The following is a 70,781-nucleotide window of genomic DNA, read 5'->3' as shown; positions in this document are numbered from 1 at the left end:
TCTATGCATTTGTATTGATGCCGAAATTAGGCTATAAGTTTTCTGTTAATTGAAATTTCATTTAAAAACAAATGAATGCTTGATAGAACCATTTTTAGAGTTTTACCACCTTTTTCGTTTCATTTAATGCTGGTATCCTTCCTCATTCTCATCTTGTTTCTTAATTTTTTGAATCTCGACAACAATTCATTGATTTATAGCAAAAGGCACATACACGATCTCTATGTTCCACAACTTAACATAGACCACTCATAATCATATAATGGTCATTGGCTCCATGGAAGGATACCTCTCTCCCGATATAGAAAGATTTTTCACTTGGAGCACCATCTTTAATTAGACACAATCAGTATCAATCCCTAGGTGTATTATTTTAAGAGTTGTGATAATATGACTCGTCAAGTGGCATACTCATATGACTCAATGACGTTACAAGTTTAGGTATAATAGATATATACATCTCGTGATACACGATTGCACTTCCCCATTAAAAAAAGTGTGTCACAGAGAATCATGTATCTCGAGATGTACTGATCTATATTTCTCTAATTTGTCCTTGTCATGGAGTCATTTGATTATGTCACCTGATAAATTATATTATCAGGACTCTTATTTTAATTACAATCGTAATGCACTCCCATTTGTTGTTCACCAGTTGTAGTCTACCTATTAATTCCAAATGAATCAATCAGAATCAGATTCTTAGCCAGATGATGGTGATCTCAACCCAAAACGATGTAACCTGCCTCAATTTCAATTTGGGCAAGTTGCAATATTTATTAAGACAATGAAATAGATTTGATAATAGTCCTGCATTGATAATGACGGAGATTAAGCATAGTGGATGTAGCTGTCAACCTGATGTGCGTAAATTACCCATTTAAACCAAAAAAAAAACTGTTTAGGGGCATTGAATTTATCTTCAGTTCTATTCACTTTGGTAAGCCTCATGGGGTATATCGATCGATAATTGGCCTGATCCAGCTTCCACTCTGTCTCATCTGATTTAATAATAATCTATTATTTATAATTCATAATCAAATTGTTAAGTTGAAGTTGGATATTATGAAATAAAAATATACAAAAAGAGTTGTGCTGGATTGACTGTGCAATGCACTGCATTTAACACTTTGCTGAGGTGGAGCCATGGTCACAGCGTTTAAAATGACAAGGAAAAACTCCAGAAAAAACATCGAAAATAGAAAAAAAAAAAAAAAACATAAACAAAAACAAAAGAACAAAACAACGATGAATCATAAAAGATAAAAATATATATATATTAACAATGTATATATCCAATAATACATAAGTCATTTATTCTATGTTTCCAATATAACATGTTCTCAAACATAATTATACATGCTGAGATGCCAAAAGAAAAAAATTTACTCATGAACATATCTTTTGTTTAAAATAATATATTATCAAAAAAATGAAAAATCAAACGTCAAGATATTATCATTCGATACTTCTACATTTATGAATCATCAAATTCTCAAAAAAAATTGTTTAGCTTAGCTTACATTTTATTGGTTGTTGAAAAAATGTGAAAAAATTAATTTAAAATGAAAGACATGCAATTTTTACAAAAAGTGACTTTTTTTTATTGTTTTAATCGTCAGAGGTGCCAGGCATGTTTTAAAAAAAAAAAAATTCAAAAAAATATCATGTATTATTATTATGGGTGGAGGTGCACACAGAATCATATATGTTTTTCACCCTTATGACGAAAAGCATCTATAGTTCTGCAATGAATTGCGTAGTCACCCCAGTATTTTCCTTACAAAAACAGTATATACATAAAGAGTCACGTTCCGCTGTCCCGTTCCTAAAGTAAAATAAGGTGTCTACGTGGCATGTGTTTATTGCAAAACAAAACACATTGCGGCTGTTTGACTTGTAAAAAAAATGGCTTTGTTAGAAGTCTAATGTGTCTTATACACCTATCATAACATGTCACATAGACACCATTCTTATGCTATAGGAATGGGATACTCTTGTGGATCTTGACTTATAAATAGATCATGCAAAGCGGGTGAAGGTAACAATTGTGACGCCATGTGATGATTCTCTTTTTTATTTAAAGATTTATCTTGTCAGACCTAATTGTTGCATTTTTATTATAAAAAATCTTTGAAATTCTGACAACTCCAAGGAAATCTTACTTTATGAAGTTGTTAGCCACTAAACCTTACTTTACCAAGTTTGTTATTTAATTACCCAATAAGCCTTGGAGTGAGATCCACATCATAAAATTCAAATGTATACTTTTAATTTACTATTTAAGATACATTGGAGTGGATTCTAATCTCATCAATTTGTGTCATCAAAAAATATGATCTTATGCCACAGGATTATCAAGGATAATATTCGATGAACTTTGAATTTTTATTTTATTTTATCTTTTTAAAATTAATTTTCATCATTAAATTTGGGAGCTTGGTAGTCATAACACCTACGACCAAGGTTTTTTTTTTTGAGAAAAATATATTTTGAATATGAGTTTCTCCATGACATCTAGAGGGCTACAATACGTTGGATTGTTAATTTGATAATCCATATAGGCCCAATAACTCTTAGTAAGATTTGATACCTTACTGAGTCAATCATGCTAGCCTGATTCATAAAGTAAGGTTTGGCCAAGTAATAAACTTGATCAAGTAAGAGTTTTTATAATAAAATTGCAGCAGCAAGGCCTGTCTCTTTTTATTTTTTATTTTAAATAATGACTAATTACAAACAGGTACTAAAAGTGGTCGATGTGAAGGGGATAAAAAAGAAATTCATAAGAAAAATATAATAATAAATAATAAAAAAGCATAATCAAATAAATAAATAGAGAAGAAGATTCTTTCTTAACTTTGGCATAAGTACCTTATCTAAGAACCATTGATGCATGTATCATTGCATCATGTCAATTTGCATATATAATATTTTTTATTAGGTAGACTTAATATTTTTTAAAGAAATTGACTTAAAATGTTAGGGCCTGTGTGGATTGACTTTTCTAAGTACTTTTGACTTTTGCAGGGAGTCAGAAGCACTTTAAAGGTGTTTGAATAAATAACTCCTAAAAAGAACTACTTTACTGTGGAGTCATTTTAATGCTTTTTCACGGAGTACTGATGGTGCTACTTCTCTAAATTACTCTTGCGCAGAGTTACAAAACATTGTCAAAATGACGGGATTAGGACAAATATGTTCTTTATAAATTTTAAAAATTAAAAACCTACCCTCAAAAAGGTAATTGGAATAATATTATATTACTATCCATTGATATGATAGTAGCCTTTTAATGTAACATTTGGGATAAGTATACCCCTCATAAATTTTGAAAATTACAAGTATACCTTCAAAAATGCAACTGCAGTAATACTATATTACTATCCATTGATGTGGTGGTAGCTATTTGGTGTAGCATTTTGGACAAGTATGCTCCTCATAAATTTTGAAAATTACAAGCATATCTTCAAAAATACAATTAAATAATATTTTATTATTATCCATTGATGTAGTCTTTTAGTGTAGCATTTGAATTTGAATTACTACCTCCCCCAATTGCTTACTCAATGATTTATCCATGAGCGTTCCAACCATGGTTGAAATTTTCTTATTGCAAGATTGATGTGAACAATTACACATAAATTTACTATCCATTGATGCGGTGAAAGCTTCTTCATATTTTTAGTGGTTGTATATATTTGCTCATAATATCTTCTATTTGTTTATAATTGTTGGGTGTTTATATTAGTTTTTATGGATAAAAACAATAACTTTTATTTCTTTTGAAGAATAATTTGTTGAGTTGTAATGTTAAAAATAATAACTGATACTTATAAGGGCATTTTGATCATTTTAACAGAATCCAAAATAGTTTCCAACCACAAAACTCTATTAAAAGTTCTTATCAAAAAAAAAAAAAAAAAACTTATCAAAAGTACTTTTAACAGTACTTTTCAGAACTTACATCCAAACACACAACTGTTATCCACCTATTCCAGACAGTACTTCAAAAAGTACTTATGTTCTAAGTACTTCTGGCTCCTATATCCACACGGACCCTTAGATATCGATATGTAGATTATAGTGATAAGTTATTCAAAATTTAAAATATAGATTTCTGTACTTATCACCAATTACAAAGTGGTCCCTTAAAAAGCGGGCAGTGGTGGTGTACGTTGCTGCCATAAAGAATCAATATCTACAAAGATTTTAATTTTAAAAGTGGTCCTCTTTTTATTTTATATAAATAATTGAGAGAGAAGATGCAACCATGGGAGCAATATATATTGTATGGGTAGTGTGTCAAATCACCTGAGCTGAGGGTCTAAGCTCAATTGTTAAGTTACATTTGAAGTTACTTTCAATAATTAATAATATCGGGATGGAGTTTTAACATTTTTTTATATAATTATCATGATAAACCTTGCGGAGGGAGAAATCATTATATATTGGATCGTCATATGTGATCTTTCAAATGTTCATGAGCCGGTTACACATACATATTCAGAATCGGAATTTAAATAAAATCTCAACTCTAATTTTTATCGATTTCGATTTTCAATATGACACTCTTGAAATCAAAATTGACTTTACAAACACTCAATCTCATCAATTAGGCATCCTTTAGATAATTTTTTAAGTTCAAATAAATAATGAATCGATCAAACAAATCAAATTTTTACTAACAAAATCATAGAAAATTTTCGTATGGATTTGCTAAATTCAAACAAGTATTATGTTAAAAAAAATAAAATTTCTTAAAAATAATAATTAGTACATGCGTGAATATATTCCTCTAATATTAATATTTTATCCAATATACTCTCTTATAATTGTGATTAGTTTATAAAATATTTAAGCTTGAGATTAGCCCAATTAAACCTCCATCGCTGTGGACCATGCAAACGTGGACTAAACGTTAAAAAAAAAAAAAATTACAGCACATGGGAGAGAGAAAAAGTAAGTCGATGGACCCAACAATTTTTTTCTTCACTTGTGATCGTTTTCTGACTTTTAGAAAAGCAAAGAGCAAAAACGTATGAAAATTGATGTTTAAGTACAAAGCACGCGGACAAAGGCATACCCCACCCCATTGTTAATTTAACAAAATGACTTTTCTAATCTCAACCATCTGTTTGATGGAGACCTCCGACATGGGACTTGTGGCTGTTGTATTTTTCCAAGTTAAAGAATTGTGAATTTGTGATGTGCGTTTATAAGCCAATCGTCTTATCGTATCGCATGGCTGTTGCTTATTATAGAGAGTCGTGATAATATGACTTGCCAGGGAGCATACTCAATCGATTTCGTGTCGTGACGAGGTTGGGAATGGTAGGTTTGTATACTTTTAGCCGATTGCACTTTTTTGTAAAAAAGGGTACAGCTGATAATGGGCCCGACTGGCCCTTCACTTGATCATCAATTTGCATTAGATAAAGTTATCTTTCTAATGAATATATAACTGGTTATCTTGATCGGTCAAGAAAGATGGCTAATGATTAAAAAAAAACAAAAAGCCAAAAAATGATAGTGATATATCTTAAGAAGGGCTGTCAATGGATGAGTTTGGTCGGGTTTGATTAAGCCATAATCCAATCCTAAGGGTGGGATATACCTTAGATATGCCCTTCACTTCTGTCTGATCTACTCTAACATGATCCTAATGGGTTTGGGCTGAATAAAAGTGACTAATTTCATGAGAATTTTTTTTTTTAATGCACTGAAGTATATATGAAGCTCGACTAGAAGGTTGAATTCTAATTTTCAAATCTTAAAGAGGAGAATTTACAATCAGAGATGCGTTGATTTTAATGCTCAATCTTCATCTAAGTGTATTTCTCTAAATGTTTGCATGCATCTTTCTCATTTTAAGTGACTTTTTAAAATTAGTTTGTTTCTATTTGGAACTTTCAAAAATTGTAAAAATGATAAAATAAGGGGAAAATGTCCTCCTAAAAGTCAAGGATGGAACCAAGATTTTTTTTTGTAGTGGGGGTAAACTATAATTATTGATAAGAGAAAACTTTGGAAAAAACGAGAATAAAACAGGGAAAAATGATAAATAAAAAATATATATTAGAATTCATAAAAAAAAAAATGTAGTAATTATAATACGAAAGACATTTATTCTAAGTTTTTAGTTTTTTTTTTTTTTAAATATATTTTTAAGAAAAAAAATACTATTGAATATATATGCATAATAATATGTTTTCTCACAGAATTATACATTCTATGATATTAAAATAAATTTAATCCTCGACAAATCTTTCGAGTGGACTAAAACGTTATTTAAAAAAAGGTTACATCATCAAGATTTTAACATCACATCTCATATTAAATAATATTTAATCAAATCACAAATAATTATAACGTTCTAGAAATAAGTCATAAACACACAAAAATAGGGTTTTATTATTATTATTTTTTTAAAGTGTTTAAAACATCAGAAGGCATTTTTTTGAAAAAGACAAAATTGTTAACGTTTTAATTGTTCGAATTTCATAAATCAAAATATGTTTAAACGAGGTTTAAAAAAAAAAAAAAGAACCTAAGGCTTTTTGTTATTATGATGTGGTACAGTTTGATGCTAATGGTGATAGGCTTCAAACATATTATGAGACATTGAAATTAATAAATTAGATCTTATCCTCACCCTTCTCAGCGTGCACTTCAAGACAAATTTGCGGGTTGTGATGGGGTTGGGTCCTTAAAACATACCATGCCCGTGCCATGCTACAAAACAAGGGTGTTGATTTTGTAAATCATATATTTTTTCTCGGAATACATAATTGCATATGTTTTATAAAGATGTACAATTTTGTATCCCGAGAGAAAATCTATGACTCTTTTAAGGAACACCTCAGTTGCATTTTTTAATCAACCTGTCAGGTTGAATTACAAAATTCTTACACCCAAAACAAATAGTCCTTCATGTCTGATATGTCTTTGGTCCTATCTGACGTCGCCACAACATGTTACGATAGATCAGTATTAAATTACTATCCATTTATATTGATGTGGAAAATAATTCACAGACAGATCCCACACTCCACTAGTCAACATAAATTTTTAAGTAACTGGAACCCAAACCTAGCGTGGCATTTACCCAAAGAGACTCTGATGCCGAAATTATACGTTTTAAGTTTTCTGTTAATTGAAATTTCATTTGAAGATAAATGAGAGGTTAATAGAACCATATTTAGAGTGCTACCACCTTTCATTTTCGTTTCCCTTCAACCTACATATTCCTCCTCATCCTCATCTTTTATCTTAATGTTTTGAATCTCAACTTCGATCCCATTGATTTCTACAACCAATCTTATAGACAATCTCTATATTCCTTAATGTAACATAGGCCACCACTAATCAAATAAGGATACCTCCCTCTCAATATAGAAATATTTTTCACTTGAATCACAACCTTTAATTAGACATGATTAGTTTCAATCCTTAGGTGTCTTATTTTAATTACAATCTCATTTGTTGTTCACGTAGTCTACCAATTAATTAGCCATCAATTCCAAATGAATCAACCAGAACCAGACCCTAAGCCATATGACGATGATCTCGACCCAAAATGATATAAACTGGTTAAATTTCAATTTGGATAAGTTGCAATATTTATTAAGACAATGAAATAGATTTTATAATAGACTTGCATTGATAATGACAAAGATTAAGCATAATGGATATAGCTGTCAACCCGGTGTACCTAAATTACCCATTTAAACCAAAAAACAAAAAAACAAAAAAAGAAGGGCAGAACTGTTTAGGGGCATTGAATTTAACTCTAGCTCTATTCACTTTGAAGGCAATGGATTTTTTGATGGATAATTAAAGTGTTTTGGTTTCTTATCTTAAACAATGGAATTTAAATATTATTCTATTAGGGTGAGCAATGATAAATTTTTTGTGTTTGAATTTTTTTTTTCCTGAAAAATATATGAATTTTCACCTCATCCAAAAATCTATTTATGAGTAGATTTATTTTTCTTACCTAGTTATATGGGAAAATGAAATTCACTGCAAAATAAACTCCACTCTCTCTCTTTTTCTCCTCTCCTTGTTTTTTTTTTCTTTTTATTTTTTCATGTATTTTTTTAGGTGCAACAAAAAATTAGAATCTCTTTTTTTATGGTGTCCATCTTTTCACCTCCTACTTCTAAGGATATTTTACTGTGGTACATAGTCACAAAGTTGAAATATGAATATTAAACGATAAGAGAAAACTTTAGAAAAAATGAGAAAAAATGACAAATAAAACATATATATTAGAATTTATAAAAAAAAAATATAATGATTATAATACAATAAACATTTATTTTATATATATATATATAGGGCGGTTCATGGGCCATATGTAAAAATGACGGTTTTTCAAAATATGGGTTAGAGGTTTTGGATTGAGCTGATTTTTTATGAGAATGTTCACTGTGATGAGAATATTATCCTCACAAAAAATTAGCTAAATCTGAAACTTCTAAATCCATAAAAAATAATTTACAAATTATTGACAAAAAATCTACAATCCACATTCTAAATCACTTTTAATGGGGTTAGAAGTTTCATATTGGACTATTTTTTTTATGGGTTAGAGGTTTTGGATTGAGCTGATTTTTTGTGAGGATGTTCACTATGATGAGAATATCATCCTCACAAAAAATCAATTAAATCTGAAACTTCTAAATTCATAAAAAATAATTTACAAATTATTGATAAAAAATCAAGGATTCACATTCTAAATCACTTTTAATGGGGTTAGAAGTTTCATGTTGGACTATTTTTTTTTTCCGGATGATCTTCCCATCATAAAGATCATACTTACAAAAAATCAACTCAATCCCAAATTTCTTACCCATATTTTAAAAATTTATTAATGTTACTTTATTTTTACATATTTTTTTTTCATGTCCCTTGTTTACATATGTGCATGATAACATGTTCCATCACGTAATTATACATACTGTAATGCTAAAACAAATTTCATCATCTACAAATATTTTGAGTGGATTAAAGTATTATTAAAAAAAAAGTCACATCATAAAGATAGTAGCGTCACATCTCATTCTAAAGAATATTTAATCAAATCACAAATAATTATAAGATTATAGAAATAATCATAAACGTGCAAAAATACGATTATATTATTAAAAAAAAATCACATCATCAAAACATTAACATCACATCTCATATTAAATAATATTTAATCAAATCACAAATAATTATAAGGTTATAAAAATAAATCATAAACGCACAAAAATAGGGATTTATTATTTTTTAAAGTGTTTAAAACATCAGAAGGCATTTTTTTGAAAAAGACAAAAATTTTAACTTTTTAATCGTTTGAGTTTTAGAAACCAGAATATGTTTAAACGAGATTAAAAAAAAAAAAAAAAAAAAAACTGAGGCTTTTGGTTACTATGATGTGGACAGTTTGATGCTAATGGTGATAGGCTTCGAACATATTATGAGACGTTGAAATAAATAAATTAAATCTTATCCTCACCCATCTCAGCTTCCACTTCAAGACAAATTAATGGGCAGTGATGAGTTGGGTCTTAAAACTCATGGTCGGCACGGCATATACCTTACCATGCCCGTCCCATGCTCCAAAACAAGAGTTCTGATTTTGTAAATCAACTCGATAGGGTAACTCAAAAACTCATTGACGTGGCAGGTTAAAAAACCGTATATTTTTTTTAGAAAAAATCTATGATTCTTGCAACGAAGACGTCAGTTGCGATCTTTACACCCCAAAACAAATAGTCCCTCCCGTCTGCCGTACTTGTCTGACAAGTATTTGTTCCTATCTGACGTCCTCTCAACATCCAACGATAGATCAGTATTAAATTTCTATGCATTTCTAGCGATGGAGAAAATAATTCACTGACAAGACCCACACTCCACTAGTCAACATAACTGCTACAGTAACTGGAACCCAAACCTAGCGTGGCATTTACCCAAAGAGACTCTCTGATGACGAAATTAGGTTTTAAGTTTTCTGTTAATTGATATTTCAATTGAAGATAAATGAGTGATTAATAGGCCCATATTTCGTTTCCTTTCAACAAACATTTTCCTCGTCATCCTCATCTTTTATCTTAGTATTTTGAATTTCGACTTCGATTTCATTGATTTTTACAATTAATCATATACACACTCTCTATGTTCCTTAATTTAACATAGGTCACCGCTAATCATAAAGAAACTATTGTATCGATGCAAGGATACCTCCCTCTTGATATAAAAAAAATTTCCATTTGGATCACCACTTTTAATTAGACATGATCAGTATCAATCCTTAGGTGCCTTATTTTAATTACAGTCCCATGTGTTGTTCACGTAATCTACCAATTAATTTTCCATCAATTCCAAATGGATTAACCAGAATCAAATCCTAAGCTAGATGATGATAATATCAACCCAAAATGATGTAAATTAGTTCAATTTCAATTTGGATAAGTTGCAATATCTATTAAGACAATGAAATAGATTTGGTAATAGACTTGCATTGATAATGACGGACATCAAGCATAGTGGATGTAGCTGTCAACTTGATGTACCTAAATTACCCATTTAAAACCCCCCCCCCCCCCCCTCAAAAAAAAAAAAAAAAAAAAAAAAAAAAACCATGTAGAAATGTTTTGGAGGGATTGAATTTATCTTCAGCTCTATTCACTTTGGTAAGCCTCATGGAGGATATCGATCAATAATTGGCCTGATCGACCTTCGACTCTGTCTCATCTGATTTAATAATAATCTATTAATTAATAATTCAAAATCAGATTGTTAAGTTGAAGTTGGGTGTACAAAAAAAGTTGTGCACGAGTGACACACTCAGGTGCACATAGAATCATAGATGCTTTTCACTCGATATCAATGAAAAACATTTATGGTTCCGTACTCATCCACATCAGCATAATGTGAAACGCATTGAATTATGTAATCACTTCAACATTTTCCTTACAATATATATATATATATATATATATAATCGCAATCTATAATGGTGTCCCATTCCTAAAGCAAAATAAGTTGTCTAGCTAGTGTTCATTGCAAAACAAACCCATTGGACTGTACGTACATAGAAATAGAGTATTTTTTGGGTTGTGACACGAATGACATCACGAATAGAGACAGAGGGTGGAACTAGGATTTTGCCCACGTGGGGGTAATTAACCAAGACTAGCTCACTATTTCATAAACATTGAAATTTTTTATGTGGGCAAATCCCCTCATAGTCGCCATTGTAAATCCACCCCGAAAGAAAGTTTCTCTCTTGCCTGTATGTCCTCTACTTGAAGATTTATTTTTTAAATCTCAAATATGAAAATAGGTCATTGGATTTACATTAATTATTACATTGACAATCTAACAACACAACATTCTAGATTTTATGAAAATATTTTTATAAAAATATATTATTTTTCAAATTTGATCTAAGGTATTGAAAATGGGCAGGTATCAAGCACCTAGATTTAAAAATGGAATTCAACATGTGAAAAATAACTATTTTTAGAAAAAAAGATTAAAGTTCATATAATTTTATTTTCTACAATCCCATCGCATCAGATCATGATTTTGAGTGTCATAAATTGATCAGATTAGAAAGTTTTATTTATTTTTATTATGGGCAAGAGTCTCGTGACGCTGCATGTAAAACGGTTTGGTTAGAATTCCAATGTGTCTTAAACACCTATCAAAACCGTTCCAATGGGTGAGCAAAACCATTGTGGCGCATGAGATGACGAAGATTAATTTGCACTATTATTATTTTATATAAATAATGAGAAATTACAGACAAAACTCCAAGTTGTCCAGCTGAAGGGGATAAAAAATAAATTAAGAATAAAATATTACAAAACAGCAAAAGCAAATAAATAAACGGAGAAGAAGATTCTTTCTTGACTTTGGCATATGTACTTTATCTAAGAACCGTTGATGCATCTATCATGGCATTATGTCAATTTGCTTATATAATATTTTTTATTAGGTAGACTTAATATTTTTGAAAGAAATTGATTTAGAAATGTTAGATATCGACATGTAAATGGCAGTGATAACTTATTCAAAATTCAAAATTCAAAATATGGATTTCTGTACTTGTCAACATTTACAAAGTGGTCTACTAAAAGCGGGCAATGGCGGTGGAGCCGCCGTAAAGAATCAATATCTGCACAAATTTTTCCCTCACAGATTTTACAGGCTCTTCACTGTGTGACACGTCAAGTTTAATGAGGGTAGTTTTGCAAAATAGGGGTGCCATTTTGTATATGCCGACTCATGTGGTATCATTCTTTGTTCCCCATTTTGATGTAGAGAGAGAAATCAGTTTTGAACTTCAAATTATTATTTTCTGAGGCGATGTTTTTGCAAACTATCTATAGATTTCTCATAAAAAGAGCAATTGGAGTTTTTTTTGTAATCGACACCATATAACAATTTGGAGTCTTGATAATTAACCTCAGGTTAGAATCTCATATCGCACTTCTTGACGTGAAAGTGTATGAAACTGTAGATGCTTTTCATCTAGATATGAGTAAAAAAACATCTTTGATTCCTATCCACTTCCATATCAAGAAGTGTGATGTGAGGTTCCAATTTGAGGTCACTCCAGCATGACTCTTTTTTTTATTACCATGATAAACCTTGTGGAAGGAGAAATCATTATATCCTGAATCGTCATACATATCTTTCAAGTGTGAACGGGTTGATTTCACACATACCCAGAATGTGAATCTAAATAAAATCTCAATTCTAATTCTTATAATTTCGATTCCCCATATGGAACCTTTGGTATTAGAACTGACCTTACAAACACTCAATACCCATCCATCGATATCCCTTAAGATATATATCCATTTTTCTCTTTTGAATGAGTAAAAAGAGAAGCATAAAATATAAAAAATATTTATAGATGTGATGACTTGACTTGTCATTCCTCAATAGAAAGTTTAGATAAACAATGAATTGATCAAGCAAATAAAACTTTTGATAACAAAATCATAGAAACTTAAGGTATGGATTTACTGTTGAAATTGTATAATATGTAAAAAACAAATGGATGTTCATGTAGAGAAAAGGTAAAAACAAAGCACTTCCCATTTTCTTTATATTTTAATTTTAGTTTAACTATATTTCCTTCAAGATATCTCTTAGTTTGCATTTAATTAAATTAATAATTTTATTATTAATAAAATAAATTTACTAGTCAACTACCCAAATAAGACTCTATTCTTATCGGGTCCTTAAGATGGCTACCCAAGACCAGACCAAAAAATGATTTGATCCATAATAGTGGACTCGAAACCCAAATCTGACTAATCGGTTTTGAGTACGTCGGGGAATTGGTTAACTATTGACACCTTTAGGTACAAACCAACAGGAGTTAGAATCTTGGGCAAGAACCATTTCAGATACGTGAATGTGGAAATTGGAATTACAGCTAACTTATGGGCCTTTAGAATGGCTTCTTTGGATTAATATATGAATCCAGTGGGCTCAGTATTTTTTAGCTTGCAAGCCAAATTCTCATGGAATTGGTCACAATTCCCAAACCTGATATATGGGCCTTAAAGTTGCAATCGAGGCCAGTAATTGTGGGTTGGCCTGTAACCTGTTGGGCCAAACAAGTTTATTTACAAATCTAAACACAGTGTTCGTCTCTTCAACAGGAAAAGAAAGAAAGCACATGCTCCGGTGTGCGGAAAGAAAGAAAATACAGTCCATAGTTTGGACTTTAGAGGCGCGAAGAGAGAGAGACAGAGAGAGATGGTGAGAAGGAACGAAGAGAAACCAAAGGGAGCAGAGATCGAGGGATAGATAAGAAAGCGCGAACAATGCGTCGAGATTTCTCGCGTTTTTTCCATCCACGATGCCTTCTTTTATTACTCGTAGTCTCCATTATCGTTTTTCTTGCGTTTTCTAACACTCACCAGGTAGATTCCCTTTACGTACCTCGCTATTATTTCTATCTTTCTTTGTAAATCTAGGTAAGATTTATGCACGTTGTGTCGATTGAATTAATTTGTGTTTTCGTGATGTGGGTACTTGTTCTTTCGAGAGAATCGATTTGGTGGACAAATGGGGTTTCCTTATGTTCTGTTTTTAATATTGCGGTAGTCTGAATTTTTACGAGAGTTTCTTGATGTTGGTCTTTGTTTATTGGGATGACTTAAAAACGAATATTAGCAAATGGGATTTTTTTTTTCCTGGCTATTTATTGTGTTGAAGGTTTTCTAATATCGTATTTTTGAGATGGGTTTTGAAAATTCTTTTTTCGCAATTGTTTGGAACCAAAGATAGATTTAGAAGGAACTGTAGAGTGTGAGCAATCTGATCTCAAATGTTTGTGAAAACCCTTGAAAGAACTTGAGAACTTCTCCCCAAATTGCAACGTCAGCATTTGTTGTTCCTTTGAGTTGGTAAATTACTCGCTAAAGTTCGTGGGACGTTGTAATTGAGCTATATGGCCGATGAACACTTGTAATGCAAAAATGCAACAAAAGAGTGATTCAGTGTTTATCCCTTTATACATATAATTTCTAGCTTTGGGTGGTTACAATACAGTTCTTACAAGCTTCATTTTGATTATTAAAAATGATATTGTAAAAAGTTGGGTTTCACTCATTTTCTTCCAGAATTATTCATAGATATCTAATGTTGGCTTTCCTTTTACCAAATGTTTTAAATATCTTGTCTCAAATTGATATTTAGGAAGAAGATAAAGTGGAAGAAGTACCTGAAGTCACTCATAGAGTATTCTTGGATGTTGACATTGGTGAACAACGAATTGGTAAAGCTTCCATACTCCTCTAAATTTGTAAATAGGGTGCACTTGGTAACATTGAATTACGTTTTGTTTTCGAAATCAAACTTGGACTTGGTTAATTCTCCTAAAAACATCCATTTTATTTTCATTTGTACTGATCTATAACGACTCCTTTGTCTTTGTAATATTTTTAAAAGGGGATCAAAGACCAACTATGCAGCGATACAAAGGGAAAGAGAGAAAAACATTACTGAATATGGGCTTCACTAGTAGAGAAGTATAGTTTACCACTCCATGTGCAATACCAGGCAATCTAATTTCCCCTCCCCCCCCCCCCCCCCCCCCCAAAAAAAAGTACCCCTTTAAATTCCTTAACAATTGATGATCAAAGTTATAAAGATGTTTTATCTTTGTCAATTGTCATGACGGAATCAACATTGTACTCCTTGCTATTGAAAATATGCTTGTTAATGTCCTTTCATAGCAACCAACAAATATCAAGCAAACATCCTAAGAGTTCCCCGTCTAGAGGAAAATGCCTCACTTTATTAGCCTCCAGACAAATTTAAAATTGACCTAGAGAGCGTGCTACATCAAAAAGAGTAAAGAACATACATCCAACATTATGCTTGACTTGACTAGCTTTTCTAGGCACACACATGTTAACCATTAAGATGCCCTAGTTAAGTGATAAACAGTTAAAAAAATTCTTAGCATCGCTGTCCACATTGGATGGAATTGGGGATCTCCAAACCAGCTTAAGTGGAAAGGACAAGCAATCTGGATGGACAATTGCTGAGAAAAGATTGAACCAAGGCAACATCCTTTATGCTTTACTTACATCTAATTTGTCTACCTCAACCGAAGATAGAGTCTTTACTCAATTTCTCCAGTCATGATGCCAAGTTATCTATGCCCCAATCTTGACATGCTTCATGATGTCCATAATTGAAGTGTTGTCCTCCTTACATTCGACCAAGCAATATCCAACTAAAGCTCCTTTAAAGTTCAAAATGACAATAGTAGAGGAAAACTATGGCCATGTCGTTATTGCAGGTAGAATAATGTATTGAACTTTCTTGTGTTTTTCTTGCAGGTAGATTCGTTATAGGATTGTATGGCCATGTCGTACCTAAAACTGTTGGTATGTCTTTATCTTCTGCCCTATTCGGAATCCTAACATGATTTTTGCGTTAATTTTATTTCATTGCTAGATGAATACTGTTTTATCATTATAATGGGTTTGGTTGGATGCGTTGGTAGCTCTCTAGGGTTAGTGGCAAGCGGGCCAATTCTATTAGTGAGAACTCTCTTTTCTTTCCTCCATACCACCTTGCTCTAGTTTTTAGCCCATTTCAAGCTGTTTTGATGTAGTCATGAAGTTTACCTATTGAGCTTTTCTCTTCACATGATAATTGAAACTCTTGGCCACTGATTTTCTGAACAATATTAGAAGGAATTGAAATTAATTTTGTTAACCAATCTAAACTTATTTATATAGACATGTCAAATTTGAATGGAGGAACATGATTCATTTAGCTGACCCCAAATCTTTGGTACAAGGCTTAAATGATGACGATGATAATGTCAACTTTGAAACATTCTGGAAGGCCATGTTAACGTTCAGCAGTTCCTTTGTTGGAGGAAGTGCTCCTAACTGAAATAATTTTTGAGCTTAGGATCAATATGTTGACTGTTGAGTGAACCACCAATAATTTAGTACACTTCTGTAATATAGAATTTGTTTGGTCCATGATCTTTCTGCCTTCAAATTGTTTTTGAATTCTTTATATTAATCTGAAATCTGCATCTTAAGCCATACTTTGCACGCCATGTATTCACAACTAAACATTTAGGGTACTCTTTTTTGTTCACTGGCGTACCATGTGAATGTCTAATGCATGATTATGTCTGGTTTTGCAGAAAATTTCAGGGCTCTGTGCACAGGTATTGTAGACATAACTTGCGACTTGTTCAACTATGATATTTGGTTACACTGTCCGAAGGACATTTGGATTTATGTTTTAATTAGTATGGAATTTTATGTTCCTCAATCCTCCATTTTTTCACTATAAATGGAAGCAACCTCTTCGTTTAGATGGTCATGATTACCCATTTTTATATGCAGGGGAGAAAGGCAAGGGTACCACTGGAAAAGACCTCCACTATAAGGGAACACCATTTCACCGTATAGTTTCTGGGTTTGTCATACAAGGTGGAGATATTGTTCATAAGGATGGGAGGGGAAGTGACTCTATTTATGGTGGCACATTTCCTGATGAGAATTTCAGGATAAAACACTCGCATGCAGGTCTATATCTATTTTAAGTGATTATTGTTCCTTTTTCTTTCTTTTTTTCAGAGCAATAACTTTTTTCCTAAACCTTTAAAAAAAATTATCTGCTTCAAGAAGATTCCCTTTTATCATTCTCCCACTGGGATATGATATTTTGTATCATGAGGCACATTATATGCAGATTTTCGAATGTCTATCCTTTCTTCTCTTCCTTTGACAACATATTTTGTAGGATCATCATTGAAATTGCATGTTTGTTAATTGATCATCAGATCTTTGGTTGTAGGTGTTGTTTCCATGGTGAACTCGGGGCCTGATTCCAATGGCTCACAGTTCTTCATAACCACGGTGAAGGCTAGCTGGTAAGTAATAGCTTGCTCTACTACATGTCCTACCATACACATGCTACTCTTGCAGATGGGCCTTGGAGTGGCCCTCACCTAGTATATGCCAAAAAAAAAAAAAATTCAGCCCATTCAGTTATTGATAATATCTAACAATCAAATAAATTTCTTTTCCAAACTACTTGTTTGATTGCCTAAAAAGTGAAATTGTTCATGTCAGGATGATCTTCAAGGCGATAAGCATATGCATAATGTGTATTGTGTAGACCTTCCATATTTCGTTTAATTGTCTTGCAAGTACCCTGAATATCTGAATAAAGGAAAAATATATAAGATCACGGACAACTATTCCAATCTTTTATTGCTTAGCGAAAAAAAAAAACCTATTCCAATCTTTTATCAAATGTGATTCTTAATAGTTGAACAACTTTCTAGGTTGGATGGTGAGCATGTTGTCTTTGGCAAAGTTATTCAAGGAATGGACACTGTATATGCAATAGAGGGGGGAGCTGGGACCTACAATGGGAAACCAAGGAAGCAGGTTGTTATTTCCGACTCAGGAGAGATACCGATGAGCAAGTGGGATGAAGAAAGCTGAACCATTCGTACTGTTCTGTAGCATTATTAACATAAATCCGCCACATGCAGCTAATGTGCTTTAGATAATCATTTCCGTTGCCTTGTATCATGGTCATTGAACTAATTTAGGTGTGCCTGTCTTTCAGGATGATGTATGTTTTGGGCTCATCCTAAAAAAAAATCTTATATATCATACTTGTTCTCGAGAAATTTGTTGTTTTGGATTTTTTGGCGTTTTCATTGCTTCAGTTCATTGATCCAATGTGTTCAATGGGATTCATAATTAGTCTAATTGGTGATCTCTAGCCATCAGATTTGGAAATTTCTGATGGGCTTGAAACCTAAAAGGTTTTCCCTGCACACTCCTCTTGTCTCTCCCTTGGGACATGGGTGAGGCAAAGATTGATCATCTACTCAGTTTGGTCTTATAGCAGAGATGAGATTTATTTGGATGGGACCCTTATCCTGCGATGCAGCACAATTTCTTTAGTTCACTGCCCCATGAATGGTTGTCTCCAATGGAGCACCAAAATTTTGACTTTAAAAGCAAATTTTTTCAATTTGGGGTGAGAAAAGCACTCAGGAGGATCTGCCTTCTTTTATCCTCTAGTTTTGAATCTTCCTCGAGTGTGTCTATTTTCTTATTTGGCATGTTATATACAATTTCATTTGTCTGTTGCAAAAAAAAAAAAAAAAAAATGTTGGTCTATCAATATTAGTTCTCCTTCTGTATCTATGATTTAGAGGATTGAGATCCAAACTGGAATCATTCAACAATAATCTGAAATTGGATTGATCAATTCCTACTGATCGAAGAACTGAGTTAATACCGAGTTTAAGCCGAGGTAGGCCAAGTCGTGCTGATTCCAAATCATTCCAATCATGTCGACAAGTATGCAATAGAGTTGGAATCAATTCAATCATGAATACCCAAGCTATGCAAACTTCAAGCTAAAACCCAATTCAAATAGGTGCTTGAAGCAAATTAAGAAGATAGAGATGACAAGGTACATGGAGCGGATGACAAGGGAAATGGAGATGAATCAAACTAAGATGATCTTCAATCCATCGTTTGCAATCTCTCTTGTAGAGACTCTTGTTCCTAGAACCCAAAAATCCATCTTTTATTTCTACAAAAATACCATTGGTTCTTGAAGTTTGAAGTCTGAAGGTTGAGGAAGAGAGAATCTTAGCTTGAATAAAAGGGTGTTGAAGAAGAGACAGAGACGTAGGCTTGTTTTGTATTTGATGTGTCTATATCCCTAATTGGTGTGTAAAGTAATCTACATAATGATATGTGAATAAGCAAAAGTTGGTGTGCCGATAGAAGTTCTTATAAACAAACGTATCTTCTGACCCTAAACCCCGTCAAACAAACACGGTCTTCGTTTTACTTGTCCTTTGGCGGGCGAATAAGACTCTCTCTCGCAACTCTAGTTCATCCTGTAATTAAACATGGCGTCGATGATGTTTTCAGACTGTTCTTCTGCCACAACCGCTCGTCTTCTTCCTTGTAACAAAATCCAAAGCACCTTTCTTCAGCTACGCCGATCGGTTCATCTCCATTCGAGACCTAGAAACCCTAATAGTATAGGCATCATATGCACACAATGTCGAAGTTCGTCCAAGACTGTAACTGGTATGATTGATATAAAATCCTTCATCTTTCAATATTACATTCAAACGTTACAAATTTTATGATTCATTGGGGCATTTTTTTCGAATACTTGGTTGAGATGCACGAATATATCTGTCTGGATTCACAGCTGAATATTTGCTTTTATGTTTTTTCATTTTTATTTAGCAGTCTTAGTAGCTAAATCTAGTCAAGATTTCTCTTGAAATTCGTTGCCCCATTTGTGAAAACTTGTTAATTCTGTTACCCCATGTAGTGTAAAATAATCACCAATTTATGAGCTTTTGTCTACATTTTATCTTTTTGGACAGTGGCAATGACTACAGAGACTTCTGCGAAGGTAATTGATGGAAAGTCAGTTGCAAAGCAAATCAGGGATGAAATCACGAGTGAAATATCGAGGATGAAGGATGCAATTGGTGTTGTTCCAGGGCTAGCAGTCATTTTGGTTGGTGATAGGAAGGATTCTGCTACTTATGTACGTAACAAGAAGAAGGCTTGTGATGCGGTAGGGATCACATCTTACGAAGCTCGCTTGCCCGAGGACTCCACAGAACAAGAAGTTCTCAAGTTTATCTCAGAATTCAATGATGATCCCTCAGTTCATGGCATCCTTGTTCAATTACCATTACCTCATGTATGTATCTTAATCTAAAAATACGTTTAGAATAATGTTTATGGCATTAGTATAATATATGTTTCTCTTGGATTATTTTGACACGCACACGTGCACTCTAAAATGGGGAGATATAATCAGCAGGTTGTGTGACTAATGAATTCTCATGTTTTTGGGTTCTGTACCAGCATATGAACGAGGAAAACATATTGAATGCAGTTAGGATTGAGAAAGACGTGGATGGTTTTCATCCATTAAACATTGGTCGTCTTGCCATGCGAGGTCGGGATCCCTTGTTTGTTCCATGCACCCCTAAAGGGTGCATAGAATTGTTGCATAGATATGGCATCAGTATCAAGGGAAAGAATGCGGTTGTAATTGGCCGAAGCAACATTGTGGGAATGCCAGCTGCTCTTTTGCTACAAGTAAAATCCATTACCTTCTTTCATATATCTAAATTATTTAATTTGTCTATTGTTGGGATTTCTGTCAGTTTTGTTGTCCCATATTTTTTAATGCTAACTTCAGGCTGCGATGATGTTTGTAGAGGGAAGATGCCACCATAACTATCATACATTCTAGAACCAAAAACCCTGAAGAAATCACAAGAAAAGCAGACATTATCATTTCTGCTGCAGGACAACCAAATATGGTGAAGGGTAGCTGGATAAAGCCCGGTGCTGTTATTATTGATGTTGGAATCAATCCAGTCGATGTAAGTTGGCTCTGTCCTTGCAGTTCCTGCTATTTTGTGTAAAAAAAACCTAATTAATCACTGTGTTGCTGTGAACATTTCTGTTTTGGGAGTTTTTATTTATCATAAAAAAAAGATTAAAAAAATGGAATAGGAGAAAAATTCATCAGTTTGTTTCCAATGGGAATAAAAGATCATTTGTATTTGGGCACTTTTTTTGGGTAGGCTTTCCTTCCAAATTTACTACATTTTCTCCTCCTGAAACCGAAGTCTTCAAGAATTTAGTAGCTGCCTGTAATTTCTGAAAATTAAAGGTACATTATCATTTTTATTTTTTTTACCTGAGGTAGCATTAGGAAGAAGAAAAAAAAATACATAACAGAGATATGATAAGCTGTGACATTTCTGACTTGATTCAGTTAAAAGTTGCCTACTTAAACAACTCAAAGCTTTAGTTGCAGTTAGATTATTTCCTGGTTATTGATAATTTCTCATATTTATGTTACAGGATCCAAAAAGTCCTCGAGGTTATCGGTTGGTCGGGGATGTTTGTTATGAGGAGGTCTGTAAGATAGCTTCTGCCGTAACTCCAGTTCCTGGGGGAGTAGGTCCGATGACCATAGCCATGCTTCTATCAAATACACTCAGCTCGGCTAAGAGGGCATACGACTTTGAGTGAGTTTTACAATTTTACTTATCGGATTAAAAACATGAGTTATACAAATTCAGTTGAGGGTTGGCAAGCTATTATATTTATGAAAGTTAGGCTTGTTTTTTGGGGTTCGCAGATCTTCACCCCCTGTTTTAGTTGTGTCCTTTACACAGATGAAAATAAAAATTCAGTTTACATAGTGAGTTGCAACAATATTTGGTCGGCAAGATAAATAATGCATTTTACCCAACAACAGCAAAGCCTTATGCTGAAGACTTGGGTTCGAGAGCATACTCATGAGTTGCATTTATTACAAAGCCCAACGCTAAATCTTATTTTTATGATGGGGTTAATCTACAGCACATGACATTAACCCACATCGTAATGTATTATAATAACACACAACCTCTTAATTTAAGGGTGGAACTTGCATGAAGTTTTCAACTCATCAGCTGTTTTATTGTAACCCGCAAGCCCGCTGTCCACCCATGCAGAATAACCCCCTCCCATGTTCTTCACTTGTACATAACCCTGAGATTCAATTGCAACCATAGGATTATAATTCTCTTTTTTGCTTCTACGATTGTGAGAATCTACCTATCTATCAATTAGCTAATAAAATAACAAAATAAATTCAGGTGATCCACAGTACACAAACAAATGCACCACAGGATGTGGACCTCAATTGCAAGCAGGCAATCTGATGGTAATAATGGGGCACAGTGGGTAAAAGCTTGGTTCTTTGATCACTGATCATTACTCGTAAAATAAAAAACTTACGGCATTTAGAAGATCAACGCACGCACGAAGTGATCTGCCTCCACTGTTACAACCCTTCACAATTTTCAACCCACAGTAAGATTTAATAATAGAAATGATCAATTGTTGTTTTAGCTGTTCTTTTGAAAGCTCGATGATGTGAACCCTAAGGAATCACCTCCGATCCTCATGGATTTTCTTTGTTTTCCTTTCCCGTTAAGCCCTTCAGCTCACTTTTTTTAACTGCAAATTTTGATGCTTGATGGCAAGGATGCCAGCATGGTTAGAGTGAATTTTCTCTTAACTTGGTACAAGATGCTTGATGCAGCTCTCAACAATGTCTCTGAAATACTTTTTTTGGCACGCATTAATTAGTGTCTATTATGCTATAACATGGATGGAGATATTGGTAGTTGATATTAACTTACTAATGAAAGACTCGACTTTGGAAAGGGTAGAGTTGGGGGGGGGGGGAGGGATTTGTTTAGCAAATATTTGGGATAAGGCTTTGTTGTTATTGCTGTTACAGTCAAATTTAACATCTATTTATCATAAAGATCTGAGTGTCATAAACTTGGTGGGTTGTGCCACAATGCTTTTGCGGGGGAGGACGACAAATCTTTTATGTTAACAAAAGCATCAAATTTATAATTTTGAAGAGGCTTCGCATAACAGTGGTTAGAGTTCATATCAATCTTTTATTTACTTAATGAAATCAGTAACTTGGTGTTGGGAGGATTTGAACCCAGGTCAGTAGTTTTATCCCTTTACAAACAAATAAAAATAGTACCACAACTAGTTGATCATCCTTGGTGCAAGCTGAAGAGACCTGGTGTAGAAATTCAGGATTTTTCACCCTTCCTAGCATGTAACAAAAGTAAACAAATTAAAAATGAGGAAAATAATACACTTCAGGCCGCTACCCAGAAATAGTAACGACCAGATGATCCTACTGAAGTGACTTGTAATTTTCGAAGGATTTCTTGATCACTATATCGCATGCTATGGTCCATTCAAGAATTGATTTAATAATTGTAAGGAAAGGCTTGTTACTTACATGGCCCATGTAAGCTGGGCATCTAGTCATTTAAGATTTAAGACACCTTCAGGTGTAATAAACATGTAAGGAACGTTCACAGCGTTCTCAATGTGGCTTTTGTTGAACTCTTCGGGTGTCCTATGCTAACAAACATTACTCCTTGAATTAGATCAAATTGACTTAAAAAAAAGGTGATTTATACATTCTTCTGATCAATATTAGAGATATATAAGCCTTTGTGTTTTCAAACTGATGACATGTTCCCTTTTTACTAAAGTATTGTATGAGAGATGGTTGTAAAATAACCTAAATGCAGGTCTTTTAACTTCTAGGGTAAATTATTTATAACCTATTAAATCTCTTGTAGAACCCGTGATTTTTCAATCCAAAAGTCCATCCTTCTATTCTCCAAAAATCCTATAATGTTCTAGATATCTTTAGGTCAAAGGAGATAAGTTATGAAGGTTGAAGACAAGTTTATCCTAAAAATCTGTTACCTTCAAGTTAAATTACTTCTAACCAATTTAACGTCGTCTTCAATATCTTGCAAGAATCCTTGATTTTTCTAACCAAAAATCAATCCTTCAACTGCTTCAAAAATTCATTCTTTTTCCCCCCTTGATATTATTGCAAGGTATCTCCCCACCATTTGGGATGGACTAGTCTTTATGATTGCAATGACGAACCCTGTGGAAGTTCTCCAAAAGATTTATCTTTCTTTTGGAGACTTGAAGGTTGAAGAACATAGAATCTTAATATTGAAAATGATGGCGAAAAAAAAAAAAAAACCAGGTTGGACACGGCTGATTTTGGGTGAAAATCAAGGGGTTTTTACTTTTTAGTAAGAAATTGAAAATGAGTGCATTTAGGTCATTTAAATTTGTCTCATATTTGAAGACGTAGGTCAAGGGGGTATATCAACTGTTTGAAAACATGAAGGTGTCTCTAACATTGACCAAAATGTGAAGCACCCAAGAAAAGTAAGAAATAGGCACAAAAAGAAAAGCATATAAGAAAAAGATCTTTATAAATCTTCATAAATAAACATACACATGAAATTAACACAAATTTCCTATGTGATCCCACCTCACATCTAGATATTGGAAACCCGATTGCAGGAGATCATTACCAGCGTAGACGTCAATGGTCACAACGTCTTTGGAGCTGAAAAAACAAAGAAAAATATTGAATTATATCGAAGAATTGATCCATTTCGGTCGATATGATATATCATACATAGCTTGGAATATATCCTCACCTTTTTAGAGCTTCCATGGATGGTTTATGTATACGATCGAAGGTTTAGCTGTCTAGTTCCCTTTATATAACAATGCTATTGAATATTGATCCTTCTATCGCCATTGACTTTCTTAAGCGATCTGTAAGGGCTTTATCTGTACTTCCACATTGGCGTTGACAAGCTTCCAAAAAAGTTTGGATTATTTTTTTGTCTAATATTGAATTATTAAGTCCAATTTAAAAGATTTGTTGAAATACTCTTCATTAAATTAATAAGGTCATAGAACGAATCTTAGAAAAGTTAAAATTAGATTCTTTTCTAATTGTTAAATTTTTATGATTTGTTTTTTTAAATTTATTTTTCACTGTTAAATTTTAATTTTGAGTACTTGGTAGCCACCCATTTCAAAACCTTAGATCAAGCTGGAAATTTTTTTTTTGAATTTTTGTTTTTGAATCTGAATTATTTTATGAAATCTAGAAGGTTGTGGTGTTAGATTGTTGATGTGGCAATTCATATGGATTCAATGACCTTTTTTATGATTTGAAATTTTAAAATTAAAATTTCTAGACAAAAAACATGTGAGGAGGAGAGAAAATTTTTTCTCACGATTGATTTTGAATTTTGCACCACCTGTCGAATGACTGTGAGCGAATAATCACTCCTTAGATTTTTATGCTAATCTTCAACTCTAGATTGAGTGTACTTCAACCTTCAAACCTAAGGCAAGATAAGATTTTTGGAGGTGGAAAAGAATGAAATTTTTACAAATAAAATCCTAGATTTTTTTGAAAAGAGTAAAAGTGAAAAAAAAAAATCCATCATTTTTCTCATAAATTCCATATCTTCAAATTCTTTAAAACTTTATGATAAATTTCTTTTGGAGAATGTTACTACCACATCATTAAATTGTGAATAGACACAATTATTGATTTTATTATGTTATGTGATTTTACAATAAAATCACTTGAGATATTTATTCGTAATAGTTATAATCTGACTATCCATGTGACATATTGAATTGACTATTTGATGTGACAAATTTGGGACCCGTAGATCTGAACTCCTTGAAAAACATGATTCTCTCGAGATACATTTTTTATATGGGGGAAGTGCAGCCACGTATCTCAAAGAGTCAGATGTACGATTTCAAACTTGTCACATCAGGATAGTTGATTGCATTTGCCAAGTGGGATAGTCTGATTATTAATATTCCTATTCATATCATAATTCTTTTAAGGTATTCAACGCTAATTTCAATTCACACACCTTCATCCTTGTCTTATCGTTCTGTAAAAATTCTTGTTCTTTCAATTAAATATTTTATCTTCCTATAACCAATATTGTAGAATGAAGGGACGTGTTGGACATTCAAGGGGTGGATTATTTTCCTGTCAAGCAAGATCTTCGACTCCCTGAAATCATAATAATCACCAAAATGATCCACCGTTAGCTAGACCTCTCTAACAGGTGGCTCAACCACAATCTCACCAAATACGACCCTTGAAATTATTGGATTGATGGCAATCAGAGAAAAAAAAATCTGAGGCAACCTGATGAATTTGCTGCTTTTTAAAATTAATGAACCGACCACATTTTGATAATAGGAAATTCTTCACTTTTGAAAAATAGCAAATTCACCGCCATATAGATCTTTGTGATAAATATTGTAAACTGCTTTTAATGGAGTTAGAAGCTTCGGAATGGATTAATTTCTTGTGAGATGATCTCCTCAGCATAGAGATCATCCTTACTAAAAATCTGCTCATTTTGAAATTTCTTAACTCATTTAAGACAAAACGTTGGCTCTCAATGTTGTGGATATCCAATCAAAAATTACAATCTGATTAAGATTATATTTTATTTTTTACTTGTTAAAAGATAAAAATAAAAACTAAGAAGATTTAGAAAATCTATTAATTATCCCCCAACACAGTAATTTTCTTTTTAAGAAATTTCTTCTATATATGCTTGTGTTCAAGGCTAAGTGGCTAAACAATCGTAGTCCTTCATTTATCTACAACTCGTCTTTATTTTATAATAAATGTACACATTAAACACTATGACGGTCACTCTCTGTAACAAATTAAACAGGTAAGAATGAAAAAAGAAGAAGAAGAAGCATACACATATAAATACTGACACAAAATGGCCAACTAAGAGGATATATATGGGCCACTGACACACATATACTATATATTATCAACACATAAAACATAATAATACCCATTAGATGTTCTTTCAAGTAGCAACCACCTCACACTTGCAACCTTTGCCACACTCGACAGATACCTTGCCAACGTTTGAGCCTTCAGTCCGAGAGATGACACAAGTCCATCCTTCCCCACACTCACAAAAAGCTTCACTTCCGCTGGAATCATCAGTTATGGAACAAGTGCCACGATTGCCAGTCTCACACGTGATTCCATCACTATTCTTGCAGAAGGCCTTGCCAGAGTCTGGGCCATCAGTCCTCGTGATCACACACGTCCATCCTTCCCCACACTTGCAATAGGCCTTGCCCACACTGCCACTAGATCCCTCAGTTCTGGAACACGTGTCAAACGAATTAATTAAAAATCAATAGATAGAAATAGTAATCAAATAGAGAAAAAAAAGATAAAAGCTGAAAGCATGCTCTGTGTCATAAGGGGTGATACTTGGAAGCTTCACCACATTTCTCAGATTCAGCCATTTTAATTTTCCTTTAGACTCTCTTTTCGTTCGGTCTCTCAGTAAGTCGGTATTTATTTTTGACAATTATAAAGCTCAGCTCGGTAGAGTAGAGTAGAGCAGAGCAGAGCAGAGAGAGGAATAAAGAGTAAAGACGAGGGATATTCCTGTGATGACACGTGACTTTCAATGTGTATATGTGAGCTCTTACGTCCGCATTGTCCCAACTTCCCACTAGAGACAGACCACGTAAGAAGAAGAAGATAAAGCTCTCCATGATGGGTGGCTTCCTCCATTGCCTTTACAGCCACATCAAAGATGACTTTCTTCTAAAGCATCACAAACAAACAAGCAATCATGGCCCACATGCATAGGGTTCTCCACTCTTCCATCGTTGTGCAGGAATTTTAATTTCAATACCAGTGGAAACTATTACAATTTAATCATTAATCATTTTAGGCTGATTTAAACATGTGCCCTCCGCATTTTAGTGAATATTTGAGATACCCCCAATTTTCTCAAATTGATGACATGCCTCTAACCTAAATCTATTGTAAGAGCAACTCAACAGGATACTCTTCTCCATATTCATAAATGGGTAACCATGGACTTACGGATAGGCACTTTGGATATTCAGGAGTATGCACTCCCATCGTCACAAATAAAATAAAATAAAATGAAATTTTTTTTTTTAAAGAAGGTTTGTTGCTTCAAAAATTTGAAGAAACCCTCTCTCATTGCGTGAAAAATGGAAAATTTAACGAGCCAAGACCCATGAATTTTAGAAACTGAATTTTGATGGTTTAGGACCGTCAAAATTCTTGATGTTCCCAAATTTGACAGTTTAGAGTTGTCGAATTTCCCTCATCCTTCATTAATTTGACAATTTTGGCCCGTCGAAAATAAAAATTTGACAATGAAAAATTCGACGCCAATTCAACCTCTTTGTTGATCAAATTTTATGAAATTTGACAATCCAAAACCATAAAATTTGGACTTTTTTCACATTGTGTCCATTGGATTACACATGGCATTTCCAAGAGGTATTTCAAATTTTGGCAGAAATGTGAAGGCATGAGATAAATTCAAAATGCCACGTGACTTACAACGAGGAGGGTTCCTTCAAAATTTTGAAACGGCCTGCCCGCTTCAAAGTTGGACTAAAGAAAATGAGCCAAAAAGATTCCACTGGCTTCACTACCCCGAAAGAGTAGTTAATGATTTAGGTTAGATTTAAAATTTGATAATCTCATTATCTGGTTGAGAGAGTAATATTGGGATCCAATGCGAATACCATATACTGGGGGCCTACAACAGGCTTGGATCAAGTTGTTGAGATCTTATGAAGATCCAAATCGATCAACTGGACTAATTTTTTTATTGAATTTGATCCATTGACAGTCATTCTATCTGGTTCTTCTCTCTTCATTTAAGAATTTTGTGGTTTTCAGAAAATTGCTCCATGGAGAAAAGATATCATCTATAATAAGATCAATCAAGAAAATGCAAAATGAGAAGTATTAATCATTTCAGATAAATTTAATAATAAATTAGGACATGAACATGTGAAAAGATAATCGAGAAAACTTATTTTTAATTGACAAATAGATGATATATTGTAGTCTAACCGAATGAGGTTTACCTTATGAAGTATTCCATGAGGCAACCTCATGACATTATGGCTTCTTATATCTTCGAAAGGCCTCCTTTTTTCTTCATTCCTCCTACACTTTTACTCTCTTTTAATGTTATATATATAAAAGCAGTCAGCTAATTCGTACTTAAAGGCTAATTTTCATGATTAGTTTAATGCACTAGGTATGATCGTGACAGATTATAGTGTTCAGAGAAACAAAGTTTGTAGAAATCATCTAAAGAGGGTATTTGATCAAAGATGGATTATTGGTACAAAATCATTAATATGATATGAATAATGATTTTCTGACTCGAAAATTTTCACTTGGTTAACGTGGCGAGTGCAATGAACCGTAGATCTTTTCCTTGCGTATCCCGAAGACAAAGATCTATGATTCTGTGCACTTGTCACATCAACCGAGTGAAAATTTTCGAGTCAGAAAATCACAACTCATCTGATATTGGTATGGTATAAATGAAGATGTTGACATATTTAGAGGAGAGAATCAACGAAAACTCAATGTGCTCGGGATGATGTGGTATTGGATTTGCCTGAAGGGATTAATAAATTTTAATGGTGGGGCACACATGGTTTGCTACATGTGTCCAAAGAGGGATATATAAGTGGACTTTCCCAGAAAAATTATCTGAAGATCAAGTCAATGCAATCGAATGTTTGTGAAATTAAAATTATGTGCATGCGACAAAGGTTCAGTATGATTGGTTTTGGAAGAAAGGGGCATTTCCATAATTTTATATTTGTCTGGTAGGAAAGGAATTTTGTTTTTGCTCATATAAAATTGATTCGGGATTTCATAGAATTGAGGGCATCCCCAATTTACAAAATTACCTTATTTAGGGTTCATGCAATTGGTCAAATAAGATTATGTGAAATCCCGAATTGACTTTTTTATAAGACTAATGATAATCTGACTCCCATTTTTGTACGCTTCCTAATAGTTCACAGAACCATAAGTCTTTTTTACTTGTGTATCTTGGAGCAAAGGATCTACGGTTTTGTGGAGGGAGCTAACAAAAAAGATTCCCAAGGGGTTAGTTCAACGGCAATTTCAGATCAATAAGCGATTAATGCCCATAGGTTGTGAGTTCATACTCAATATGAGTATTAATTTCTCATGGGCAAATCATGAGGATGCACCCTCACTTACCTGGTGTGTGTGATGTGCGGGTGTTGCATGTGCCCCAGTAGTAGCCCTTTGACAAGACTATGGTCTATGGACTGGGAAAAGCCCAGATACAGGCCTTGTCCACTGTCTACAGGGATACAGCGTGCTGACTGAAATATTTCACCAAAACATGGGAGGGATATGTTTAATCTAGAGTTATCAATGGGCCAGACCAGACTTGGATGATCTCGAACCCAATCTTAAAGAGGCAACCTGTTCCTTAAACTTGACCTTTAACCCCTTTGGGCCTAATTCGGTAAAGCCCAAGCGTGGCTCTAATGGGCTTGAGTTGCAATAGAGCTGATCTTCCGTCTTTGTAAAAATAGTAGTCCGACAAAATGACATCAGGACTCAGGAATAGAGAGAAAATTTCTCTTTCCAGCCCACAACTTTGAATTTTAAGATTTTAAATCTTAAAATAGGTCATTTAGCCCACACGGATTAGCACAATCTCAATCTGACATCACAACCTTCTAGATTTATGAAAAAACTCATATTCAAAATAATAATAATAATAATAATTTTTCTAACTTGATCCATGGAAGTGAAAATGAACGGCTACTGATTACCCAAACTTAAATTTCAACAGTGAAAAGTAAAGTTTTTTTTTTTTTTTTTTGAAGTTAGTAGAATTTCGTCCTCTACAAACCCACGACATCGGATCACATTTTGGATTGCCACAAAGTGATCAGATCAGAAATTTTCTGTTTTCCACCGTGGCGGGAGAGAAAAATTTTCTCTCTTATTGCTGATGTCATTTGCGATAGAGATATTCATACGTCTGAATGCCTGACGGATAAGTTCGCGGTTAGAAAAGACCGAGGTACAGTGCTTAACAAACAAACATGTCTTCTTCATGTACTGGCGTGTGGTTAGGAAAGTCCTCTAGCCATCCTTATAACCCCCAGGCCCCAACCCAAACTCTCACACCAAACTTTGAGAAACGTGGCCAGTAATTTTGCTATTTCTTCTCATTTTCCCAAACCCATGCTCAGCTCTGCTCTTCTTCTCTTCATCTTCCTCATTCTCAACCAATAATTGCGAGGCCGATAACATTTTATACAGCGGTGACACTCTACATACTGGGGACCATCTTAAGTACAGTAGATACTCCATAATAATGCAACAAGATTGCAATCTTGTGCTTTACGACAACGGATACCCGGTGTGGGCTTCGAACATGGGTGGTTTGTCGAGTAATTGCTATTGTACAATGCAAAGTGATGGGAATCTTGTGATCTATGACCAGTTATCCAATCCAATTTGGGCTAGTAAAACTGGAAGAGACCAAGGTTACTATGTCCTCATTCTTCAGAGAGACAGGAATGTAGTTATCAATGGTGGTGCAATTTGGGCCACGAACTCTAACAAAAGTGTCACAAGTGCAATTTCTTTGGTCTTGGTGAATAACCGACATGAAACTAATAATATCACCACCAACACTCTTACTAAGGGACCTGCCAATGCTTGAGAGTAGAAACTTAAAAATCATCCTAAGCTTATATGGTTAGATGTGTCATTTTCCTTAATTTCCTTCAAGACATGTTGAGTGCCATATATAGTAGAGTACATATGTGAAACCTTCTAAGAGAATGAGAGGCTTTGAAATGGAGATAGTAGTTCTAGGGAGTGGTATGTGCTAAGAAAAGTGTGATACTTTATAAAGATTTTAAGCCTTACTAAAGGTCGTTTTACTCAAATGAATCACCAGATTAGCAATCCAATACCATAACCACCAGATTAGCAATCTAATACCATAACCCTTTAAATTTCACTGAAAAATTCATATCCATATTTTTTTTTTCAAAGAACAATTTTTTTGGGGCTTTTGATAAAAGGTTTTGAAAATGGACGGCCTAAACTTCCGCCTAACTCCAAAATTTCAAATTAAAATTCAACAGTAAAAAATAACTTTTTTTTAATCTTTCTTTTTTCAATGTTCATAGAATTTTGTCCTCTACAACCCTGAAGCATCGGATCATGTTTTTCGATGACACAAGGTGAGCCCAAGGACCCTTAGTAAGGGTGAAAAATCCTTACTAACTTTGTAAGGCTAGTTGGACTACCTTTTGAATTTTATAGTGTCAAACTATCATGAACTTCTCCAATTCTATGTTTGTTGGAGAAACTCAGTCCACGAGTTAGGCTAACCTTTTGAGAGATTTACGGTTGAGTACCACCATATTTCAATTCTTTTTGGGCGTATTTATATTAGGAGAAAGAGCCACAAACAATAGTAATAAAATTCGAGATAAGTATTAAAAGTAAAAGAAAATATAGGCCTTAACTGCAAGAACATCATGGCCGTTTGTCATCTGTAACAAAAACCAAAAAAATAAAAAATCAGAATTAAAGCATATTTTGAAGTTTGAAGTCTACTAGGAAAGAAAACAAATAGTACATAAAATGTTTTAAAAAAAGAAAAAAAAAAAAGATCACCATTTGTGAGTCTCTACTAAGTACCTTCTATGGGCAGCGCAAGCACACTATAAACTCTTTGTTTATAGTGTTCAAATAAACAAAGTTTGTGGAAATCATCAAAAGATGGTATTTGATCAAAGATGGATTGGTACAAAACCATTAATATGGTATCAATGAAGATGTTGACATAGTTAGTGGGGGAGACTCAACGAAAACTTAATGTGTTCGGTGTGATGTGTTGCTGGATTTGCCTGAAGGGATTAAGAGATTTTAACGGTTAGCCCACATGGCTTGCTACATATGTCCTAAGAGAGATGTATAAGTGAACTTTCCCAGAAAAATTATCTGAAGATCACCTCAGTGCAATCGAATGTTTGTGAAATTAAACTTATGTGCATGAGACAAAGGTTTAGTATGATTGGTTCTGGAAGAAAAGTCCAGTGTTTTTGGCTAGAGGTTGAAGCAAGGGGCATTTCCATCATTTCATGTTTGTCTGGTAGAAAACAAAAATTTTTTTTTGCTCACATAAAAATCGATTCAGGATTTCATAGAATTGAAGCCATCCCTAATTTACAAAACTACCATCTTTAGGGTTCGTGCAATTGGTCAAATAAGATAATGTGAAATCCCGAATTGACTTTTTTATAAGACTAATGATAATTTGACTCCCTTTTTTGGTACACTCCCTATCCTGACAGCTCACAGAACCATAAATCTTTCCACTTGTGTATCTTGAAGCAAATGATCTATGGTTATGAAAAGGGAGCATACGTAGAGCGTACAAAAAAAAAAAAAAAGAGGGGTTGGCTCAATGGCAATTTTGGACCGATAAACGGTAAATACCCTTTGGTCATGTGTTCGATACCCAGTATTAGCATTACTTCTTTAGGGGCAACCCACGACGGGCATGTGCTAGCACTGCGCACGCCTTGGGATGAGTCCTTGGAGAAGACCATGGTCTATGGATTGGCCAAAGTCTAGATATAGGCATGGTCCATTATCTACAGGGATACTCGATTATAAAAAATAAAATAAAAAAAGCATACAAAAAGGGATTCAGATTATTATGACTCTTTCTATAAACATAGAACAATAATGAATAATAATGAATGCATGTGGTAATTCATACATGGTTGATGTGGCAAGGGCACAAAATCGCAAATCTTTTTCCTTGTGTATCTCGAAAAAATAGATTTATGGTTTTGTGCCCTTGCCACGTCAACCACGTATGATTTACCATGCATTCATCACTACTCAGAATCAAAAAAATATTTTTTGGGGGATTGATCCAAGGTTTTTAAAATGGACGGCTATTGAACTCCTAAATTTAAAATTTAAATTTAACGATGAAAATTTATCTTTTTTAAGTGTGTTTTTTATAAGTTCATAGAATTTTTTCACTCTATATGCTTGTGGCATTGGATCATGTTTTTCGATGCCACAAGGTGAACTCAACACCCTTAGTAAGATTTGAAATCTTACTTAGTAAGTAAGGCTAGACTTACTCATAACATTAAACTCTTTTTGTTTTAAGATATATTTTAGCTAATTTTTTTTTTCATACAAAATCATGCATGTAATTATAACTTATATGTATACACAATATAGTAACGGGCTGGCTAAGTCCCAGCCCAAACTAGATTTAATGGGTTAAATTTTTTGAACTCGGGCCTACCTTTCGGGCCCAAGATGAAGGTCCTAAACTTTATTTTTCGGGCGGAACAGGTAGGATGAGTGGGCCAACGGGCCAAGTTGATAGCCCAATCAAAATCACGCTCTATATAACCGAACCCAAATCTTGTCTTGAGGAAGAAGTAAACACAGACCCCCAGACCCCCTCTCCTAGTACTTACCATAGAGGTTTTCTGCAACCCAGTATTCGATTCTTCGACACTATAAGCTTCAACCATGGTTCTCGAGGTTAGCAATGGAACCACTTCGGCCACCACTCACTTCAACTTCGAATTCGATCTTCGTTGTTTTTGTTTTTATTTTTCGGATTAAGAGTTAATTTGATGTGTGTTTCTGTTCATCAGGCTACCATGATCTGTATTGATAATTCCGAATGGACGAGGAACGGTGATTATTCTCCAACTAGATTTCAAGCTCAAGCCGACGCTGTTAATCTCATCTGCGGAGCTAAAACACAGGTGATCGTATTTTTTTTCTTTCAGTTTCAGGATCTGTTGAGTTTTTAGGGTTTTGGTTCATATCTTTTTCGAACATCTGTAATCGAGGTTTTTGTGTGTTCAGTCATTCAGGACAATGTTTAGGGTTTTTTTTTTTCTTGGATCTGAAGTTGGGAAATTTATGATTGTTTGGTTTGCAGTCTAATCCGGAAAATACTGTTGGAGTTCTAACAATGGCAGGCAAAGGTGTTCGTGTTTTGGTAACCCCTACTGGCGATCTTGGCAAGATACTGGCGTGCATGCACGGTGATTTTTTCATTTAATTTTTGTTCAGATTTAGTATAATTCGAGTTTCAGAGGTTGTATGTTGTTTAGTTTTTTTGTTTGATTTTATAACACTATTTAGGAGTAATAATAAAGATGAAATTCTGTTAACCATAACATGAGTTCCAAAATAAGCTATCAGTAGCAGTAATTTTATTAAAATTAGTTGGATCTAGTTCGCTTCAAAATCCATAAATGCCAAGATACATACTCATGTTAATCCAAAGTCCAAACTATGGATTCGAGCAACTGAAGTAAGAAATAGGAATATCATCATGGTTCTCATGATCTACTCCTTAAACTGTATTGTATTTTTCCCGCATTTCCTGTTTTTCACAACATCATCGTTTACTTGAAAAGCCCTTTCGTTTATTTCTGTCCATTAACCCCAAAAAATGGTGAAGAAGAGCAAATGCCAAATAATATGCCCTCCCGTAAAAAGGCAGGATATGCCAGTTCACATCTGAGGCTGATAATTTTATGTTCGAAAAGACCAACGAGGGGAACAATCGATCCATCAAAGCAAACAAAAAAGAACAATAAAAAATGAATATCATTTGACCTCTATCTCTTTATCTTCTTATCCTCGGGGTACAAAAGTTGTTCCAGTTGGTCCCCTCTATAAAAAAGATCCCTTCCTTACACTCGACTTGAAAAACTTTCGGACTACTAAGGTTGACTACTCGTATCCTGCTAGAATCATTGTTGTCCCAAGAAGAACCCATGAGAAGTCACAATTGCATATTTCTTCAATCTATATGCCCATGCAATACTAAAGTGGCAAAATAAAAAGAAGTAAATTCAAATTACTTGGCAAAATCCAGTATGGGACTGAAAGTATCCATTAAGACAACAGACATTGGATTATCCTAAAGCTTGCCTCCAATTTTTTGTTTTTTATGAAAAGTTATAAAGTTAAATCTCATAAGTCTTTGGGAAACTTCATGCGTGTAATAATAGCACAATAAATAAAACTTCATAAAAATAGGTTTAACTAGCGATATGGCCTATTTGGAATTTTGATGTATGCAAAAAATGAGGGCCCAGTTGCCATTTTGGCAAACTAAAAATCCAAACTGGGAAGCAACACACTCATTATTTATGCAAATAATGTTAAAAGTTTGAAACACCAATTTAGTGAACTCTAGGAAAACCTAATTTTTTCCTCAATTTTTATTTTGGGCTTCGCAATCGTTGTTTAGATACCAAATAGTTCCTTACTTTTAGGAGGGCTTCTTTAACTTGGTTACAACTCATAAGTATTTGGTAAATGGTAACCTGATATCATGTTTAGATACTTCAAGGTTTATGATGGCGATAATTAATAAAATTGTCTAATACTTAAAGGTAAGATTGGAAATATCTGCCACCCTTTTCCACTCTTGCTTCCAACTTTTTCATTCAACACTCTTTTCCTTTAGTCCATGTTGCTAAATTTCTTAAGTTCTTTTATTTATGTATAGCTTTAGTTGTTTTCTTTTACTTGCATAGAAAAATTTATCAGTAAAACTGTAAAAATGTTTTTTAGCTCATTATGAACCCACCAACACAAGTAAATGCTAAGTTTTAAGTCTATATCTTCCTATTTAATGGTTAGTTCTTTTTTTTTTTTTTCCTTGTGCCCATTTTCCGTGGGAATCCACATTTGATTTTAGGCGTACCTTTTGTTCAAAAAATTTCACAATTTTTCCATGACATTAAGAATAGTGGCTGTTTTATGATTGTGTCTTACCTAACATCTTACTTTATTAAATTTCTATTGAATAACAAGTATGACAAAGATGGTTAATTATCGTGTCCTTTTTGTGTTATTGATACAATTTTCAGCTATGGTTTGAGAAGAACTTGGGTTTTCTCTCAACAAGTTCTGTGCATCGTCTCCTATATTCTTTATTAGAAAGTAAGTTAAACACTACTCTTAAGGTCCATTTCTTCCTATATACAGGTTTAGAGATAGGTGGTGAGATGAACCTTGCCGCTGGGATCCAAATAGCTCAGTTGGCTCTTAAGCATCGCCAGAACAAAAAGCAGCAACAGAGGATTATAGTATTTGCTGGAAGGTAAATTGTATTACATTTCTATGTGCTTTAACATTTTCCAGAAGTTTTTAAATTTAGTGATTATCTACTATGGTTTTTTCAGCCCTGTTAAATATGACAAGAAAGTATTGGAAACAATTGGAAGGAAACTAAAAAAGAACAGTGTAGCCCTTGACGTTGTTGATTTTGGCGAAGAAGATGAAGGGAAGCCAGAGAAGCTAGAGGCCCTTCTTGCTTCTGTAAACAATAGTGATAGTAGTCACATTGTTCATGTCCCTGCTGGTTCTAGTGCTCTTTCTGATGTGCTTATAAGGTACTAATTTTATCGTGCATGATGTTTGTTTGCTAATCATTCTTCTTCATGTCAAGTGATATAGTACCCTATTTTGTATTGCAGCACACCCATATTTACCGGGGATGAGGAAGGGGGAAGTGGCTTTGCCGCTGCAGCAGCGGCAGCAGCTGTGGCTGGTGGTGCTTCTGGTTTTGATTTTGGTGTTGATCCCAACTTAGAGCCTGAGCTTGCTCTTGCTCTTAGAGTTTCAATGGAAGAGGAGAGAGCAAGACAAGAAGCTGCTGCTAGAAGGGCTGCGGAGGAATCTGGTGGACAAGAACAAGCGGGGGAACAGTCATCAAATTCACAGGATGTAACTATGACTGAGAATGTCGGCATTATATCTCCTGATGGTGACAGCAAAAGAAATGATCAACTGGTTGGTTTCACGCTTCAACTTCAAGCTTTTCCCAGATAACATCTTTTATATCTTTGAATATTGTCTTGCATTTATACGCTTGTCTATACTTGTGATCAAGGTATTAAATTTCAATTTCGATTTCGATATCTATTTTGGTTAGTCTGGAAATGGAAATATTCCGATGAATGTGGAAATGAATACATTTTTTGAAAATGATGGAAATGACAGAAATATTGATGAAATTTTCATTAACCCTGTAGGAAACGATAAAATAGGCATTAAAACGCACTCATTAAATCATCAAAATACAATAAACTACCATATGGAGTGAGAAATTGAATATCAACAACATTTTGCTACACATATGCACATGTATTGAGAGGCTGACAGTGGAAATAAGAATAATAATGTAACATTAACTACATACAACTTAATATGTAAGACATTAAAATGAAGAAACTATTAAGTATTGCATTTATGTGTAATCATATTTCTTTTATTTTTTTAATAAGTATGAATAAATTGCTAATGTATTCCAACTAATTGAAACATTGTTGATTGTAAGCGTCTTTATATAAACGTACTAATATGCTTAGAATAGATTAAAATAAGATGATATATATAACTAACTAATCATAATTCATTTATACTAATGGATGAATGTTCTATGCAATTTTTACTAGTAAATAATATATGTGATTTACAAGTTCTTCCTACAAGCAATTATAAGTTTTTTTCAAAAAAGTATATATATTTTCGGTCAAAATTACTATTCATAGAAATATTTCCATCAAAATATTGCATTTTTATACCTAAAAAATGATAATTTTGGCTGAAATTCACTATTCATCAAAATATTTCATGAAATAAATAGAGATTTCCACCAAAATATATATAAAAAGAAATTATCGGTTAAATTTCGTGTTGGAACTTGTGAAAATGGAAATATTTCGTGGAAATATGTTGAAATTTAATGCTATGCTTGTGATAGGTATTTGTTATGATAGACATAAAATACCTCTCAAAATTGAAAACATGACAAAGATTATGGTTGTATTGGTTATCATGTTCATGGGGGTCAATGTGTTTGACACTTTGCATCACACTGAAACACGTGTCCATGTGTTTTTTACATCAACGAGAAAAAGCTGGGTTATCGGTATTTTTTTAAAATTCCCATGGATTTTCTATCTGATCTTTTGGTTAGCAAGGATTTGTTATTGGTTTTTGTTACTAAATAAGTAAGATGGAATGATCTAGAAAACAAATAAAAAGGTAATGGAGAGTTTTGGACGAACAATCATGATGTTAACACACAACGTTTGCCATCTTATCAAGCTGGCATCTTCTTCAACAGAAATTCTACTTCCAGATGTAACTGAAATTTTATGTTCTTTCTCATCATGACACGAAAAATGCATTGTTTTAGAATGTCTTTGCTAATGTTGGGGTTTATTAACTCTTTATCATTTTGAAATTCTCCGGCCTTTCTATGATTTGGTCTTGGAAAGCAACTACTCCATTTGGTTTCTTAACGTTAAGGTTGCATTTTTACTGTTCCAGGATTATCGTAACGATGACATGTTTTCTAAGGTGTAATAAATTTTAGGATCAATTCGGACAAATACTTGTATCTTGTGGTTGTTGTCCACTTTGTTTTCCTTCGAAAACTAGCATTTGTTCTACAGTAGCATGCTATAAGCTCATCATCAGATAAGTCAAACACTTAATTATACTTAAAATGTCTTTGAAATGATAACAGGATGATGAGACCGCGTTGCTAGGGCGGGCCCTTATGATGTCAATGGATGACCCAAAGTCTAGTCAATCTGGTGGTATTTCAATGGGAGACACAGATATGTCAGAGGCAATTACAGACGATCAAGAGCTGGCCCTTGGTGAGTTCCTATATTCTGTTGAAGCATTTCCATCTATGTATGTGTGTGATTTATGTTAGTCTTCCATATATCAAAAAACTTGTTACTAGGGTATGGAATCATTGAAGAAATTCTTTTTCTAGCATATGCACTTCTTTTTCACAAGTTTGTTGCCTTTTCAAGATAAAGTCTTCTACATATATATAGCCTTCCTTCTCTTAATAATATCTTTGTCACTTCTGGAAAAAGAAAAGATGTCTGATGTCTGTCAGGTAGCCTATTTTGTTATGCCCTTTCATGCAGTTGAAATTCGATTTTTTTTAGATTTATTGATTGTGGAGATTATGACAGAGTGAAAGAAAGGTTTAAAATGTTGTTTTGGAGGAATGTTCCAGTCAAGGGGAAAAATCAAAACATTCACCAATACGAAACGAAAACATTCCCAAAAAATTCTGAAATATTCATAAAAATTAACATTTTTATAACAAATAATTTAAAATTATATATGTTCTCTAGGTTGTGAAATGACTCTTATAACTATTCATTTTAAGTATAGCACATTTTTCACGTTCGTACATGCTATTAGACACCCATAATCGGTGAATACAGTAAGTTAGATTGCATTAAAATATGTTTAATATTTTAACTTTCGATAAACTATCAAGTACCTGTAGCCTACTGGATAAGATGTTTGATTTTAATCAAAATATTGTGGACTCTGTTCTTCTATATTTTAATTGCCTTTTTTTTTTGTAGAAATTCTTGGTATCATTCAAATATCTATTTTTTTGCAGAGATTCCATTGCTCTTTTTTTTTTTTTTTCTGAATATATTTTTTTTTCTTTTTGTGATTTTGATTTGTTTTGAAATGTTTTGATCAAAACATTCTGACACATACCAATACAAACCAAAGCATTCTGATACAATCCGACACCAACCAATATATTTAATTTTAGGAATCTTTGTATTGTATTGTTCAAAAACCGCAATATACTGGCCAATATATTTAGATACAATATGATTGAACCCTGGGTAAAAGTACTATGCTTTGCTTGATGACGTTAACCTTATGGTTTTTCACCCAAACAAAACATGTTCTTTTATTGCGGATTACAAATCAGTGATACCTCCTATCTATTTCGAAGCCCACTACACTATTGAAGACTCCTCAGGGGCCTGGGTTGACTCAGCATTGTAATAGGAATGGTGAACGAGTGAAGGAGAACACCTCTTATTGTTCTCATACGGATTTAAAATGGTGGATGAAATAAAAAAATGATGTTTTCCCTAGTGGAACAATTAGACTTGATCTTGTTGTAAACTTGTAATAGTTGCTATGTACAGAAAAGAGTTTAGTCTTGGTTTCAGTTGATGGCTTGATCAATTGGGGAATCAAGAAGACTCTTGCTGGCTTGGCAGAATCATTATCAAATTGACATGAACTTGTATGGAAACTCTGTTGATACATTGGTATTCCCTCAAAATAGAGAAGATTTGTTAGAGTTGGCATCAGTTCGGAGTTCTTGGAGGAAAGGAACTGCTGAGTCATTGAAAGTGAGGACAGCATATAGGCCATTGTGATAAATATTAACATTTTGTTGTATTTGTGGTAATTTTCTTTGCTGGTTATGGGAGCACTGGTTTTGATAACTTTCTCTTCTGATGGGTGACGCGGTCAGAAGGATTCTTAGTGATGATTCTGTTGTATTATAGTTTTCTCTGAGTTTCTCACTCACTTGATTTTTGTGCTTCTTGTAAGTGGGGCTGCTGCCCCATCCTTGTGAAAATATAATTTTTTTTCTTTTACCAATCGAAAAAAAAAAAGAGAAGTCAAAGTAAGATTTAAACCTTGAGTGGTATCCAACTTCTTATCCATTCATCTACTGATTATAACTCTTCTTTGCTGCATGCAGCCCTTCAGATGTCTGTGCAGGATAACATAAAAGGACCAGCAACCCAGGATGAAATGAACAAAGTACTGGGAGACCAGTCATTTGTGTCATCTATTCTTGCTTCTGTATGTATCCTAAACTTCAGATAGTAATTCCCTTGAAGATTCATTTTAGCTCGCTTTGTAAGTATGATTTAATGATACCTCACCGCTCTTGGCAGCTTCCAGGAGTTGACCCCAATGACCCTTCAGTGAAAGATGTACTTGCATCTCTGCAAGGCCAAGAAGAGGTGAGTTCATGAGACATTTAAATGCTAGGATTGATACAGTCAATAACTGTTGGTTTGCTCAAGTGTGTGTTTTAATAATAAAAAATGCTCGTGTATTATAAACATTTGTGTAAATGAGTTGTTGGTCATTTGATGTTCATTCTCCTATTGTAAATACTAGTCGGAGCAAGAGAAGAATGAAGATAAGCCACCAAATGAGAAGTGATGTTGCCGTAGAGACATCCTATGCCTTCAATCTCCTAGGTCAGTTTTTGAATCGTCATTCAATTCATAGTTCCTCCACAGCACATGGATGAGATTCCTTTTAGCTTACTCACTTAGCTTAACCTCAATCCTTTTTTTATTACAGTTTATGTGGAATCTTGCTTTAGGCTCCTAAATAGCTTATTCATTCCTCTTTTGCAGGTCAGGTCAGAGAGCTTCCAATTATCATTTTGATGGGTGAAGAAGGTTCCCATTCATCTTGTGAGAGCACTTGTAAGAGAGAACAGACTTGTATTCTTATAAGAAGGAATGGATTCCCATTACCAAAATTTCTAAACTACAATCTACCAACAATATTTTCATTTGTTTTATTTGTTTCCTGCATATCTTTCTTTTTTAATGGTCATGGATGCTCTCATCTTAAGCTTGAAGTGGCAGTGGACCAAATAATGTTAAAAGATGTGGAATCACCATCACTGGGTTGCCTGCAAAATTCATTTATGCCCTATAAACTTCTGTCCCCTTCAGAAAGTAAAAGCACCGAGGGTGGGTATTTGCAAATGGCTTTAAGCTTTTATGTTGTACCAACTGATAGAGTGGTCCACTTAACACTTCCAAAGAAAAAAAAAATTGATAAAAGAGTTGCTCAAATTGGTCTGAGGTCGGGTGCTGTATATAAATAGTGACAATTTGAATGTATATCCATGTCTACGATATCCATTCTCAAATGGACGGGAGAAGCAAAAGATTAGAGCAGCTCCATCTCCTATGTAGGGATGTTGGGGTTGGCGATGGTCTTGGGGTTGAGTATCACTGAGCATAGTAGGTTAGTAGGTTCTACGTAATTGGATTGTTTAGGATGTGCATTGTGCCCGACCTATTGACTTTCCCCAGCAGGGCCATGGACTAAATGTCACTTCTATTTTAAATATATCTCGATTCTATTTAAAGTCATGTCTTATGTTATTGTTTGGGGAATATTTTAGTATCAACTGAACTAAATGTATTATCAATAATCATGTAAAGAGGTGATTTTCACGAGTTTGACAACTAGCAATGACAACCCTACCCTTTCAATTGAATTATATTTGGAGGTCTTCAGGTACTATGCATAACTCACTTTCCTTAAAAGGGCACATGGCAATCCCTTGGGTTTATTTACCCATATATCATGCTCATCTTGGGCAAGGAAGAGTTATTTCTTGTGTACGAAGTAGACGAGACCGACCGAAGTAATCACGTCCCATGGATTATGGACTAATCTAATAAATTAAGTAGTATCATTTCTCCTTTATTTTAACTTTAATCATGAAAGTTGTTGGTATTTGAGAACCTTATAGATCAACCTTACATGATTGTGAGACAGAAAAGACTGGCAACAGTTCACCTAAACTGACCTGTGAACATCTCCAGTGAGTCTAACTATTTTAATTCATCCCTATTTTTATCTTTTTCTTTTTTGCTCTTTTGTGATGGATGAATTAACAAAGTATTACTTCCAAAGAGAAAAGCAGCTATGAACCATGATTCCAGGTGTCAAAATCAAACCATAAAACTCAACTATAACCACTCCATGTTGTGGATCCAATGCTCAAATTATAAGAACAAGGAGTCGTGGACAGGAGTGGTGGGGCATCTGATGTAAGTCTTTGTTTGTTCAAAATGAGGCCCACCCTCGTGGGTGTGTGTACCCATGCCCGTGTGTACATAGATTTTAGTGTTTGTTAACACTCGTCGTACTGCTGTTTGATTCTCAATCTCAACCTCTCTCGCATGTATCTACTTCGCATCCTTATCCCTCTCAATAATCCCAACTTGTCTTATCGTTTCCTCCTTATTATAACTATATACTATATGAAAATTATTGTAATACGGAGGAGACTAGAGGAGTGGACCATGATATTTGCAACATTATTTTCCACATGTTTTGCTACCTCAATCCTCTACAGTTCCCTTTGTTATCTTTTTCGATAAAACCCAAATACTATGGGGACTTGAACTCTTGACGTTATAAAATTCTAAAAATGCAAAGAAGCAGAATAAGGTTATGTTCGTCCATGGATTCGATTAACTCGAGAAGCTTTTACTCTCTCTCTCTCTCTCACCTTTTTTTTTTTTTTTTTTTCAAACCATCTTTATAATTTAATAAGTGAGGTAATGAGTTCCTTCTTCCCCCCTTAGCTTTTACGCAAAGTGTCTCCCTCTCTCTCAGACAGAAGCGTTTGATCCGAGACGAGCCCACCTATATAATGTGCACACAGTATTCTAATTATCTAGTTTAGTTGTATAATAAAATCGTATCCTATAATTGGATCTCTTTGTACAGTAACATCCCTCCCTTTTAGAGTTATTACTATATTGCCATCATTATCTCCAAAATTCGAGTTGGAGACTCGATGTAAAATTACTAGGCCAAAAACAAGAATCAATCTTTTTCCCTAGTCCGTCCATTCCCTTCCGACGTCAAGTTGTTCACCATCCAATAGAATAATGAGAAGATTTTAGTGAAATTGCGTACTTTTACTTTTATTGATGCTCTATTTTATATTGCCACCTCTATTCGTAAATACATCACCTAAAAATTAGCACACATCTTTGGGTGACGTTAGTAAAAGTTGGTGTGGCAATAGCTCTCTTTTTATAATGAGATGGCTGCCGATACGTCAGTTCTCTCAGATTTTTATTTCTTTCTTTTCTTTTTAGAATTATGATTCTGCACATTATTTTTGCAATCCAAATAAAGATTGAATTGAGTTTCTATAACTTATCACGTACTTTTATTTTTAGCATCATATTTTAATTCTCCCTCTAGAGCATATGGTTAGTAAATTGACATAGAACAAAAATTAACGGGATTAATTCAACTACGATTCAGAATATAATTCAACATGACTTTTAAAATTTTGGTTAAAAAGATGGAGAATAGCAAAAATGCAATTTGAGAGTTATTCGGGTTCAACCCTTAAAAAAGTCAAAAATAAAAAATTCAATTATATAGGTAAATTTTTTACTTAAGGTTTTATAAAGTCGAATAAATAAAGTATAATAACTATGTATACAAATAAAACAGAAAGTAAATAAAATTCTCAACTACTAATCAAGTGACCAAATTAATCAAACTCTTCACTATATCATCCTCTTTTTTTACTAAAAAAATACACTTATATATGTAGACAACAGATCGGATCCATATTTAGGCTTTGTCCAGTCCATAAACCATGGTCTTATCCAAGAATCAGTTACGAGCACATGCCAGGTAAGTGAGTGTGGTATAATTGGGAGAGAACAAATAAATACATTACCATGCAAGATTGTGAGGAAGGGAAATTATTTTTGAAAAAAGGGCTCATAGCTTTAACTTTTTTTTATATACAATTTTTTTTATTTGTTTAATTCAAAGAATAAATAAATCGTGAATTATTCACTAAAGGTCAAGAATTTTTCATGAACAGAAACTTTAATAGATTCTTAAATTGATTAAAGAAACTTTAGACCCCCTCATGTATTTTCCTTGTTTTGATCTGTGACGCTTTACTGTAGTAATAGTCAAATTTGACCAACCAATGAAAGTAAGTGATGGTCAATTCACCTAAGTTTGGTGTAGAAATGTCACTCTAAACCAAAATCAATCGGTAAAGAGTTTATCTAAGGTTTTATTCTCATAAATAAAGATAAAACAAGTATCAAATTATGCTTATCCTCAAAACCAACACGTCTCTAAAAGTATGAATTTACTATTTCCCTTAAAATCAAAAGCTTGATGTCACCCTCTGGAATTATATGAACCACTTTTTGGTCCCACCAAATTATTATATGTTGTTTCCCTTAATTCAAAAGTTTGATGTTGCCCTCTGTAATTTACGGATCACTTTTTGGTCCCCGCCAATCTTATAGATTGTTCCCCTTAATTCAAAAGTTTGATGTCGCCCTCTCCAATCAATTGGAAAATGTGGTCCATTTTTTGGTGAACCCACCTATCGAAAATCATAGCATTTGATAACTTGTATCCACTAGATCTAATCTCTTGAAAAAGAATTTTAAAATGAATAGAAATCATTTATATGATAATAATGTTATATCAAAGGATGCACATCATTAATCAAATTGATATTTTGTGTGTAGATTCACCAAAGGATAGACCACATATCCATACGGTTAGTAGGTCACAAAAATGCCATGTAAAGGAGCGGATACTTTGTAGCGTGAATCTTTTGAAGCCCTCTATAGCCTATATCAACATTTGTGGGTGCACCATGTCATCAAGATAATTATATCCAATCGGTTAAATATAGGAATACAATGATCGTTCATTTTCAAACACTGATTAAGACCACAAATATATATATATTGATTTTTTTTTTTTTCAAATCTAATCTAAACCATGAATCCAAGAGGGTTCTGTTATTATTTTCCTTGAATGTGATGTTCTATAGATGGTAGAACAAGAGTTACAGGTGAAATGGGCTACAAAGGATTCGCTCCCCACGTAAAATGGGGTGATTCCTTATCTTCATTAGAAACAGGACACCAGACTGGATCCCTACTTTATTTATTGAGTCGTGCTAGAGTAATATTGAAATGCACATTGTGGGGGACATTTTTGACGTGAATGTGTCAGAATCATAAATGCTTTTCATTGAGATACGAGTAAAATCTCGATGAAGACATCTATAATTCTGACACACCTCCACGTCATAAATGTTCTCCTATGAAGTACATTTTAATGTTACTTCAACATTATCCTTATTTATATTAGATTTTCAAGAATAAAACATCAAGCTTTTGTTATTAAATGAACAGCAAAACTTTTTTTTTTTTTTTTATTTAGACGTATTGGTACGTTTGTACTGGTTTGTAAATGTCCGTAGTGCTTAACAAACGAAGGGGCAAATGGGTCAATTCATTTAGGAACTGTAGCTATCAGAACAAACCCGTAATTACAATCAACACCAGTGGCATTTGAAGAATCATATCGATATATAATAATACGTAACTCACCCTTTCCCAACTCAAAGAGTCTAAAACAAAGCAGAAAGAAAGACACCAAGAATCAAGATCTTCTTCTTCTTCATCATCTACAACCATGGCTATGGCCTTCAAGATGGTAATCTATCTATCTACACTAGAAAAGATTTGATGAATTTAGCTTTTAAATAAATCTTTTCTTTTTTTCTTATTTTTTTTTAGAATTAATCGATTCAGATTTCTTTTTTACTATTATATATCTATCTATCTATCTATCTATCCCTCTGATTCGGTGGTTCTGATGGTATACCGCTATGTTACATCAGGCGACAACAGGAATGTGGGTAACGGACGAGTGTAAGAACTCGTTTATGGCAATGAAATGGAAAAAGGTGCATCGATACATAGTGTTCAAGATCGACGAGGGATCGAAGCTGGTGATCGTGGATAAGGTAGGTGGGCCCGCAGAAGGATATGATGATCTGGCTGCTTCGCTACCAGACGATGATTGCAGATATGCTGTCTTTGATTTTGATTTTGTCACGGTTGATAACTGCAGGATGAGCAAGATCTTCTTCATTGCTTGGTTTGTTACTCTTTTACCCTTCTCTTATCTCTATAGATTATCTGCTACTAAAGCGATGGATCTCCTTTTCTAAATTGACTGTTTAGTCCTTGTGTTTTGATGTAAAGACCAACGCAGATTTGTCTGTTAGGGTTAGAAAAGTCATTTTCGTACTGTATAGTTTCATTATTTGTGTCAAACGATGTTTGAGGAGGAGAGCTTGGAATGAACGGTGGATATGAGAGAATAATCTTTGGGATTCTATTCTAGTAAATGTATTCATCCTATCTCAACCGTATGTCTGATGCTCTGCCTCAAACGGTGTTTGAGAATGTTTCTTTACCTATTACTGTTAGGGTAGTAGAGAATTTCTATTGCCACACCCTTTTTTTTTTTTCTTGTATGATACACCACTGGATGAAATTATACCTCACACACCAAATGAAGTTAAAGAGACATCAAACATTTGATCTATAAATTACTGAAAGTGTGTGTGGATTAAATTACAGGGCACCAACAGCATCAAGGATTAGAGCGAAGGTGTTATATGCGACATCCAAAGATGGATTGAGGAGAGTTTTGGAAGGTGTTCACTACGAAGTCCAGGCCACAGACCCCACGGAGATGGGGTTCGACATCATTAAAGACAGAGCCAAATAGATATATGGTTACACACTTCTTATCTCTTCTTCCAAGTCTAATTAATGTTGGCCTCACGTGCCCAATGTTTGTGTGGCACGTGACACTTAACTCTCCTCCTCTTTAGTTTAGTTTACTACTAGCTTTCATCATGGGGAATGGGATTATTAGGAAGTGGTGCTCTATCTTTGTTTCCTTCCTAGATTTTGTCACTAATGTAAGTTAATCTTCTAATCTCTTATAATAAATTATTATTAATTAAACTATTTTATTAACTTTAATAAGGGGAAAGGAGTTGGTGTTTGTTTATGGGGATAGGCTTATGCAACTCCAACGTAAACTGGAGCCACTTTATGATGTGCTTTGCTTTGGAGTTGGTATCAACTTGTCTGTTTGTTAGTACGCTTCAGCCCCTTCCCATAAAGGAACCAACCCAAGCCCTTTTGCCTTTCACTTACACCCAAACAGGATGCTTTAGCCAATAAATTACGGTTTGACCAGTTAACAAGCAACAAAGCAATGCATTAGTCATGGTTTTTTTATTTGACACAATTACTGGGCCGTGGTACATTCAAACTAGATAATTTGATTGAACCGACAAGATGATTCAAATGCAAGAGTTTCAATACATGGTTTCAAAACTTGTTCGAGACTGAGATGTATCACCTGAGTCGTCTTGATATTGCTCAACAACAATACGGACGGACAAATCAATGTATCGGACAAGATTTGAAACCCACGTTCATTTTTCTCATTGTTGAACGAGATGTCTCAATCGTATCAGAAAAATCATCCAAGACAAACTTGGTCTCGTTCATGGAAGAGACCAAACGTCAAAACAAGTTTTAAAACCATGTTCCACACAAAGAATTAAGTATTGCTAATTGATGGTTATAATTCATTCCAAATATAGAAAATAAGGAGATTTTACTTAGCTGTTATCCCGCCGTGAAAATGTCTTATAAGTAAACTTTATTTTTTATGAAAATGGTTCCCACACTATTGCCTCTTTTGGGACTTTAGAGGTAGAAAGATTTCATTGTGAACATCTCTCAAGAGAGAGACCCTGAGAGAGGGAGAAGGTAAAAACTAAAAAGGGGTAGAAGGTGAAGACCCCATGAAGGGAGGCAGACAATGTCTATATTGGTGTATAATAATAATAATGTATTAGTATAAATAAATTATTAATGTGATGAGAAAAAGTTTATGTGCTAATATTTTGCTTACATATATTTTTTTTTTTCAATATTTTTATATTGTGATTAATTATTGTAGGGAAAAAAATATACAATAAATCAAAACCGGACATGTGTCACCTCATGATTCATATTGAATGGAGTGGGAATTAATCATGTGCATTGTAATTAGATAAAAGTAGAGAGAAGCGGCACTCGAGATGTGATATTATCCCACGTAAATATTGTATTCAAGTCTATCCTTCAAGAAGGTTCATCTTCCTGGATGAGACACTGGCAACGTAAATTCTGAAAATAGATAATCATGAATCTCTAAGATTGTGTGAAGGTATATTAGAAGAAAACTTTCACATTATACTTCATGTAAAGAAACCCTATAACCAGAGAGGAGAATCTTCGTTAAGAGACTTTTTGATCAATTTCTCTAGCTAAGACTATAACATAATTAAAGTTTCGAGATACTTTGGCAGGTTCCACACTGGTGCCTTTCTTACGGAAAACTCAATCCACAATTACTAAAGCCACATTGACCTAGATTTATGTTGTTTGAAAATTAGTTGGAATATGTCTGTTTTCGACCCATTTCCCTTGGATATTTGGAATTTTATGGGCCCAACAAATCTAGGGGGCCTACTAGCCCAACTAATTTGTTTGGAATAGGCTTCACCCATAGCCTGACTACTAAAGCCCAAAACCAATACGATCAAACAATACTGGCGGTGTCAATGGTTTGGTTCCTGAGGTTTTTAGAACCGGAACCATCATATTTTGGTCGACTCCGGTTCCAATAACTGCCAAAAACTATGGATACCCATCAGTTCTAGTTCTTTAATTAATGGATAAGATAAAAAGAATCTCGACTAATGTTAGTATTATATTTCTTTATATGCAAGAGCTTTTTTAATCATAAAAATAATTTCAAATTCATCGAACAAATATAGTTAACTTTTTTTTTCAAAAACTAAAAACCATCTTCTTTAATAGTAATAAACTTAAATGAAAGAATGACATTTTAATTTATTAGAAAACATGAAAAAAAATTCTTTAATATCTATTAACTTTAAAAGGTTCTAAAATCTTCAATCATTTATAATATATAAAAAAAAAAAAAAATTGGCAAAACAAATCGGTTTAGTTTCTTTTAGACCCGACTCTAATCGGATATTGAAAATAAGGATCCAGATCTGGGGTTTCAATTTTAGTTCCAATTAAATGGGTACCTATTGACACCCCTAAACCAAACTCACCCCCAGCTCTATTTTTTTTTTTTGGTTATCGTGGTTAACCCCACCCTTTGGGTGAAACTAATCCCACGGTCACACACACCACCCTCTCAGAAAGTCCTACGTGCAACTAGTTGAGTTGAGAGACAACTGGACCCTGGAGGATGGTCCCAAGGAATTCATTAATTTGTTGGCTTTCGCTCACTTGACCTACCCTTCGTGAGGAGTTTAGGCTCGACTTGCCCCTAGGCTGACCCCTTGGGGTTGACTCACTCCCAACCTCATACTGTTTAGACCCTATGAAGTCTGGCTGGACTGATTTACAACTCTAGAACAATGCAGAAAAGATTAGCATGACAGACTATTTATGGTCATTGTATGCAAGTATTTCCACCTTTTTATCCATTTTTAAACTTGAGTATTTTTTAGGAAATAATGAACATATAGTAGTTGGAACTTGGAACCACCTATTAGGCTGATTCGGGATATTAAAACTCGTCCTAAACAAAGATGACTCGGTGAGTCAATCTGATCTCAAAGGCAAGTTGGCAAGATGGTCAACATAATTGTGCACCACATTCGTTCATCGAGATTCGAGATGTCTTCGCCAATATTTTCAAAATATCTTCTTAGTTAATTACAACACTGCCAAATTAACCAGGTTTTGTGTTTTTGATATAAAAAACTATTTTTGAAAATGGTTAAAATATTTATTATCTATATAAAATAAGTTTTTTTTTACTAAGCATTTAGTAATCCACGTAATAAATAGAAAAATCTCTCCATGCCCCTTAATCACAATAAATCAGGAGTTTGATGTCCTTGAAGGTTTTAAAAGTTGTGCCCCTCATTTTACTGAATATTTGAGCTACCTCTTGTAGTTTGGCCATCATAAAGTCAAGTCTTCAGTCTCTTAAGTTCAAAATAACTTTGATTTTGCCCTAAAATCCATTGTCTTCATGAATCCTTGATTCATTTGGCTAAGTCATCTAGGGCTTGTTGATTTTCTTCTAACGGATTTAGAAGACAATATGATAGAAAATTGAGTTATTAATGAAATAGGCATGAGCCAACCAGCAAAATATTTTTACAATAGAACGAAGATGAGGGTATCTCAATCATTTTAGTTAAACTCTCAAATTAGACAATCGGTGAAAGTACATATCATGATTCATGAGAACTCATGAACTCGTAGGACTGTAACTTAGGTGGGCTGATCTAGACCCAACCCGATTGAGAGGGGAGCCTTGACCATGTTATGTTAAACATGACCTCAATTCGGGTTGACGGTATGGGCAACCCAGCTCAACCCGAACTCAAGGATACATAATGATATGAAAATATTTTTCTACTAATTATACATTTTTATTTATTTGTAAAATATTTTCAATTATTTCTTACTACATATAGTTGTTGTAAAGAAGAAAAAAAAAACATTTTTTTTAACATTATTTTTCTTTCTATTTGCCGCATAGAAGTCTATTGCTATATTATATTGTTACATATGCATTTTGCGTCATAATAATCTAATCCTCTTTTTTTCACACTCCCATCATAGAATCATAAATCATTTGTCTTGGGATACACAAAAAAAATATTTATGATTATGTAACTACCAAGTCAAGGAGCGTATGGGGGGGGCTTCTGAAAAAAGGAGCATCAGATTATCATTAATCATGCATTTTATATATTTCTTGAACATGAAGATTCAAGCTTTACATAAATTTAAAGGAATGAGAAAAAAAAAACCCAAGAGTTCAGTTGATTAACATAAAAATTAGGTTTGTTTAACAAATCCAACATGCCTAAAACTACCAATTTCGAGTTAATCCGAACTCAACGTAAGTTTAAAGGGTTAAAGTTCAGACTGAGATTGGCTTAATGAACTCATACTTGATGTTGGAATTGAGTTGAGCTTTGGCTGAGGGCTTGCTACTTGAGCTCCCAAATATTCACTGAAATATGTGTTAAAGGCTTTAACGGTTTACCAAAATTACGAAGTAATTAGGCCCCACCACCCATGCCCACCATTTGGAGATCTTGATGGCAGAATTATAGCCGTCCACTTAATAATGGAGAATAAGTTGGACATTGAAGGTCCATTGTCGTTTGATACTAGAAAAGTCAAAAAAGTCCATTATTTGTACAAGTAAGTCTAGTTTGTCTTACTTAGTAAGATTGAAATCTTACTAAGGGTCGCTGAGCTCATCTTGTGCCATCCAAAAACATGATCCAAAAAGGATTATTAATGGTTCGGATCAAGGTTGATTTGTTACCAATTCGATATGGATCGGATTCAAAAAATTGATCTAATCGAACAACATTTGCATCTGATCAACCCGATTTGATGTACAAAATATAAGTAAACTTCATCTGTTTGAACAAATAATAATATTTTCTTTTGTATAATTTATAACATTTTATTGGATCAGATCCTTACCGGATTTGGACATGGTCAATTCATATCCGATCTAATAAGATATCAAATCGAAGCCTTAACTGACCCAATCCAATAAGATATCAAATTAAAAACTTATCGGATCCGATCCTCATCATAATATAAATCATCGATCCAAACTCGAAATTATTGGATTGAAATTTGGGTTTAATCTGATCTATTGACAGCCTTAGATCTGATGCCACCGTGTTGTAGAGGACAAAATCCTATGAACTTTAAAACTTTAAAACTTCAAAACCTTGTATAAATCCTCAAAAAAATTATTTTTTTAAATTTTTTTTATCAGATTTTTTCTTGAAATCTAGAGGCTGTGGTGTTGGCAATCCAGTATGGTAATTCACTTGATCTAAACGATCTTAAAATCTTACTACTTTGGTAAGGAAAGTGTCTCTAGAAAACTATTTTATCATGGATGATCGAATATCACAGTTTAGAGGGACCCACATATTGTGGTTGAAGTTACCTGCATGTCTCCCACGTATCCTGTCGGTAACTCGCACTTGACCAAACATTCGGATGAGATTGGATTTGCTCCATCGCGAGAAAGCCAATCGGAAGTGTTCTCCGCTTTCTTCGTCAACTCTCTCTCTCTCTGTGTGCGAAACCATGGCCGAAACCCCATCTTCGCCACCAATATCGTCTGTATCGGATTCTGAACCGTTACAGTACTGGTGCTACAGCTGCGACAAGCGAGTCTCCATCGAAACCATAACAGATCTCCCAGATATAATCTGTTACGAATGTAAGAACGGTTTCGTTGAATCGATCTCCATCACACCACCATCACCACTGATTGCTAATCGCAGCCAAGATTCGTCTTTCAGCAACCAATTCCTTCAAGTCCTTCGATTAATGGCTCAATCGCCTCGCGACGACGACGAAGCTCCCCCTCCACAACCTCCCAATCTCGTCTCTGATCCCTCTGATGCCGAAGATTTCCTTCGAATAGAGCTTAATGGGTGGATCAACAACCAAGAAGATGACGATGACGATGAAGACGATTTTGAATTTGGCAACGATGGTGATCGTCTCGATAACGTGATCGGAGACGAAGATCAAGATGAAGATGAAGACGAAGGAGATCGGCGTCGGAGGCGCAGCGGACTCCTCCGGCTCCGGATCAGGGATTTTGAATCTGGGGCTGCAAGTGGACGGAATCGGATCCTCGATTGGTCGGATATGTTGATGGGATTAGGAGACAACGCTATTCAATTGCGAGTTGAGAGGCCCGAATCGGATGATTACATAGGGATTCCGGAGGATTACATCGATTCAGTGGGGTATCAGGTGTTATTGCAGAATTTGGTGGAGATCGATGGGGGAACTGGAAGAGGAGCTCCACCGGCGGCAAGATCGGCTGTATCGGCGTTGAGGACAGTGGAGGTCACCGCGGAGGAAGATCTGGTGTGCGCTATTTGTAAGGAATCAGTGGAGATAGGCAATAAAGCGAAGAAATTGCCTTGTGGGCATGGGTACCATGGAGACTGTATTATGCCATGGTTGGGGTCTAGGAATTCTTGCCCAGTTTGTAGGTTTGAGTTGCCCACGGACGATCCAGAGTATGAAGAGGAGAGGAAGAAGAGATCGACTACATCCGCCAATGGTGGACCCTCGAATTCCGGAGGGAATAATAGCATCTCCGATTAATCAAATCGGTATATCTGTGATCGTTCTGGTTTTTTTTTTTTTTTTTTACCTTTGTTGTCCTTGTAGTTTGTGTTGTTGATACAATGTTAATGAGGGGAAGAAATGTGGGATATGTTTCCTGTTCTGTTCCTCTTATGAATGTAAATAATTTTTTTTTCTTTTAATTGTGTCTCAGTTTCTATGATGCCTCAAGTAGTTCTTTTTCTGAATTAGTGTTTGTTGTGATGTGATCTTGGTGAAGGCCAACACATTTTTTTTCTAAAGGAAATCTATTTTGATTTAGTTTCTATAAAGTTCAAAGTTTGAAGATTTTTCATCATCCATTGATTAGAGGTAGAGGGAAAGGGATGGATGGAGAGTTGATTCGAATGATCTTAATTCAATCGAAGAGGCAGCGTAGCTTTAGATCAAGCAAATGCAATTACATTCTGTTTTATGGTATATATATGAATTGTTGGTTGGCAATTTTGCTACTATTGGAATGTAAATCTCTTCCCAAGCCTGAAGAGATTCTCTCGAGGTGAGATTACCGTGGTAGAAAGACATGGTCTGTTGTTCTCATGAACAATTGGGTATCAAAGACCGTGTGTGGGGAGCAAATCAATTGAACCCCCACCAAGAGGCCAAATTTCTCTTACTTCATGCTGTTATGAGGTCTCACTAGAGCTGAAAGATAGCAGCAGAGGGTATGGAAGATGGGGGGTGGAGCTTTGATGGTTCTCTTTCTTCAAAAAATTTTACCCACGACGCCCCAACAACAAAATCTGGATTTCTTGGAGAGAGGTTTGGAGGAGGAATGGTGGAAGGATCAACTGCTAAGTCTCTAAGCAGTAGTCAATGAGCTTATCAAGAAGAAGAAGAGAGAGGAAGGTGACGGCAGAAATAACTTAAATTCTTGAGTTGTTCAATGGTAGTAATGATTTTTCAAATTTGAAAAGACTGGGAAATAAATCATTCATTACCAAACAACTGAGAAATCACCAAAAAGACCTAAAATTATCCACTACAACTAATTATAATAATTTGCAGGATTTACATGATCAGACTCTTTAGGAAAAATATTAAAATTGTGAGTTGTTCAATGGTAATATGACTTCAAAAATTGAAAAGAGCGAGAAATGAACAACTATCAATTGACATAGAAAATCCAAAAAAGACAGAATTAGTCTCTACAATTAATCACAATTTGCATGAATTATATCTAGGGCATGTTTGGAAGCAGAGAGTTGAATGTGAAAATTGGTCACTTTCAATAGTTACTATATCCAAAAGTGTTTAGAAAGTTGTAACCCTCCAAGTCTTTGTTACTCTCAATTTTGTTTTTAAGGATTTATAATTCTCTACTTACATGAGGAATGTAACTTCTAAGGAAGGAGAGTTGATAACTCTCCCTTGAGCCACCAATATAAGAAAACAAATGACGATGATGGTGATCGGTGAAAGTGTAGACCCCATTGTGTGCACTGTTATGATGATCAATGGGTCGTACAAGTGAGAATTCCTTTTGAAATCAGATATTTAATTCAAATGCAGTACAAATAGTGTACATACATGTAATCCAAGCAGAACCTCTTACCCTTTGGGAGGTTCAAACTGAGGGATCTCTTAAGTCAAAGTCAGTACATTTCAGATAATCATAGCCATCCAATCTCCATCATCATCAAGGATTGTAAGTAGTACTAAGTGCCCATAAGACCTTAGTTACCCGACCTTGCAAACAGGAGCTAATCCACATGCAAGATGCAACACTGATTTCAAGGCTCAAAAAAAAAAACCTTCCAATTGCACCATTTTACTCTGAGAAAGAGCCTTGCTTATGTGAAACGATGATTGTGTGCATTGTGCCAACGCATGCACCCTTTTGATTGGACCAGAGATCAACATATCCAAATTCTTGCTATAAGATCCGTGAGTCCTCATCAATCCTCATAAACAATAAATGCTAATAGAGCTCAAATGTCAACCACCCAGAGGCCTCATCAATCCTATCCATCCTTGCCCATTATCAGACAGGAAAGAAACCAACGTCCGTGGAGCTCAAGGTCACACAGCTCATGAGCATTCAAACAGGACATTTTGGATTGAAACACTAACAAAACCTTTGAATCATCTCAATAAACAATACACTTCTTGGATGTTTGAGAATCAGAATCAGACCATCCAAATTAGTGAGCCACCACCTAACCATCATCTTCAGTGCAGAGAGTGAAAAAAAAATGCTTTGTAAAGAAAGAAAACCCATTCAAAGAAAGAGAACCAATTCATTCATTTTCTATCAATACTTATGAGAGAGAGACAGAGACACATAAACTCAGCCTTCTATGAAGCACTGAAAACTAAAACATGAAAACAGGAAACAAAGAACTAAGCCTACACTTTTTCATCGTCCTCTCAGACAAACAATCTCATGAATCAGACTGTATCCATCTATCCTCCAGTTTCAGATCAACTAAATCCCTCTCTTATAAGACAATGGGCTCATCTTTCTTCTGGGCCATATCTGTATGTAAGTTACCAATTCATTCTTTTTTATTCACTATTTATTTTTCCCTAAACCAATAGAGGCTCCCCACAAAGAGATTTAAGATTAAGAAATAAAGGTAACCCATGGTGGGAAGAAAACTCTCAAGGCCATGGTGACCGATGTTTATAGCCGAAAGGGTACTGGTCCCACCCACCATCAGGTTCCTTTCGTTTCACCCCAATCCCTGAATTCGGAGGCTGCACAGATCTCATCTGATCCTCCATTAGCATGCTCTGCCCTGGAACAAATAGCTGCCTCAAGCCTCGAGGTTCCCCATTCTCAGCCTCCACCACAGTCAGGCCTGAATTCAAATCAAAGCCAGGCGGGGCATTCCCAGCCCCATTGTAACCCATCAGTGGGCCAGTCATGCTCAAAGGAGTCTGCGGTCGAGAGTAGGAGGGCGGAACAACTGCTGGGGAACTCATTATCTGTGGTACCATATAGGCACCCCTTGAATCTGCCATGTAAGGCACATAGCCAGGTCCATATGTGGCAGGAGAGAACGTCATGGAGTTTGTAGTGAGGCCGTTGTATCCAAACATTGAATGTGGAGATGTATAGGTCATCCCAGACCGCATCCCCACAGAACCACCTGACCTTGCTATGTTCGAACCAGTTGGGATTTCAGTGATCTGTCTATTTGGGAGGAGGGGCGGAGTTGGGTGGACAAACTCTTTCCCATTCACCTCCACTGTAGTACCCATGATCTTAAACCCCCCAGAAGGTTTCCTGTCTAGTGAGGAACACTTACCGAGGCCAGATTGTTTATCATTAAAATCATCGCAGAAAGATGGATAGTCATTTAAGTCTATGTTCCTCTTGGAAGGCTGCAGCGATGACGACGATGAGGCCGGGGATGGGCTTCCATTTCGGCGGTTGTGAAGGGATTGTCCATCTGACTTCCAACCTGATGATGGAGCATCCTCGTAGTCACCAACGAGGTTTAAATCCAACTTGTGATGCTCTGCCCTTCTCGAACTTACTTCAATAGAAGATTCTCCAGAAGGGAGATCAGATGATACTGCGATCTGTTTCCCAAATTGTGGATTCCGAACTCCATCATCGTCACCCATGGCCACGTTCAGATCAACATCTATGAGATCCATCCTTAGCTTTGAACTCTGGTTGCTTCGCTCATCAGAGACACGCCTTAGCTTTGAACTCTGGTTGCTTCGCTCAACAGAGTGCATCTTCTCGCCCTCTGGAGTCCTGCGAGGAGACGCAGGACGGAAAGCGCTCGTTGCAGCAGAACCCTTCCACCCTAGTTCCCCCCCAAAATGGAGAGGAGCCGCACGCAATCCAGGAGCAGCTGCTTTTGAAGCAGAAACAACAGTGATAGGTGAAGAGCGAGGAGTCCATGGACGATCCATTTCCTCTGAGCAGACCTCCTCGTTCAGATCAAAATTGCAGAGGCCCTTCTCGGTTTTATATGCTGGTTCTTGAACAGCTTCGGTGACCTGGGATGAGTCTGTCTCGTGCATGCATTCCACATGCTTCTTGTCTGTATTCGCTGGGCTCATTAAATGAGTTTCTACATTTGGAGAAGAGAATCCAGAAGGAGGATTTGATTTGCTTGTTGTTTCATTTTGTGGCCCTGTCACAGGTTGGTCTTGTTCGCTGTTTATTGAATCAGGGCTACTAGGCGACATAAGTCTATCTTCTGAATTTTTCTCGGAAGAAGAGCTGCAAAACTGCTTCCTGTAATCCTCCATCTCTAGCTCTACTTCTCTAGCAACTTGTCGAGCTACTTCTAGAGCATCATCTACCCCATACTCAAGTTCCATCTCAGACCTCTTGTCAATCCCTGAGACTCGGGTATCCTTCATTGGCTTTGAGACATCAGTGGTCGTTGCATAATCTTTTCCTCCCCCCTCCTTAAAAATTGAATCACGAGTAGGTACTTTCACATCGTTAACTGCTCTGATATCCTCCTTCCTGGAGAAAGAAGTCTCGAGATCATCATTCAGACCAGCATGCAGAACCTTCTTTAGACAGAAATCATTCTCTTTGGCATCATCAACACTTGACTTAAGTAGTGTAACAGACGGCTGTGCATTTGCAGGATCAGCAGCAGGACCAAGTTCAGGTCCAGATGAGGTAGAAACAGAACGCATTTCCTCTTCACCAAATTTATCCGGGATACCTTTTATTGCATCCATCTCTTTTGCATCATCGGTAAAATCTTTCAATTCTGGACCATCTAAGGACCTCCCCTCACCATTATCTTCCACTGGAACAGGAGAACTGCAAATCTCAATGGAGGTAGTTCTTTCTTGAGGACATGTAGATGATTCTCCCATCATAGAAATGCTTTCTTGACAAGGGGTCGACACAGTAGACGAGCCCTGAGAATTTCCTTGAAATCCATCCTCCTTATCTATCTGGCTCAAAGTTGTACAATGGATAACTTGAGTATTAGAAATAGTGACTTGTACATCTTTAACATTCTCCGACTGAGAACCATCTGAGCTTCTTGAGAGCCGACATTCATTCCCAGTCGGCTCTATTACATGCTTATCTTCATCACTGCTTCCCTTGACTGTATTAGCATCAACAGCAGAATGTTCCAAGCACCCACTCTCCAAAGCTAACGTTGAATCAACTGGCTTAGCCCTGTCATCCTCGCATCCACTATCTTTCAAAATATCCTGGTGATCTGCTAAATTGTGCCGTCCCTGGTTCCAGCTATCAAACAGAGCTCTTGCCCTTTCTTGAACCCTGAAGCTCTTGTGTCCAAAAAGATTCTTGACAGTTAACCCAATTCCGGAAGAAACTGACTTCTTGTTGTCTATGGGCAGCTTCTTGAGTGCTCCCAACAGCGCATTGATAGATTCTTCAACAGAGGTGTCACTTGTGTCAATGCACTTTTGAGCTTCTTGAAGCCACCTGTTAAGGAAGTAGAGTCCATCCAACCGAATAAAATGATCAAGATTTTCCTGATTCTCTGTAGCTGATAAAGTACTTGCAACAGTAGACCATTGTCTAGCTGCATCACTGATGTTCTTCAGAACAGAATCTTGGTCCTTCTGCATCACAGAGATCAGTTCTTCAACTCTAGAAAGGACCGTGAACCCATCCTTCATCTCATTCAGGGTAAAAAAGTCTTCTAATGTCATAATGTTTTAGCACAACAGTTCACTACTTCTAGTCTTCGACGCAGTACTTGTAACATCTAATACTTCTACTCCTAGCAATAAGGGAGAACAGAGTCAGTTTAGACTCTGGATCAAACTTATGTTGTTACCTGCAACAAATAGCCTAAACTGGTAAGCCGAATGAACAATATAGTTGGTAATGATGCATGATGGTCAAATCTATCTAATGTATTAGAAGCAAAGATATGTAGCAGGACAAGCTTACAAAGCAATAAGATTTCTCGAATTCCATATGCTGAATCAAGCCATGAATATATACACATATGTACATCCACACATCATACATACATGAATAAATGTCACACGAACATGAACCGGGCATAAAGAACGCAACCCAAGTTGTTTTCTTTTTGACATGTTTAAAATGCAAGTTATGGTATTGTCCTACAGAAATGTAAATACAACCACTATTTGCAGTCTAAAGACTAGTTATCAAGAAAATATTGTCCATGAGGAATGGTGGAATGACATAATTGTGGACACATTCTGAAGAATTGAAACCCACCATTCAACTGGTCCATCCTAGGAAATAACTGAGGCTGATATGTTCTGATGATCTTGACCATTTGATGGTGGGTCTCAAACTCCTTGCATGTTTTCCATGTGTATGGCACGGACAAGGGATATCTTCCATTGTCCCACCCTAGAGCACGTAATCCCCAGGGTTCATTTCATAAAATAACTTCTCTTGCAGAGGAACTGGGAAATTATGAAATATAAATGGTAGAACATACTTTATTAGAATATCAAACGAAATCCTTCAAACTAAAGCCGGCATATAAGCCAATCACAGATATTTGTGACAAGGCTTTGGTGACAACGATACTGATGAACTAAAGTTGGTATATACAAGAAAAGAAGATTATCTTGCTTCATATGAAAACCAGATCACATGTAAGAACTTCTGTATCAACAATGCCACTGGCCACTATATTGAGGTGAATACAATTCCATGTTATGCACTTTGACTACCCAAAGCCACATGGAAACATGTTGCTGATATTCTAAGCAAAGCACATATATTGAATCCTGACAACATTTGGGTGATCTGAGAAGATTTATAAACTAAATATTGCAATCAAATTTGTGTAACCTTCATAAATAGATAAGATATCCATTTAACAAGTTCAGTATGTAAAATGATACGAGGTGCCGAATGAATAGCCGTAACATCTCACATGAAGACTATGCCAGATAACAGGAGATGGTTCAACAATAGTACAAACTCTTTGACGAGTTAAAATCAGGATTCAAAATTGTATGAAAAGGTCAGTTTCATAGAATGTTAAAGATGAAACATGATCTTGACCATTATCACCTTTCCAAACACAATATGTATTATGGCAGGCATTAAAAGCAATACGCAGGCACAAGGAAGGTTTAAAATCTCATCTTGAGAAAATGTTTCAGACAACCAAAAAACCAGTTAAGTCTCAACCAATACATTCAAACTTTCGGGGTCAATGCTTTTATCGGTCTCGGTTGATAACGATACATATCAGCCAATACATTCCAATACAATATAATATTTTGAACAAAGGGCACAAGATCCCTCCCATTGACATGATTGGTGGAAAAGTGTAGTGGGAAATTCTAGTTTCCCTTTCTCCCACCAACCACCACACAGCAATCATGTGATTGAGATGTTGATCAAACTTACCTCCACACTATAATTTTTGCTTCTGCTCTCAAAACCTAGGATCCCATAAACATCCTTCATAAGAATAGACCTGTTATGATTTAAACAGAAAGAAGCCTGCCACTCAGATATCATGTTATCTTTTTTAAGGTGCCAATAGTTTCTTTCTAGTTTTAGTCTGATACAGCATATCTTCCGTGACAATTAAATCTTTGGAAGAATATGTGTATTCCCTCTAACTTAGCAGTACAATGGGAGATGGTTGGTTCCTCTAAATCTCCTGGAGACATCATCATCTTCATCAAAGGCCAATCCCAAAAATTTCAGGTCGGCTGAAAGAATCCCATTCCACCATTCAATTTAGTCAAAAGCCTGAAATGAAGGATCGGGATTCATGTTCCTCCATCCTAAATCTCCCGAAGACATTGACCAGGAAAAGTCTCCCTTCCATATATTGTTCTATTGTTGCGCACCAATTAGGGTACTCCATGGGAGCTGTATCCCTGCTTTCAGTTATTTCAGGATGAAGAATCTAACCATGTCTCACCCCCTTAAGGGACATCAAAATAGTACAGAAGACATAGGACTGAATGAAAGGATTGATTTTTTGTGCCTTTTCAACATATCATTTGACCAGTTATCTTCCATTCCTTCAATTGGGAAACACCTCCAATAAAACTGGTTGGACAGTCTAGTCACCCAGATGCCAAGCAAGATGAAATAATATGTTTTGTTTGATTGGTACTTTAGATAAGGTCAAGCAACTGTAAGGAAAATGAATGGCTGGTGTCAGGAGGGTTTAGAAGGGGAAGAACTTGGCAGATGGCCCAATGGAATAAACCAAGACCAGAGCTGTTACAAGGAGATACCTAAAAGAAGAATGTTTTGATAATAACGGTACCCTAGTTGATCCTATCATACCCGTCAACTGTGGACTGTCCATGGATAAAAATGAATGAGCCACTTATCAGTTTAATGATATGAATTCTTTGTCACGTCTCACATGGTAATCCATAAGAAGTCCACTTTTCATTGCCTCCCAGTTTTAGTGCTCCAACAAACCACAAAACATATATCATAAATAGACAGGCTCTAGCTTAAAGAATGCTAAAATCTTGGATTGTAAATCTCTCTTGGGGCTATTCAAGCAGGTAATGTGACCAAATGAAAGAAATGTACGAAGCGCCAACTTAGCTAAGTTGGTAAGACATGTAGATCCTTCAACCTGCACCTACATGCCCCTACTCACGGTGTTGCCAAGGGTTTCACTTACACATGTAAAATCCACCTCAATGGACTTATGATAACCATAGACTTCAATATGCCTAGCATACCAAAACCGACAGACATGATATATCAGATTATCTCTCAACGGGAGGACCTTGATTAAGAGCACCCTTCCTAGTATTGCAATCTATTTCCTCGTCTTGTTTTTTATGCCTAAGAGTGTTGAAGTGCAAATTGGTTTGGGGTATGACCAATTCATTTATCTTACCTACCATCACATCCTTCGTACATTCTTACTAAAATTGTACTGCATATACTACAAATTTGAATTCTAAGACATCCCTCCAAAGTTCTAGTGTGCATGTACACCCTTCTATCACTCTTTCTTTTCAACATATTCTAAGAAACCAATATCAATTTATGTCATTTAAGAAAATTCTAGCTAAGACTCAAGCTATATTAGACTAAAGCCTTAGTTAGACTGGAGTTGATATCACCATTCCAAGCCTGAAATGTCTTAAGCCTATCTTTCAACTCGACAAAAACAAGACTTCGCTTTGACCGATAGCTAAAGACACTAATGAAATATTGAAAACCACTTATGGAACATCAAAAAAGATTATTGGAAGTCATGGAAACATGGTTTAAAGCTCAATCTCAATGTTTGGGCATCCAACGACAAAACAGAGTCAACTTAGATAATTGCGAGTCAGAACCATATAGAAAGAACGAGTCAGGACCTAGTTTGGGTCCAGACAAGAGGGGCTAATGAGGTGGCAAACCTCTTAGCAAAGAGGTGGGCAACTAGAATTTCCTTGTATAAGGGAACAATCTTACCAATTTCGTTTATGTACTCCAACCAATGCAATAAAGTTATTCATTGAATACAAACAAAGTAAATAAGTATTCTATTGATAATATTTACTACAATCATCGATATAATAAAACACAACGGTGGGTCCCACTCTCTTTGCCTCAAGATTTATACCCCCATAAACAATGTATCTTAAGGGCAGGGTTTACCTTTTGTCTTCTTCTTCTTTCCAAAAATATCTAACTTTGTTCTCTTTCTTCTTCTACCCTTTTCCAATATTACTCCTCAAACTTTATTGTCTTTCCTCTTCTCCCCCTTTCTTAATAATACCTCTCCAACTTTATTAATTTTCCTTTTTTACACTCTTAACCTCAAAGATTTTTTTTATAATACCCTTCCAACTTTATTATTTTTCCTCTTTTACCCCCTTAACATGAGGCGTATACCTCCGCCCAAAAGCATACGCCTCAATCATGCTTCATACTGAAGTGTACACCTTTAGGGCATCTACTGGTCTGAGGCATACGCCTCAATTGTTTTAACGTTCATCCTTGCGATTTGGGGAATTTTTAATAAGCCTCCCCCCAAGGCATCTCAATGCCTTTAAACACACCAACTCATAACCAATGGATTTGAACATTTTCATCATGATCCAAAACCATATGGGGAAAAAAAAAATTCACCCCCCTTAATGAAAAATGTTCACATCTAATGACTAAAAATCCATCAATCAAGCTAGTTATAGGTGTGTACATCCACCAAATGATGAAAAATTCTTTATGGATTCAGTAGGCTGAAAAGAGTGTGCCATGTGGCACTTTTGGGTCATGGGGTCATTGAATACTAAATGACCTTAGGTAATGGGAGAATTGGTCAATGATTAAATATATATTTATCAACACTTTCAATTCAAATATATAAATACAAGTTTCCAAATATTTGCTTTGTATAGATTAAATCAAGTCAAATTGAATATCTTGCCCACCAACAACTTGCCTAAGGTGCAGGTGTCGGTTAGCTTAGTTGGTAAAGTCTTTAGGTGATGAAATCATAGACCTGGGTTTTTTTTATTTTTGATAGGTAATCCGAGTTCAAATCTTGTCAGCACTGAGTTACTAACCTCGTTAAAAATAGGCCTACCGATCCAAAAAATAGAAAATAAAACAACTTGCCTAAGGTGATGAGAGACAAAGTATAATTTGTTTTTTTTCTTTTTCTTTTTCCTTTTTTAATTTCATTTTTCCCCTCTATGACAATCAACCTTAATTGCATCAATCCTATACCATATATTTTTTTTTTTTTTATAAGTATAAATTCTATTAAAGAAAAAGAAGGAGAGAGGAGGCTGAGATAGCCCCCCAAACATCACAACAAGAAAACAACAAGAAAGAAAAACAATACATAGAAAGCAAAGTCGCCATGAATCTAAGGTTCACAGACGCCTTCCCAATTAAACACAAAATCTTGAAAGCATACTCCTTCAAAGTCCTTACTCATCTTAGACCAAAGAAAAAGTAATCCCAAAATCTCTAAGATCACTTTGTGAGAAGAGCTCTCCTTGCTGTGAAAAACTCTGTTGTTGCGCTCTCTCCAGATACCCCAAGCAATGGCGGATGGGAGGATAGTCCAAAGATGTCTCTTCCTAAAAGAGAAGGTATTAAAACTCCACCCCTTTAATAGAGCAAACCAAGATAAAGGAAAAACCCACTCCATCTGGAACCGGAATAAAAAGAACATCCAAATAGCATGGGAGAAAGAACAATGAATAAGGATGTGATTGACAGACTCCCCATCCTTTGAACAAAGATAGCAAAATTTTGGGGTAATCCACCCCCGAGTAATCAAATTATCCAAGGTGAGAATTCTACCCAATGAGGCAAGCCATAAAAAGAACGAAACCTTAGAAGGAATAATAGTGGACCAAATAATTGGATAGAAAGAAACCTCACGCGACGGAAGCAAGCAATGATAGAAAGACTTGACAGAGAACTTCTTATCCTTAGCCTTGAACCATTCCCTTCTGTCCTATACCATATATGTCTCTCTCAATTAAAAAGAATTTACAAAATTTGCTTCCTCACTACCATAATCAAGTCCCCTCCCTCAAGGGTTAAATATTAAAAGGAAAATTAAGTTAATAAATAAATATTTCTACATGTACCAAATATAAATGTGGATCAATATAGAAGTTACGTGCATCAGTAAGGGTCAAACATTTTTATAGCTTAACTAGGATTCTCTTTGGACACTACGTTTAGTTAAATATAGGGAGAATCTCAAATTCAAACAACAAAAAAGGAATGATAGTCCCAAAATTATAGGAACGATTGGTTGGAGCAACAAAATTTTTATCAATTGTACCAGTTCATGGTTGCATCAAATTTCACAAAATCACATAATTATGGATCAGGCAGTGTAATGGTAATTTTTTTCTGACCAAATTTTACTTCTATAGATCAGTCACATCGTACACTTAGTAGTAGTTAAGTAAATGGTAATCAAGAAGGCAAACCTCACGAAATATGTGATCTTGTTCTTTTAAAGAGATCCATCAATAAATCAACAAAAACTAGTTACCATAAAATTTACTATAATAAGAAATAATCAGACACTTAATATGACCAAAGTCATCAATTATAGATACTCTAATGTAAAAATGTAGTCATAATTTCATGAACTTTCGCTTTTGATACATGCATTCATGCTAGAATTAGTACACAAAGGATTCACAAAAAAGCAAAAAAGGGAAACAATTGGATTGGTCAGTCTAACTAATACTTTGTTTTTCTAAATATTTTTACTCCCTAAACTTGTCAAAACAACCAATTGATATTTCAACTAACTTAAGCAGTACGGACTTATCAAAAAAAAAAAAAACTAACTTAAGCAGTACGGAGTAGGTTAGCATGAGTAGTGTAGGTATTTCTTCCTAAAAACAAGCTGATGCACACTTTCAAAACAAACAATAATAAGATGATAATGATGAAGACCATAATAATAATGATAATAACCATGTTGCAGAAAAATAATCGAAGAACTGCACAGAGAAAAAGGCTTAAGTAATGGATATCAAAGACTTTGAGGGAGTGCGTTTCCAAGATTTTGTTTTTAACTGGGATATCTTTGATGTGAATTAGCTCCCCGCGGGGCATGTATTTTAGATTTCTTTCTGCTTTTCCCATGTTGCTTATCTAATCTTGTTGTTTGGGGGCTACCTCAGCCTCCCTTTCTTTTTATTTATACAATTTATATTTATCAAAAAAAAAAGCAGTCCCAGTTAATGAAATACGAAATGTTTTCCTTTTGAGAGATACGTCAAATAAGCCAACAAAGACCAATTATCATATATTTCACTACAATTAATCAGATGCCTAGTAATATAACGCGTTCTAATATAGGTCATTGCATTCATGTTAGAACTAAAAGATTGATCTCCAAGGACTTGCCTAAGGTCCAGAGACACGGTTCAGCCAATGTATCAAAATTTTCTACCTTTTACAACTTGTCATTCTAGATTGGCGATACTCAAACAAACCTAAGCCGCAAGAGCTTTGTGTGTACTACCTTAAGAAGTGTAAAAGTGCATTAGAAACTGTTTCTTAAATGGAACTACCACATGCCTCCATCATCATAATCATACACCTTGTGCCTAATAATTTGGCCTTGGCAACATAAATCTTGTTTTACCATTCAAGCCCTAACTAGATCTATGTCTTCTATGAAAGCATGAATCTTCAGATCTATTTGTGCTACTTTCACCCACATGCTTTACAGCCTTCCACTCCCCTTTTTAGGGCCTTCAACGTATACCAAAGAGCTTTTCTCTGAGACAGTCATTGATGTATGTTGTGCATGCCCAAACCATCTCAACTTAATTTATATTACCCCCTATTGGAGTTATTCCTAGATTCTCTCGACGTGCTCATTTCTTATAGTCCAAAGGAAACAAAATATGTGCCCTTGTTCTTTTAAAAAGACCACTAAATAAATCAGTAAAACTAGTCATCATAAAAGCTGCAACAACAAAATTTTCCACTTATAGATGCTTTCACATACAGTCTCAAAATAATTCCATGAACAGTTGCAGTTCTAAATGCAATCACAGAGAACTTTCCAAGGGAAAGGAATGGAATTGGTTTAATAAGTGTGCTGTGCTTTCTTTTTTATTTGTCTATTGGCACTGGCCAGATCAAGCAATTTAAGCATTGCTAAGTTTGATCCGAAAAATGAGATGTGTATTAAGCTGCATGTTTTGTCATCTCCTAACACGAATCCTGAGTCCATCCTAGTTATTATGTAGCATGCTTTGATGATGATGATGGTATATTGTCGTGTTCTTTCAGAAAATATAAAGTAACATACTTGCGGAAAATAATCCAAGGAATAGACAAGCAAGAACACTTTGAGTAAATGGAATCAAACAAAGAAAGCCCCCATAAAAGTTACTCCAAAAGCAAATTGTCAATGCCTAATACAACCAAACATTCCACTTATGGATGCTTTCAAATTGAAATCGCTAAGTATAAATTTCTAGGTTATGATCCTTCCATGTTGGAATTAATATGTTGACGTGTATTGCATTAGTATGCAGTATCCACACCATGCAAACCAGCAAAGACAAAAATAATTCAATAGTTGTGAAAATCAATCAACAACAGTGGAAAACTACATGCACAAGCCGATATCAAGAAACTAAAGCTATTTATGTGTTTATATTACCAGAAGCCTTCAATGCCTTAATTTTTTTGAAGACGACGACAAATTGTTGTTTGTAAAGCTTGATTTCGAATCTGCCAACAATAATTACCGGATTAGGAATATGAAACCTATTAAAGCATCAGAATTAGTTAAACTAAATTACATGTAGGCTGATAACTATAACCAAAATCCCAAATCATCATGGAAACCTAGAAAAGAAAAATCTGCAACTGGAACTAATATCGATCAGGCACACACCCATCAATCGGTAAACGATAAAACCAAAACGAATTTCTCCTAAAATTAACAACACATGAATAAATAAATTTATTCCTTGCCACAGAAACTCAAAATAAAAAAATAAAAAACCGAAACAATGAAGAGAAGATGATCTCCGATACGAAACTCAATTTCACTAAGAAGATCGAAAAGCATATAATTAAGAGAGAGACGATTACCAGAGCGCTCATAGAGAGAAACCCTGGTTGATGGTTTGGCCTTGGGAGGTGAAGTGGGTATATAAAAGTGGAGATTATCAGATAAGGAAGACCGCCATTAATGCAAGTGAGGTAAGAGATAGAGCACGCGTCCAATAACAAAGAAAAGAAAAGCTCGGCAAATAAAGAAGGAATCAATGGGCCAAGCAACGGAGGTGAAGTTTACTATGTTTGTGAGATTGTGAAACCCTAGCTCGTGCCAGACATGTGAGTGAGGGCTTATTCTTCGTATCACCACCGTCTTAACCTGCGCACCTCTCTTCCCTCTCTCTACCTTCTGAAAACCTACTTTGTTCTCTCTCTCTCTCTCTCTCTCTCTCTCTCTCTATTCAGAAAAAAAAAACCGTCGGTTTGTGGCCGGTTCGAACCAGAGGAGCAACGTTTCTTCTTCGCTCCGTTTTTGGTTTTTTTTTTTCTATTTTCGTTTAATTCTCTGCACGTGCTACAGGCACGCGGGATTTGGTGACGCAGCTTGAGTGCTTCACTAGGGAGCGAAATTTTCGTGGTCGGCTAAAAAGCGACCGGATTGTCCGGTTGCCTTCGTCCACTAGCCGGTGACAGATTTATTTAAAACTTTAAATGAAGACAGTAGTCTAACAGAATGTAATGTCCATTGAGTTTCAATCAATGGCTCTTCTATATTCTTCCGAAATATTTAGTCCTCAGCGAATTGTCCAATGTCCAACCAACGGGTGGGATGGGAAGAAAATTCTTTGGGATGTCGGATCCCTAGAAAACATATCTCAACACTCTTTTGAGATTGTGGATTTTTTTTTATTATTATTTTAAAAAATCAAAGTATCCTAAACTTTTAAGAGTACCAAACTAATTCTCGGGGAATATGCAATCCTCTCCCCCATACTAACCAAATAATTTCTGGGATAAATCCTTGAGAGTGGCCTTTGAAGTGGTAGTTGAACTCAAAACCTCCAACTTGAAGCATGATCTTGCCCATCTCACCAACTCTTACATGGTTAAAATGATACATTGCAAAAATTTCAACCAGTCAAAAGTACTTGAATTGCAAAGTGGATTATGTTTGTTGTGAATAATTATTATTTCTAGATACGGTTTAAAAGAACTTCTATAAAGTTTTGAAAGAGTCATATATTACAATTTTTTATGGAGACAAGTAAAAAACATAATACAATTTAAGATTTTCAAAAACAATGTAGAAACAATGACGGCAGAATTATGAGATTTCACTTTTTAAAACATTGTTACTCAACTAAATTTTATGTTCATTTGACCAACAAATACTAATCCTCGGATTAATAGAGCTAATATTTGATATCTAATAATGCTTCTACAATTGTCCCTACTATCACATTGTTATAACAGATCATTTTAAAAAGGCTAATAATAAATTGACTCGAAATAAGGCATTTGAAATTCACTTGCTTGACTTGGCGTGTACGTAGAACTATGGATCTTTTTCCTAGTGTCTCCGAAAAGAAAAAGATCTATGGTTCTATGCACATGCAACGTCAAGCAAGTGAATTTCAAGTCAGTTTGTCGCGACTCTTTAAAAATTAAAACCT

At 35.0% G+C, this 70,781-nt stretch overlaps 8 protein-coding genes and 1 long non-coding RNA gene across 11 annotated transcripts; 6 read left to right on the top strand and 3 right to left on the bottom strand.

The window, feature by feature from the left end:
* Positions 1-13,660: 13,660 nt before the first annotated feature.
* On the top strand, positions 13,661-18,202 carry LOC147408745 (peptidyl-prolyl cis-trans isomerase CYP21-1-like). 2 transcript variants are annotated; one of them, XM_086421427.1, is made up of 7 exons: positions 13,662-13,940; positions 14,719-14,797; positions 15,870-15,917; positions 16,697-16,720; positions 16,902-17,084; positions 17,356-17,431; positions 17,849-18,202. In XM_086421427.1, the coding sequence occupies exons 1-7, from the start codon at positions 13,842-13,844 to the stop codon at positions 18,009-18,011; spliced, it is 672 nt and encodes a 223-aa protein (XP_086277553.1). In that variant the 5' UTR covers positions 13,662-13,841; the 3' UTR covers positions 18,012-18,202. The 2 variants fall into 2 exon arrangements, with proteins under 2 accessions (XP_086277557.1, XP_086277553.1); XM_086421431.1 differs by lacking the exon at positions 16,697-16,720 and having other exon boundaries at positions 13,661-13,940.
* Positions 18,203-19,355: 1,153 nt separating this feature from the next.
* On the top strand, positions 19,356-21,803 carry LOC147408744 (bifunctional protein FolD 4, chloroplastic-like). The gene is made up of 5 exons (XM_086421416.1): positions 19,356-19,631; positions 19,940-20,265; positions 20,433-20,669; positions 20,792-20,959; positions 21,447-21,803. Exons 1-5 carry the CDS (start codon positions 19,448-19,450, stop codon positions 21,615-21,617), a joined length of 1,086 nt encoding a protein of 361 aa, XP_086277542.1. The 5' UTR covers positions 19,356-19,447; the 3' UTR covers positions 21,618-21,803.
* A 201-nt stretch (positions 21,804-22,004) lies between these two features.
* On the bottom strand, positions 22,005-24,746 carry LOC147408743 (Rhodanese/Cell cycle control phosphatase superfamily protein). Its single transcript, XM_086460227.1, has 6 exons — positions 24,647-24,746; positions 24,475-24,552; positions 23,453-23,526; positions 23,140-23,210; positions 22,371-22,424; positions 22,005-22,121 (listed from the first exon to the last, which is right to left on the bottom strand). Exons 1-6 carry the CDS (start codon positions 24,661-24,663, stop codon positions 22,005-22,007), a joined length of 411 nt encoding a protein of 136 aa, XP_086316353.1. The 5' UTR covers positions 24,664-24,746.
* Positions 24,747-26,616: 1,870 nt separating this feature from the next.
* Positions 26,617-27,448, bottom strand: LOC147408742 (uncharacterized). The gene is made up of 2 exons (XM_086421405.1): positions 27,289-27,448; positions 26,617-27,176 (listed from the first exon to the last, which is right to left on the bottom strand). Exons 1-2 carry the CDS (start codon positions 27,321-27,323, stop codon positions 26,870-26,872), a joined length of 342 nt encoding a protein of 113 aa, XP_086277531.1. The 5' UTR covers positions 27,324-27,448; the 3' UTR covers positions 26,617-26,869.
* Positions 27,449-34,326: 6,878 nt separating this feature from the next.
* Positions 34,327-42,377, top strand: LOC147408741 (26S proteasome non-ATPase regulatory subunit 4 homolog). 2 transcript variants are annotated; one of them, XM_086421398.1, is made up of 11 exons: positions 34,327-34,464; positions 34,581-34,694; positions 34,874-34,979; positions 36,943-37,057; positions 37,140-37,349; positions 37,434-37,749; positions 39,494-39,629; positions 41,522-41,625; positions 41,721-41,789; positions 41,950-42,032; positions 42,200-42,377. In XM_086421398.1, exons 1-10 carry the CDS (start codon positions 34,453-34,455, stop codon positions 41,992-41,994), a joined length of 1,227 nt encoding a protein of 408 aa, XP_086277524.1. In that variant the 5' UTR covers positions 34,327-34,452; the 3' UTR covers positions 41,995-42,032; positions 42,200-42,377. The 2 variants fall into 2 exon arrangements, with proteins under 2 accessions (XP_086277524.1, XP_086277516.1); XM_086421390.1 differs by having other exon boundaries at positions 42,195-42,377.
* Positions 42,378-46,944: 4,567 nt separating this feature from the next.
* Positions 46,945-48,425, top strand: LOC147408740 (actin-depolymerizing factor 5-like). Its single transcript, XM_086421378.1, has 3 exons — positions 46,945-47,097; positions 47,285-47,544; positions 48,033-48,425. Exons 1-3 carry the CDS (start codon positions 47,077-47,079, stop codon positions 48,181-48,183), a joined length of 432 nt encoding a protein of 143 aa, XP_086277504.1. The 5' UTR covers positions 46,945-47,076; the 3' UTR covers positions 48,184-48,425.
* A 5,087-nt stretch (positions 48,426-53,512) lies between these two features.
* On the top strand, positions 53,513-54,870 carry CIP8 (COP1-interacting protein 8). The gene has a single exon (XM_086421361.1). It carries the CDS (start codon positions 53,556-53,558, stop codon positions 54,684-54,686), a length of 1,131 nt encoding a protein of 376 aa, XP_086277487.1. The 5' UTR covers positions 53,513-53,555; the 3' UTR covers positions 54,687-54,870.
* Positions 54,871-56,927: 2,057 nt separating this feature from the next.
* On the bottom strand, positions 56,928-69,341 carry LOC147408738 (uncharacterized). The gene is made up of 3 exons (XM_086421348.1): positions 69,202-69,341; positions 68,765-68,835; positions 56,928-60,454 (listed from the first exon to the last, which is right to left on the bottom strand). The coding sequence occupies exon 3, from the start codon at positions 60,324-60,326 to the stop codon at positions 57,312-57,314; it is 3,015 nt and encodes a 1,004-aa protein (XP_086277474.1). The 5' UTR covers positions 60,327-60,454; positions 68,765-68,835; positions 69,202-69,341; the 3' UTR covers positions 56,928-57,311.
* LOC147408737 (uncharacterized) lies at positions 69,043-69,555 on the top strand. The gene is made up of 2 exons (XR_015171393.1): positions 69,043-69,234; positions 69,270-69,555. It is a non-coding gene; the product is annotated as an uncharacterized LOC147408737 (long non-coding RNA).
* Positions 69,556-70,781: the final 1,226 nt, after the last annotated feature.

This window comes from Akebia trifoliata, chromosome 2 (assembly GCF_017979445.1).
Source record: "Akebia trifoliata isolate Shusen 1 chromosome 2, ASM1797944v1, whole genome shotgun sequence".
NCBI classification, from domain to species: Eukaryota; Viridiplantae; Streptophyta; class Magnoliopsida; order Ranunculales; family Lardizabalaceae; genus Akebia; species Akebia trifoliata.
The sequence above is the reverse complement of the archived record's forward strand: the minus strand, read 5'-3'. Positions and strand labels throughout refer to the sequence as shown.

What these genes read in the sequence shown, in the direction of transcription:
- LOC147408745 (XM_086421427.1), top strand. Translation starts at nt 13,842, where the DNA reads ATGCGTCGAGATTTCTCGCGTTTTTTCCATCCACGATGCCTTCTTTTA. An exon ending in CATTGGTGAACAACGAATTG is followed by an intron (nt 14,798 to 15,869) that starts GTAAAGCTTCCA and finishes TTTTTCTTGCAG; the next exon opens with GTAGATTCGTTATAGGATTG. An exon ending in TGTCGTACCTAAAACTGTTG is followed by an intron (nt 15,918 to 16,696) that starts GTATGTCTTTAT and finishes CTGGTTTTGCAG; the next exon opens with AAAATTTCAGGGCTCTGTGC.
- LOC147408744 (XM_086421416.1), top strand. Translation starts at nt 19,448, where the DNA reads ATGGCGTCGATGATGTTTTCAGACTGTTCTTCTGCCACAACCGCTCGT. An exon ending in TTCGTCCAAGACTGTAACTG is followed by an intron (nt 19,632 to 19,939) that starts GTATGATTGATA and finishes CTTTTTGGACAG; the next exon opens with TGGCAATGACTACAGAGACT. An exon ending in TTCAATTACCATTACCTCAT is followed by an intron (nt 20,266 to 20,432) that starts GTATGTATCTTA and finishes GTTCTGTACCAG; the next exon opens with CATATGAACGAGGAAAACAT.
- LOC147408743 (XM_086460227.1), bottom strand. An exon ending in TTCCAATATCTAGATGTGAG is followed by an intron (nt 23,527 to 24,474) that starts GTGGGATCACAT and finishes TTGTTAGCATAG; the next exon opens with GACACCCGAAGAGTTCAACA. An exon ending in CATGTTTATTACACCTGAAG is followed by an intron (nt 23,211 to 23,452) that starts GTGTCTTAAATC and finishes GTTACATGCTAG; the next exon opens with GAAGGGTGAAAAATCCTGAA.
- LOC147408742 (XM_086421405.1), bottom strand. Translation starts at nt 27,323, where the DNA reads ATGGCTGAATCTGAGAAATGTGGTGAAGCTTCCAA. An exon ending in AAATGTGGTGAAGCTTCCAA is followed by an intron (nt 27,177 to 27,288) that starts GTATCACCCCTT and finishes CACGTGTTCCAG; the next exon opens with AACTGAGGGATCTAGTGGCA.
- LOC147408741 (XM_086421398.1), top strand. An exon ending in ATTATAGTATTTGCTGGAAG is followed by an intron (nt 37,058 to 37,139) that starts GTAAATTGTATT and finishes TGGTTTTTTCAG; the next exon opens with CCCTGTTAAATATGACAAGA. An exon ending in CTCTGCAAGGCCAAGAAGAG is followed by an intron (nt 41,790 to 41,949) that starts GTGAGTTCATGA and finishes TGTAAATACTAG; the next exon opens with TCGGAGCAAGAGAAGAATGA.
- LOC147408740 (XM_086421378.1), top strand. Translation starts at nt 47,077, where the DNA reads ATGGCTATGGCCTTCAAGATG. An exon ending in TGGCTATGGCCTTCAAGATG is followed by an intron (nt 47,098 to 47,284) that starts GTAATCTATCTA and finishes ATGTTACATCAG; the next exon opens with GCGACAACAGGAATGTGGGT. An exon ending in AAGATCTTCTTCATTGCTTG is followed by an intron (nt 47,545 to 48,032) that starts GTTTGTTACTCT and finishes ATTAAATTACAG; the next exon opens with GGCACCAACAGCATCAAGGA.
- CIP8 (XM_086421361.1), top strand. Translation starts at nt 53,556, where the DNA reads ATGAGATTGGATTTGCTCCATCGCGAGAAAGCCAATCGGAAGTGTTCT.
- LOC147408738 (XM_086421348.1), bottom strand. Translation starts at nt 60,326, where the DNA reads ATGACATTAGAAGACTTTTTTACCCTGAATGAGATGAAGGATGGGTTC.